General features: G+C 52.2%; 2 protein-coding genes across 3 annotated transcripts; one reads left to right on the forward strand and one right to left on the reverse strand.

Annotated features, from left to right (window-relative positions):
- The first annotated feature begins 7,967 nt into the window (after positions 1 to 7,967).
- ANGEL1 (angel homolog 1) lies at positions 7,968 to 30,299 on the forward strand. Of its 2 annotated transcripts, XM_008054260.1 has the most exons (10): positions 7,968 to 8,104; positions 11,293 to 11,868; positions 13,052 to 13,278; positions 13,729 to 13,798; positions 14,376 to 14,809; positions 17,207 to 17,333; positions 17,637 to 17,747; positions 28,201 to 28,270; positions 28,694 to 28,857; positions 29,840 to 30,299. In XM_008054260.1, exons 1-10 carry the CDS (start codon positions 8,041 to 8,043, stop codon positions 29,998 to 30,000), a joined length of 2,004 nt encoding a protein of 667 aa, XP_008052451.1. In that variant the 5' UTR covers positions 7,968 to 8,040; the 3' UTR covers positions 30,001 to 30,299. The 2 variants fall into 2 exon arrangements, with proteins under 2 accessions (XP_008052451.1, XP_008052449.1); XM_008054258.2 differs by lacking the exon at positions 29,840 to 30,299 and having other exon boundaries at positions 28,694 to 29,476.
- A 9,489-nt stretch (positions 30,300 to 39,788) lies between these two features.
- Positions 39,789 to 53,938, reverse strand: VASH1 (vasohibin 1). Its single transcript, XM_008054261.1, has 7 exons — positions 53,379 to 53,938; positions 48,299 to 48,387; positions 47,040 to 47,096; positions 45,512 to 45,586; positions 42,565 to 42,946; positions 40,918 to 41,030; positions 39,789 to 40,041 (listed from the first exon to the last, which is right to left on the reverse strand). The coding sequence occupies exons 1-7, from the start codon at positions 53,685 to 53,687 to the stop codon at positions 39,969 to 39,971; spliced, it is 1,098 nt and encodes a 365-aa protein (XP_008052452.1). The 5' UTR covers positions 53,688 to 53,938; the 3' UTR covers positions 39,789 to 39,968.
- Between the last annotated feature and the right edge of the window lie 532 nt (positions 53,939 to 54,470).

The following is a 54,470-nucleotide window of genomic DNA, read 5'->3' on the forward strand; positions in this document are numbered from 1 at the left end:
CCATGCCTGGTTGATTTTTGATTATTGTAGAGATGAGGTCTCGCTGCCCAGGCGGGTCTCGAACCCGCGGGCTCAGGCAATTCACTCCACCTTCAGCCTCCCAAAGGCGCGGGATTACAGGCTGAGCCACCGAGCCCCGGCTTGTTTTTATGAATAAAGCTCATTGCTCGTGTCTGCCTTCTTGCTACAAAGGCGAAGTTGAGCAAATCCTTGTTTTTATGAATAAAGTTTTGTTGAAACACAGGCATGATCAATTAGGCATTGCCTGTGTCTGCTTTTTTGCTACAACAGCACAGCTGAGCCGTTGCTGCAGAAACTCATGACCTGCAAAGCCAAAAATGTTTCTTATTTGGACCTTTAAGAAAAAGCAGTTGATAGCCTTTAGCAAAGCTGTCTATGGAAGGACCAAGGGCTCTAAGAGAAAGAAGGGAGAGGAAAGGATCAAGAAAGAAAGCTGGCAGAAACCAAAGAAACATGTTGTTATAGCTGTTATGCTAATAACAGTGCCTGGTTTTGTGCAAGGGATACTTTTTTAAAATGGTAGTTTTAAACCAAGTCAGATTTTAAACACAGGGGGTGATCTTTGAAAGAAAGGCGTTTCAGAAGGACTATTTTATAAAGCAAAAAAGTTTGGAAAATGCAAAGAAATTCTCCATTATTCATCCACTTTTGCACGTTTGGATTTTCTCATGTTTGGTTTCCTTATGAATGGAAGCTCTTCAGAAAGTGGATTTTTCATTACTCATTCACTCAGAGTGTGGGCTAGGTGATGGGAATGAAGTAGGATCCTCATGGAATGTACAGTCTAGTGAGGGGTACGAGGTCGTAGACAGTGACAGTGTGGAGCTCAGAGTGACCAAGGGTGGGACAGAAGCAAGCAGAAGGAGACTTTCGGTCCACCCTGGGGACAGGGGTGTGTCTGTATGTGTCTTGCCTGGGTGATTGCTGAAGATCTGGGAAGCTTCTTTGAGGGAGGGATGTCAAGACTGAGAATCCAAGGCCCCTTAGGCAGTAGCCAGGCAAAGGCCGGGGGGTGGGGCAGGCGTAGGGGAGGACACGTGAGGCTGAGAGAATAGTACACATGAAAGCCCCAAGGCTTGTCGAGGGAGTCAGGAGTGGTCGAGTGAGGCCATCACGAAGGGCTTCGATGCTACGCTTAGGAGCCTGGTTTGCAGGACAGTGGGGTTTGCAGAGAGGCTTTAGGCAGCAGCGTGTCCTGATAGGGGCCACACAGTGGAAAGATTGCCCTGGCTGTGGAAAGTGGATCAAGTGCTGGAGGGTAGTTAGCACTGGTCAGGAGTGGCTGAAGGGAGGACGGGGAATGATTGAATAAATAAAAAGAAGGCTAAACCATGTGCACTTGGGGATAGACCGGATATTAAAGAGAAAGGGGAGAAGGAAAGGAAGGGCCAGGATAACCTGGTAGATGGTTTTCCCTTGTGTAAAGAAGAGACAAGGAAGCTGGGTGGGAGTTTTTGGAGGCTGGTGAGGGAGGTGATGGGTGCAGCCTCTGGGATGCCCAGTGGAGAGGTCCACGGGCGAAGGGACTTGTGGATCTGTGGCCCAGGAAAAGGACTTGGGCTAAATATGTAGATGTGTGAATATTATGCAACCATAAAGAAGAGAATCATGTCCTTTGCAGCAGCTTGGATGCAGCTGGAGACCATCATCCTAAGTGAACTATCACAGAAACAAAGAACTGAATACCGCATGTTCTCACTCATAAGTGGGCCCTGAACGCTTATCACATGAGCACAAGGGTGGGATCAGCAGTTGTGAGGCACAGCTAGGAGAGGGAAGGAGGGAGGAGAGAGGGAGGCATGTGGCAACACGATGGGTACCTGGTCCACTAGGAGCGGGAGAGAGGGCCAGCTTAAAGCCCAAACTTCCCATGCATGCAGCCTATTTATGTAGTAAATCCTCACTTGTACTCCACAACTCAACAATAAAAATAAAATAATGTAGACGTGTGAGTTATCAGGATTTGAATGGTATTTAAAGCCATTCAAGTGGTGAACATTTCTCAAGGAGGGATGGCGGAGGAAGAGGAGGGGAAAAGCTGAAGGAGAAGCCCTAGGAACACTGTTGGGAAAGGAGGGTGGCCAGAGGAACAGATGCAGAGGACGGGAGGCAGAAGGTCCTCTGAGATAGAAGGAAAGCAAGAAGGTCACAGATACCGGGGGAAGAGAAGCTTACAAGAAGGGGAGGGGCTGCAAATGACGGAATGTTCAAGAAATAATGAGGCCTGGAGTACGTCCTTTCTGCAGACCCCTGTTGTCCTCAGCTGGGAAGGCCTGGGGAACTTGGGTGAGGAAGCTGCAGTGGCATTATGGTGGCAGTAACTGTATCCCAGGGGAGCAAGCGTGGACGAGAGTGAGGAAGTACAGACAGCAGGTGCAGATGACTCTCGAAGAAGGTTGGCTCGAAGAAGGTTGGGGAGATGGGGACACAGGGCTAGCTGAAGGGGACCTGGGGCTGGTGGAGGACCTCGTGGCCTAGTAGAGATTTGAGCATGTTTATTTATTTTTAATTTTTTTTTGAGTTGGGGGTCTCACACTGTCTCCCAGGCTGGAGTGCAGTGGCATGATCATGCCTCACCACAGCCTTGACCTCCTGGGCTCAGGCAATCCTCCTGCCTCAGCCTCCTGAATAGCTGGGACTACAGGCGAACACCACCACACTCAGCTAATTTTTTGATTTTTTTTGTTTTGTTTTGCAAAGTTGAGGTCTTGCTATGTTGCCCAGGCTAGTCTCGAACTCTTGGTCTCAAGTGATCCTCCCGCCCTGGCATCCCAAAATGTTGGGATTACAGGCGTGAGCATGTTTAAATGTTGATGGGAAGGAGTGAATGAAAGAAAGGAGGAGGGTGAGGAGGAGCACCATCTCTGAGGAGCAGGAGGGAGGGGAACCCCAGCATGCTGGGAGTGTCAGCTGCTGTGTTGGGAGAGGGGGAAGGGGTGGTGATGGACGCTGGTCAGTGCGTTGTTGCAGCAACACAGGAAGTAGAGAGTTTACACTTGGTGGTTCTATTTTCTTTCTAAAGTTGATGGGGAGATAATCCGAGAGCAAGAAGGCGGGACAAGAGGGCATCACATTTGAGAAGAATGGTCATTGTTGGAAAGGGAGAGATGGCTACTGAAAGAGCCCAGGATTGCTGGGGCAGGTTGAGGCCTGAAGTGAGCTTTGGAGACCAGCACGTGAGTGGCTCCAATCCACATGGCTGGTCATTGTACTCATTGGTTCTCAGCAGCCCAGACGTAAGCACCAAGAAGGGTGGGTTTGCTGGTCTGGCAGACATAACCCAAGAACAACAGAAGGAGAGCTGATATTGGAAAGAGAGTGATTTAAAACATGGATCATGGGGTTTCCACATTGCACAGGGAGAGAAATGACGGCTGAGAGGAAGCTCGGGAGAGACCGAATATAGAAGTTGAGGTTCTGATGGAGTTAATGAACAGACGGAGCAGAAGTAAAGGTTGCGGGTGGCGGGGCAGAAAGCCACGAGGGGATCATCAGAGCGGGAGTGGGAGTTCCCAACACCAGAGGTGGAGCGGTACCAAGGGATGATATGTCCAAGGTGTGGCTGTGCAGGGAGTGTCTAACATCCAACGGGAATGAGGGTCACTGTGGAGGTCATGCCAATGAACTTCCAGGGGTGAGGGTGGCTTACCCACACAGCTGATGGGAGGGCTTGCTGTCAGGAGGGAGACTGTGGGTCTTCAAGGAATTGGGAATGGGGTAGACAGGAGGTCAAGAAAGGACAAAGGTTTGGTTGGGTAAACATTGATGAGTGCTTGATACATCGCTCATTTATGAAAGCGTGAATAAGTGAGTGAATGAATGCATCAACTCAGACTCCTCTGGCACGTTCTCTAGCCATAGTCTTAAGATTCTCAGGGAAACACTAGGTTCAGAGAAGCCACGTTACTGGGAGGACAGGGGCCTCTGGTTACCATCAGAAATGAAGATGGACAATTCTTTTCGTTCGATTCTGAGAGGCTGTGTGTGCTCTCTAGACCTGTGCAGGCCCAACATGGTAGCCACTAGGTGCTTGTCACTATTCAGAACTTGAAATATGGCTAGTCTAAGAGGAGATGTGATGTCCAAGGAAAACACACACTGGATTTTAAAGACTTAGCACACAAGATAGAACATAAAATAAGTCATTTAAAAATGCTGCTGGGCACGGTGGCTCAAGCCTGTAATCTCGGCACTTTGGGAGGCCGCGGTGAGTGGATTGCCTGAGCCCATGGGTTCGAGAACAGCCTGGGCAACTTGGCGAGACCTCATCTCTACAATAAATTTAAAAATTAGCCGGGTGTGGTAGCATGTGTCCGTTGTTCCAGCTACTTGGAAGGCTGAGGTAGAAGGATTTCCGGAGCCCAGCAGGTCGTCTCTGGGGTCGCCGTGAGCGTGTCACTGCACTCCAGACTGGGTGATGAAGTGAGACTCCAACTCAAAAAAAAAAAATTTTAAAAATGCCGATGATATGTTAAAATACTAAATTTTTGGATCTATGGGGTTACATAAAACATTACTAAAATTAATTTCACTGCTTTATTTGTTAACTTATTTATTTTTACTTTGTATATGAGGCTACTAGAGTATTTTAAATTACATGTGTTGTTCAATGTTATGTTTATTTGGGCAGCATGGTTCCCAGCCTTGGTCAGTGGCAACTGCAGTCCTGAAGGAAATATTATGCCACCCCAGTATCACACATGTTCAACCAATAAGAGAACAGAGACAGCCAGCCTGTTGAAATTCCATATATTTTATGCTTTTTCTCTTTGTGAGATAGGGTCTTGCTCTGTCATCCAGGCTGAAGTACAGTAGCACAGTCTTAGTTCACGGTAACCTTGAACTCCTGTGCTCAAGTGATCCTCCCACCTTAGCCTCCCAAGTAGCTGGGACTATAGGCAAGTACTCCCACGCCCCGCTAATTTTTAAATTTTGCTGTAGAGACAAGTTTTTGCCATGTTGTCCAGGCTGGTCTCAAAACCCTGGCCTCAAACGATCCTCCCACTCAGCCTCCCAAAGTGCTGGGATTATAGGCATGAGCCACCTCCCCAGCTGATACATACTTTTTGTCATAAGTAAAATTTGAGCTCTCAAGGGTTTTGGTTTCCTCTATACAGGAAATGCCCATGGAAGAGAACTTTTTTTTTTTTTTTTTTAGTCAGAGTCTCAATCTGTTGCTCAGGTTGGAGTGCAGTGGCACACTCCCGGCCACTGCAACCTCGACCTACTGGGCTCAGGCAATCCTTCTGCCTCAGCCTTCCAAGTAGCTGGAACTACAGGCATGCTCCACCATGCCCGGCTAATTTTTTTATATATTGTAGAGATGAGGTCTCACCATATTGCCCAGGCTGGTCTCGAACCTGTGAGCTCAGGCAATCCTCTTGCCTCTGCCTCTCAAAGTATTGGGATTATAGGGGAGTCACTGCACCCAGCCAAAAGAGAACATTTTGTGAAACCTCAAAGTATTGTGAAACCTCCCACTTGTAGGTAGGTTCTACACCCTGGAAGCCACACTTGTGATGAAGATAGGTGTTCATCAGTGTTATCACAGTGGGGGTGAGTTGGGGGATTTATCCTATCCTTCTTGGTGGAATGTTTCTGACACAATGAGGCTGGGGATGGTGCAGATTGTGCTTGTACTTTTCCTTTGACTGGGTCAGCCTGAAGGGGCATGTCTCCAGCCAAGTCTCCTTGGAATCTGCCGCTATTGACTTGCTCGGGAATGTGACATGACCACTTGGAGGGCAGGAGCTTTATTTTGGCCAGGGATTGTGGAAGAAGATCCTACGGTGACAGCGGCCAGAGCTGTTTTTTGCCCACATTCAAAAAATATAATAGTAAAGAATGAGAGCTTACCCTGGGTCAGGTACGATGAAGAAACTGAGGTCCCAAGAGGTTAGGCAACCTAATGGGCGCCACGGGTGGGAAGTGGCCGAGCCAGGGTCTGAACTTGGGTGGTCTAATTCCAAAGCTTGTGATCCTGGTATCGCCCTCCACTGGATCCAACACAGCTGGTCATGCATGGATCAGGAAACAAAAAGAAGCCTGGGCATAAAACATTACTAAAATTCCTGGCCTCAGGAGAAGCCTCTGAAAGAACACGAGCCAGTTGGCTTGACACAAGGCGACCCACACATGTGAATGGAATAACCCACTTGAAGCTAGACCCTGTAGCGAGGGCCCCAAACCATAATCAGAGTAACCAGGGGAATGTTGAAGGATCTCATCTCAGACCTGCTAAATGAGAACTCTGGGAACAAGGCCCAGACATCTGTATTTTAGAAATATTTTCTCAGTAAATAAGGGAAGCATTACTTCACAAAATGCTAAACAGAGTCTCTAGGTAAGTACCTTGACTTAGGGTCTGATTTGGAACTTAGACTTCTGGGTAACTACTGGTACAGAATAGTAAAAAGAAGGGTTTACTTGAGCCACGTCAAAGAGTGGGCCTGAACTTGGGGGCTCCTTACGTCGGTCTGACATTTGTGTGCCAGTTTCTAAGCGCCTTCCCAACCCTCGGGCTGCTGGCGCCTCTGCCTGTCTCTGGCAAGGGGAGGAGTGCTGTTGCCTGAAGGCAGACATGGCTGCCTGGAGCGAAGGGTAAGTAGTGGGAATCCCATGATACTGACCCTCTCCTTCTTTCTCCTCTCAGCCTTTCAGTGTGACGATGTACCCAGCTGGTCCAGGATCTGGTGACTCCCCAGAGGGCTTCCCTGAACAGCAAAGGCTCCAGCCACAAGTTGGAAATCACACAACTCAGACACTGGGTACTGAAATGGGGTGTATTATGCAGTCCTTCCTCCTTCAGAGAGTGGTTGGGACAGAAGATGGGGGGAATTGGGAAAGAGAGACTTAAAGAATAGCACCGAAGTGATGGAAAAACTTCAGTTAGTGACATATGCTTTGTTCAACCGGTCAACAAAGGCTTGTTTGTCCCTACTTTTGTCCCCACTAGGTGCCTGCACTGTTTTAGGCACTGCAGAGATACCTCAAGGTAAATAAACCACTAGACAGAATTGGTCCCTGACCTTTCCCCGCCCTGCCTTCCTCCTTCCCCTCCCTCCCTTCCTTCCTTCCTTCCCCTCCCTCCCTTCCTTCCTTCCTTCCTTCCTCTTTCTTCCTCTTCCTTACCAATGGAACGCCACCTTCTTTTTCCCATTGGGAGCAGGTGGGGAAGGACACAAAATCTTACCTGCTGAAGCAAGGCTTGTTGCCTAGAATCTGAGATGGGGAAGACAGTAGAGGCAGAAAAACGTGGCTTCTCCGGGCTGAGAATGGCTAGGTCAAAAAAGTCAGGGCTAAGCGAAGCCATGGAGAAATTCCAGCCTTCATTTTACAGATGAGGAAACTGAGGAGCCGGGAGGTTATATGTAGTCCCAAGGTGGACACACCTAGTTAGAGGCAGAAGTGGGAGTAAACTGTGCCCCTTGAATAATACCATGGGCATTGAATTTTATTATTTTTTATTGGCAGATGTGTTCATTTATTGGTTTATCAGATTTTTAAATCATAAAATCAACTGGATGCTACTTTATTTTTTCTATGTTCCAAATCTGTTAATGCAGCAACAATTATTCATCAAAAGTCTGGACAGAATCCCGTAGTGAGTCCATCGTGACCACGTCGAGACACTCCATCTCAAAAACCCCGGCGCCGCTTTGGCGGCAGGGAGAGCGCTGCCCGTTGCCACGGGAACCGGCTGTCCCCGCTCCCTGCGAGCACGCCGGCGGCTCCGAGCGCCCAATAAAGTTGTTGTTGAAGCGCGGGCGGCGGAAGCGGAAGCGGCAGCGGCGCCCCGAGCGGCGGCCCGGGGGCGGGCCAAGTTGTGGGCGTCCCTGCGGGCGGCAGGAAAAGCGGCGCTACCACGTGGCCCGGCCGGGGGCGGGGCCGAGCCGAGGGCGTCCGTGCGGGCGACGGGAGGAGAGGCGGCGCTACCGCGCGGGCCCGCCGGGGGCGGGGCCGAGCTGAGAGCCTCTCGGCGGGCGGCGGCTAGGATGGAGGCGGGAGCCGCGGCCGGCCATGATCCCTTCTTGCCTGTGTTACCTGCTGCTGCCGGCCGCGCGCCTCTTCCGCGCCCTCTCATGTACTGGCCCCGCGTCCCGACTGGCGGGACCCCGCCCGGGCCCGGCTCTGCGGGGCTCCGCGGGGCTGGGGCGGCGTGCGGGGGGCCGGGCCGCTTGACGCCGTTCCCTGGCAGTGGCCCGCGAGGCCCCTCCTGACCCCAGCAGGCCGCGGCTGGCTCCACGAGGCCGGGTCTGGCCGGCGACCCTCGTGGACGGCCCGTGCTCCACGGTTAACGTGGAGGAGGCCGCGGATGGGGCAGAGCCCCCCTCCCTGGCCCCGGGGGTGCAGAGAGGCCCTGGGCCGGCCGGGTCACTGTGCGAGGTGTCGGGCAGGGATGCCCACTTGGGGCCGAGGCGAGTCCCCCAACTCTCTGCGGGTGGAGACCGCTCGCCCTGCGAGGTCCGAGCGCTGAAGTCCTGGACGCACCTGCTCGCTGGTCAATTTCACGCGCGCCTGTCACTGCGCCAGGCAGCCCGCCCTCCTCTGCCAGCCCGGTTGAAAAGGATGCTCAGAAGTCAGGGACGCCGTTACATGTCTCGGCTTTGAAGCTTTCTCCATTTCGAGAGACGTGGGGTGGGGCAGCGCCCAGTTTGTACTTTAAAAGAGAGGAGGGAGGGTGCTTCCTTTACCTTTTCATTCTCTGCCTGCCCTCCCTGTTACTGGGCTTTGACGTTGTGGAGGCTTTAACGCCACCGACGGTTCCTCTCCGATCCCGCGGAACTCCCAGACTTTTCACCTGCAGTCTAGGGGGCGGGACCAAGAAGTGCTTTCTTAGCAATTAGGGATTCAGCTGTGTTTTTTCCTTCTGGAACTTTGCGTGATGTATCGTTGATAATATGTATTTCATATAAAAATATTTTAAATTCGTTTTTTATTGTGTGTTTGCTGCTGGAATGCAAGCTTAGGAGGCCAGGGTCATGTGTGTTTTATTCACTGTATCTGCGGTGCTAACTCACTGCCCAGTATGTAGTAGGCGCTCAGTGAATTCAGAAATGCCTGGTGTGTCCATACTCTTGAAGAAGGGAAACGCCTCAAAAGTATTGTTTTCAGAGAACACAGCATATTTGCTTAGCTACGTTGCTGTTGTTGCTGGAACTCTTCCATTGTCCGGAAATGGCAGTCTTAGTGATACAGTTGAGGAGACCAGAGGTTTTCAGACCAGTAGGGATCTCTGAAGAGGACCCCTCTCCACCCACACATTAATGCAATCCTATTTATATTTACATCGTGTATTTGGTTTCTAGATAAGATTTTTTAAATAAAAGCATTCTGCTCCTGAAAAACAAACCACCATCACCAACAAAAAAGCCTGCCAAAATTGAAAGGTAGTAACCCCATGCATGTAAATCAAAGAACCTCTACCATTTGGTTTACATAGAGGATGTTCCAAGGGGCAGGTAATAAGCAAGTCCCTGGGACTAAAGCCCAGAAACCCAGGCCATGGGGTTAGAGCAGCGTTTCTCAGCCTCAGCACTGCTGACATTTGGGCCAGATCATTTGTTGTGGGTCTGTCCTGTGCACTGCAGTGTGTTCAGCATCATCCCTGCCCTCTAGCCACTAGATGCCAGCAGCACTGCTATAGTTGTGATGACTACAGTGTCTCTGGACATCGCTAAATGTTTTCTGAGGGCAAAATCACCTTGGTTGAAAACCACTAGTTTTGAGGGATATAAATATGATGGGCCATAAACAAGATATTTGAACTATCTTTCAGTATTTGAGCCATTTTGAAGTTTTTCTTGCTTTAAAAAAATTACTGAACCCGCCTGGGCAGTGAGACCTCATCTCTACAATAAATCAAAAAATCAGCCAGGCGTGGTAGTGCATGCCTGTAATTCTGGCTACTTGGAAGGCTGAGGCGAAAGGATCGCCGGAGCCCAGCAGGTTGAGGCTGCGGTGGCCGGGAGCGGCCACTGCACTCCAGTCTGGGTGACAGAGTGAGACTCCAACGAAGGAAAAAAAAAAAAAATTACCAATAAGATAAAGCTAGTGATTGAGCATCAGCACATATATGTTACTTGTCCTGTGCTGTACTTAAATGATTTAGCACATGGGGGTTTTGCGATCACCAAAACACTATGCTCGAAATTTTGGACTTGTAAGTTTAGAATTTTCCCGCCGGCATTCTTGCCTGTTGGCTGTCATTGTTGCGGCAGTAGCAGAGATGACAGCTGTCTCTTATTTTCAGGGTTGGCACCTACTTACATATAACCTCTGCTGTGTGGTAGAGTAGGAAAGCAGATAATGAGGTTTGTGAGAGTTTTATGCTTAGAATAAATAGCTTTGAGAAGAGGCCAAGGATTTTTGCTAAGAAGTAAACTGTCAATTTTGAGACTGCCTACTTTGAGATTTTTTCTTTTTTAACGCATGCACAGATGAGGGAATTTATAGAGCTCTTGGAGATTATGTAGCTCAGATTTCTCTTGTCCCCATTGTACAGTCAAGAGTAAGTCCAGGCCGGGTGCGGTGGCTCACGCCTATAATCTCAGCATTTTGATTGTCTGAGTCCAGGGGTTTGAGACCAGTCTGGGCAACTTGGTGAGATCTGGTCTCTACAATAAATCAAGAAAAATTAGCTGGGCATAGCGGTACATGCCTGTGTCCAGCTACTTGGAAGGCTGAGGTGGAAGGATCGTCTGAGCCCAGCAGGTTGAGGCTGCAGTGGCCATGAGCGTGCCACTGCACTCTAGCCTGGACTCTGACTCAAAAACAAAACAAAACAAAAAACAATAAGTTCACGGGACCAGGGGCATTGTTCAAGGTCAGTTTGGTTAATTTTGTTGCCAGACTATAACCTGATTCATAGTCAAGTGCTGATTCCAATGTAATGTGGTTCTTAGACCCAGAGAGTTGATGTGAATAGTAGTCTTGACCTTCACTTAAAGGAGGTGTGGTTACATGTGCCAGTCTGTGCTCTAGATTATGGGGACGGCTGTTCTTTCATTCATGCACTGGGGTATGTATCAGATCCCCACCGTAGAAGTTATCTAATACTTGAAAAGCACTGAGAACAGCATATGGCGTGTAGCACGTACTTTGTTCTGATGACGGTGCTGGGCCAGGCACTGAGGCGGGCGGGCTCAGAGCTGGTAGGGTGGTGAGCCAGCTGGTGTGGTTCTTGTCTCCTGGGGCTTATGTTCGAGCTGGGAGGGGGTGGGTTGGGTGATGCTGGCCTCTTACAACCTGGTATTTTGGCTTTCCCCTTAGATGCTTTCTTCACATGTCGAAAAAATGCCCTCCTGGCGAAGAGCTCTTCCCCCCAGGTAGAGGGCAGCTTTGACATGGCTCCCCGGGGCCCGGAGCAGGAGGAGTGTGAGGGCCTGCTGCAGCAGTGGCGAGAGGAGGGGGCGAGCCAGGTGTTCTCTGCTGTGAGCGAGGGTCCCCTTTCAGACAAGGGACTGGCTCAAAGCAGCCTGGCACTCCTGATGGATAATCCTGCAGAACAGGATGCTGCTTCAGAGGACAAGTGGTCCGGCAGGCAGCTGAGTGACCTGTGGGCAGCAGAGAACCTGGCTGAGCCTGTCCCCGAGGTGCCAGGAGAGGAGCCACTGCCAGAGGTCGAGGGCCTGGTGTGGGCAGCTGTGCCTGTGCAGACGGGCCCCCAGTATGCAGACTGTGCTGTCCTCCCCATGGGTGTGCTGGCCACAGAGCAGTGGGAAGAGGACCCCGCGGTGTTGGCCTGGAGCATAGCGCCTGAGCCTGTGCCCCAGGAAGAGGCTCCCGACTGGTCCTTTGAGGGCCTGGGGCAGCTGCAGCCTCCCCTGATGGAGATACCATACCATGGTGAGTCTGGTGACTGGCAGAGGGGCCAGGGATGCGGGCCGTTACAGGTGTGGGCAGAGCTGTCACTGGAGAGAAGGTTCCCTGGTGGGGCGCTCTGCCACTGCATTCTGTCTCTGAGAATCTTGTAGGCTGAGTTCTGGAGGGGCCTCACGGGTCACCTCGTCCAGCCCTGTGGTCCACAGATGAGTAACCATGGTGCAGGGAGGTGGCAGAACATGCCAGAAGTCCCGCAGCTGGCTCATGAGGACTGACCTTTTTCTGATTCTCCACACTGTTGTTTCCTGGAGATGGCCTGGAGCTCTCTAGGGTAGGAGTGGCACGGTTGTGGGCCCCTGTTCTCTGCCTCAGCCAGGACAGCTCCAGCTCGTTTGTGTTTGTTATACACTGGGGTCTATTCATGTTTGAAGAAGGAAGAGTACAGTAGCCCACAGAGGTGTGAAGTCCAATCTACTTCCATGTGCTCTAGGGGAGATGGGGATACAGTGTGGTCTCAGCCCCACAGACTTTTAGGGGTCAGAAGACACCCATGGCTGAAATGACTCTAGAAATGTCACCAAGTGGCCAGGTGCTGGTGGCTCAAGCCTGTAATCCCAGCACTTGGGGAGGTGGAGGTGTGAGGATTGCCTGAGCCCAGGGGTTCAAGACTAGCCTGGGCAACTTGGTGAGACCTTATCTCTATAATAAATCAAAAAATTAGCTGGGCGTGGTGGCTCATGCCTCTGGTTCCAGCTACGTGGAAGGCTGAGGTGGAAGGGTTGCCTGAGCCTAGCGGGCTGAGGCTGCGGTGGCCGTGAGTGTGCCACTGCATTCCAGCCTGGAGCCTGGGCAACAGAGTGAGATGCCAACTCAAAAAAAAAAAAGAAAAGAAAGGTCACCAAGCTCAGGTGACTACTGCCCATAGCCATCTGTGTGAGTCTATAGAGGTGCATAGGCTTATTGAAGTGAGAGGTCATCCCCTGTCCGTACTCAGGCAGCATCTACTGGGTGCAAGTCCCGGGGGGTTAGTGCTGGACAGGCCAGGAGTGTCCCCGGCTGTGGAGCTTACCATCTAGTCTGAAGAATGTCCTTAGTTTGCCACCCAGTCACCAGAATGAGGAGTTATAACAGGGAAGATGGAAAAAACTCGAGGCATCGTGTCCCTGAGTCAGGAGTGGAGGTGATACTTCTCCCCGCCCCTCTGCAGAAATCCTGTGGCGAGAGTGGGAGGACTTCTCTGGCCAGCCAGAAGCCCAGGGCCTGGAGGCAGGGGATGGCCCTCAGTTCCAGTTCACCCTGATGTCGTACAACATCCTGGCACAGGACCTGATGCAGCAGAGTGCGGAGCTCTACCTCCACTGCCACCCGGACATCCTCAGCTGGAACTATCGTTTTGCGAACCTCCTGCAGGAGTTCCAGCACTGGGACCCGGATGTGAGTGCAGAGGGGTGGCACCACCTCATGTGGCTGCCGGACCTGGGCTGCTTCCCAGGCCTTTAGAAGATGCGTTCGGCCCTGTAGTTGTTCACATGACTGGAGTCCTGTCCAGGGCTGGAGCTGCCTGCCTGATCCAGTGAGTTTCTGGCAGATGCTGAGAAGAATCCCTAAGCGTACACGTTCTAGCATGTTCTAGCACCTTGTGCAGGGAGGAAACTGGAGGGCTTCAAGGAGCAGGACCGTCCTGGCACATGTGTGGTCTTCTCGCCTAAGTCTGAGCCCTTCTTGCTACTGGTGACTATCTGGGAGGAGCCAGCCCTGTGACAGGTCTCCTTGTGACCCTGCCTGAGGTCTACAGCAGCTTCCCATCTGGCCTCAGGGCCTGTCTCAGGGTGGGAGTCACATCCTAGCACTCTGGAGTGATTGGGTTCCTTGTCACCTTCCCAGATCCTGTGTCTCCAAGAAGTCCAGGAAGACCATTACTGGGAGCAGCTGGAGCCCTCTCTGCGCATGATGGGTAACGCAGCTCCTGGCATGCCTACAGCTTCCTCCCGATACCCTGTCCACTCCTCCTGAAGAACCATCTTTTTCTTTTGTGTGATAGACCCTCAGTCTCATCTGTGAGCTAACTCTCCTATGTATGGGTGAGAAAGTCAATTCCTGTGGTTTTTAAAGCAGTTCTGACATATATTGCCATTCAATGCATGAAGTAACCAATGTAGAGGAACTGAGTGCTATTACCTCCATTTTACAGATGAGGCGACTGAGGTTTGAAAATTTGTGCAACTTTCTCAAAATCACAGAGCCACAAGCTAGTGGATGTGGAGCTAAAGTCCAGCTGGTCTGACCCCAGGCTCCGCGCTCTTACTGGCGTGTTGTGTTGCTTCATGCCTTTCTTCCTTCCTTCCGCTTCCAGCCCCTCAGCCACCCTGTTACAACTGTAGGAACCACTACAGAGCCCAGGGAGCGGCGGGGCAAGTGCGCCTCTTACTGGGTGGGATCAGCGCCTGGCACCCACACCTGGCTGCTGCCACGAGCTGGAGGGATTCCGGCTTTCAGGACACTGACCCGTCTTCGTGGGGTTTGCTTTGCAGGCTTCACCTGCTTTTACAAGAGGAGAACGGGCTGTAAGACGGATGGCTGTGCCGTCTGCTACAAGCCCACCCGGTTCCGCCTCCTCTGCGCCAGCCCTGTGGAGTTCTTCCGGCCTGGCCTGGAGCTCCTCAATCGGGACAACGTGGGCCTCGTGCTGCTGCTGCAGCCGCTCGTCCCAGAGGGCCTGGGGCCAGTCTCGGTGGCCCCCCTGTGTGTGGCAAACACCCATGTCCTTTACAACCCACGCCGTGGTGACGTCAAGCTGGCCCAGATGGCCGTTCTTCTGGCGGAAGTGGACAAGGTGGCCAGGCTGTCAGATGGCAGCCACTGCCCTATCATCCTGTGTGGGGACCTGAATTCTGTCCCCGACTCGCCCCTCTACAACTTCCTCAGGGAAGGCGAGCTCCAGTACCACGGGATGCCGGCCTGGAAGGTGACACGACACGGAGAGGCCGCCGCAGGGATGGAGATGGGCTGGGGGAGGAAGGGTGTTGGCACCCAGCCTCACGTGTGGCAGGGCCCTCTTGCCCTCCTTAGTGTGTTGAATAGCTGTGCCCACGCCTGGCAGTAAGGAGCATGAGTCCTTTGGCATAGTGGAATCCTCTCCATTTTTATCACTGTTTAATTCACAAGTAACACGTAAGCACATTCTTGCTGGAATTCAAACATCGTAAAGTCAGTCCCAGGCCTCCTTTGTGCCCTGCATGCCCTGCCCACTCCTTTTGGAGTCAGGTGTTTGTTCTAGGTCTGGTGGGGGTCTTCTTGGCTGTTTTCTGTGCATTGACAGTGATATCTGTGTTTCTATGATGCTGTAATCAGAATGTCCACTTGATAAGCACTTACTGTGAGCCACGTGCAGTTTTAAGCTCTTTACCTGCATTAACTCATTTTCACAATTCCTATCATTGCTTCCATTTTATAAATGAGGAAACTAAAGCCCAGAAAAGTAATCTCTCTAGGTCATGGAGGCTGCTGGTGGTGGGGCTGGGATATTTGCAACAGTGGTCTGGCTGCAGCTTTCTCACCTCAGATGCTGTGCTGTCGTTGCCTCTGGCAGCCGATAAGTAGGTGGTCAGGTGTGTTCTAGTGACATGACATGCCCCTGCCTGTTTCACTCAGCGATTTGCATATGGGTCTGTCTTGTCTCTTCTGACCGATGAATGTTGATTACATGGATATTCCACAGTCCTCTTGGCTTGTGCTGGTTTCTGTAGATGTTGTCTGCTCTCCTTGATCCTCTGTTTTACCCTTGCGGGTCCAATTTCTTGCTTAACTTTTAGCAAGGCACAATGGAGAAAGTTCATAAAATGATTGGATGACTGTGAAGCACATTGGGATTTTGTGTTAATGAGGATATTCAGGTGCCAGCAGTGGCCTGGTTGCCATGTGCCCAGAAAGGCGTGACCTTGCTTGGAAGGAGCTGCAGTCCAGGAGTCGGGGCATGGGACAGGAGCCTGCGGCACGTCCCGTGTGATGACACCACTGGGTGTTGTGAATGAGAGTACTTTCTCTGAAGCCAGGCCTTCTCGAGTCTGCATCTCTGCTCTGCTTCCTTGGGCAAGTTACTGAACTTACTCAAGCCCCATTTACGTCAGTTTACTTGGGGATGTAATGGGGCCTGCTTCAGAGGTGCTTATTTGTTCTTTGGGTAGACTAAGTAAAATAATGCATGAAAGTGTTTTCCAGGACCTGGTTCAAAGGAAGCAGTCAGTAACGGGTAGTGGCTGTTGAGATTCTTTTTTTTTTTCTTTTCTTTTTTTGAGTTGGAATCTCACTCCGTCACCCAGACTGGAGTGCAGTGGCTGCTCCTGGCCACTGCAGCCTCGACCCGCTGGGCTCCGGTGATCCTTCCGCCTCAGCCTTCCAGGTAGCTGGAACTACAGGTGCGCACTACCATGCCTGGCTAATTTTTGATTTATTGTGGGGATGAGGTCTCGCCAAGTTGCCCAGGTGGGTCTCGAACCCGTGGGCTGAGGCAATTCACTCACCTCAGCCTCCCAAAGCATGGGATTACAGGCTGACCACCGAGCCCGGCTTATATTGAGATTCTTAATTGTGCATGGTGCTATTAGCCCATTTTACAGTGGAGGATGTTGAACCCAGGAGGGTTAACTAATGTGCCCAAAGTTGCACAGATGTTAAGTGGCCACTGAACTCCAGATCACACATTGAACATGTGTGCCTTTCAGAGGCAGAGAGATGTGTCTGTCGCTGCTCTGTCCCCGGCGTCTAGCTCCTGTCTTTTGGCATTTGTGGTCATTAAGTGACATGGAGGGGATCTTGCCACATGCATTGACGATGTGCAGGTCCCTGATGGTGCCAGCATTTCCCTGCTGTATCCTGTGCATCCCCAGATGGCCATGGGCCTTGACTGAGGATGGGGACATTGTGCGTCAAGTGCTATGGGACCTTCCCATCTGGTTTGCCCCTGTAGTTTCCCAATAATAGGTTCAGAATAGTAGACCTTGATCCGGAGAACCCAGAAATCAGCCTTTTCCCACTAAAAACCAAAGCCCCAGAGAACCACTGCTCCCTGTGGAGAATGGCGTAGCTCCTCCTGAGGTGAGAGTGAGGGGACTCACGTTCACACAGTTCTGCTCTCTGGGACTCACTCTGGCTCTTCATTTCTGTCATGTAGATTTTTCCGTGTTTTTAGTAACAAACAATGGTTGTGATTAGCACCTTATTTTTCACCTTCTCCCGAGACTTGCTTATATCATGTGTGCAGTATGTGATGTGTGTGTTTGTATGTGTCCATGTGTCCCAAACACAGGCTGTGGTTTCCTTTTTCTGTCTTGGCATCCTTATTCCGCCCTCTCTTTCCTGGTAGGTGTCTGGACAGGAAGACTTCTCCCATCAGCTTTACCAGAGAAAGCTGCAGGTCCCGCTGTGGCCCAGCTCCCTGGGCATCACCGATTGCTGTCAGTATGTCACCTCCTGTCACCTCAGGAGATCAGGTGAGCACACGTGGCATTCTTGGGTGTCCTCTCTTCTTGCCCATTTTGGGAGGAAGCTGGGATCCCGATGGCAAGCGGAAGTGTCATCTCCTCCTTTCTCCCAGCAAGCTCCTTGGTTTTTCTCACCATCTTCCCTGTGGTTACCCAGTAAAATGGGCAACTTCAAGAGCCGTTGGCAACTCTCCTTGTCTTCAGGGCCAGACTTCCTCGGTGTCCCTGTGCTAGAGGTTCCTTGGTACTAGGGAGGTCTCAGTGCAGGCTGTGTTTTCTTTCTTTAACCATATGGCTTTTCCTGGTTTACAGAGAGGCGTAAGTATGGTCGAGACTTCCTGCTGCGTTTCCGCTTCTGTGACATCGCTTGTCAGCGACCAGTAGGACTGGTTCTCATGGAAGGAGTGACAGACAGTAAGCCAGGTAACAGAAACTGAGCCTGTATTTTGGTTTTCTTTCTTCCTCACCCCTGATATGTGTTGGTTATGTGGTTTCCTACTCCTTTCTAAATATAATTCTTAGGGATTAGCCTCTGGTAATAAGTATACTTAGAAAGAAGGTCAGTGAATCTGGGCGTGGTGGCTCATGCCTATAATCCCAGGACTTTGGGAGGCAGAGGTGAGAGAATTGCCTGAGCCCAGGGATTCAAAACCAGCCTGGGCAACTTGGAAAGACCTTGTGTCTACCATAAATTGAAAAATTAGCCGAGGGCAGTGGCATGTGCTTATAGTTACAGCTACCTGGAAGGCTGAGGCAGAAGGATCACCTGAGCCCCGTGGGTCGAGGCTGTGGTAGCTGTGAGTGTGCCACTGCACTCCAGCCTGGGTGAAAGAATGAGACTCCAACTCAAAGAAAAAAAAAAAGAAGATTAGTGAGTTCAGTGGCCATATGCGTGCATGGATGTGCAGTGTGGTAAGAGCACTGGACTAGGAGTCAAGAGAGCTGGGTTCTGACTAGCTCTGATTCCTTGAGTAACACCTAATCTTTTGAGGCTTAAGTTGCTAGTAGTTAGCCTGTGGACAGCGTGTATACGGGAGAAGATACACATGACGGGGCTCTGGAATCATAAGGCAACAGCAATCCTGGTTGTGATAAAAAGTTGCCCCTACTGAGAAGTTCCAGGTTGAATATAGCAGGGTCGACTTGACCTTCTCCCTTTCTTGCCTTGGAAACTCTCCTCCAAACAGCAAGGAGAATGGAAAAAAGAAATGCATGCTCAATCTTTGATAAAACTGGGAGAACTGAAGATATCTGACATTGTGAGCCCAGCAAGGAGGCCTGGCTGTGAGATGACCTAGAGACCACACAGGGCTGCTAGAGGAAGTGTGGGGAGACCCATATGTGGGGCCATGTGTGTCTCAGGAAGAACTAGCCACATGCATTTCTCCACTGGGAGCCATGACACCAGAACCCTTTGTTTTTTCTTTCTCTCTCTCTCTCTCTTTTTTTGAGTCAGAGTCTTACTCTGTCACCCAGGCTGGAGTGCAGTGGCATGCTCATGGCCACCACATCCTCGACCTGCTGGGCTCAGGCATTCTTCCACTTCAGCCTTCCATGTAACTGGAACTACAGGCGTGCACCACCATGCCCAGCTAATTTTTAAAATTTAATATAGAGGGGAGGTCCCACCATGTTGCCCAGACTGGTCTCGAACCTGTGAGCTCAGGCAATCCTCTTGCTTCCACCTCCCAAAGTGCTGGGATTACAGGTATGAGCCACTGTGCCTGGCCTGTTTTTGTCAACAAGAATAGAATGCACAGGTTGTGATAGATGAGTCTCTGGACCTGCTTTTATCCTGAGAGGCAGGAGAGGAAAGACTGACCAAGGAGTTCAGCATGGTTGCATCACGCAGTGTGTCCACATGGCAGGGAGAGATGAGGCACTTGGAGAGCTGCATGTCTCCTTTGGCCTGAGAGGAGGAAGGATGAAAGGGACTCCCGTATAACCCTGTGTCAGGAGGAAACTTCCTGTTCCTTGGAATGAATACCCAGCCCTTCTCCTCTAAGTTTTCACAAATAGCTGGTGCTGAAAACCTCAACTAAATAAAAACTGGGTTTGCCTAAAAGGAAGAGCATGGAATCTGCTCCTAAAATTGGACAAGAAGGAAGGGAGGAAGGAACAGAAAAACAAAAGGCAGAAGAAGAGTACTTCAGCTGGCCGTGGTGGCTCCTGCCTGTAATCCCACACTTTGGGAGGCAGAGGCGAGACGGTTGCCTGAGCCCAGGGGTTTGAGACTATCCTAGGCAACTTGGTGAAGCCTCATCTCTGTGATACATCAAAAAAATTAGCTGGTGCATGCCTGTGGCTCCAGCTACTTGGAAGGCTGAGGTGGGAGGATCGCCTGGGCCCAGCAGGTCGAAGCTGTGGTGGCTGTGAATGTGACACTGCACTCCAGCCTAGGTGACTGTGCTAGACTCTGACTCAGAAAAAAAAAAAAAGGAAAAAAAAGTACTTAACTTAAAAGATTAAAATGATTGCTATAGAGCATTTGTAAGTTATGATGATTTTCACATGATTAAAAAGATGAAGCAATTGCCTTTTTAAAAGAAGAGCACACAAATAAAATAACTACCTTTATAAAATAAGTTGACACGTGGCAAGACATCAGATGATGAAATGTGAGTCACAGAGTCAGCAAAGAAGTAGAATAAAACATAAAAACATAAAAAATGTTAAAAACATTACAAAAAATGAAGGCAAAATTGGATGCAGCAAACGTGGGAAGAGATACTGCTGAAAACAAGGCCATGAAATCAAGGCAGAATAATAAAAAACCAGACAAAATGAAAAGGAAGTAAAAGGAGAACATGATAGAGGTGAAAGATTAAGGAGATTCAACATACACATAATTGGAGTCCACAAGGAAGAAATGTTATGACATAGAAGAAATATCTTAAAATATTATTCAAGGGGGGGTTTCCCAAAACAAAAAGATCTGGGTTTTCAGAGTCAGAGGGCATATGTCTCAGTAAAAAAATAAGATATGACTAGAAGTCTAAGACAAAATCATCCTTAGAGCAGTTGAGTCAGATTGAGCTACTTTTAAGCACAACAGTGATGAGGTTGACTTCAGATTACTTAACGCTGGCATCCAGCTCTAGAGGACAGTGGATCAAGGCTTAAGGGAAAGAAGGTGTGGCTCAATTTTATATTCAGCTGCCAGCCTTTCTTGAAGAAACTGCTGGAGGCATAACTGAAGGCAGCCAAGCGGTGGCTGGGAAAACCATAGTAAAAGCACTGGTGGTGAGTGCCGAATTTATTTATTTTTTCTTGTAAGACTTTAATTTGAATTGTCATTTTGCACAGAGCAGTGAACAGTCAATGGCTCATTTTTTTTTTTTAAATTGCAAAGCTAAAGTATTATTGCAACCATGGAGGTAGCAATAGTCATAACAACGACAGCCAGCATGTGCCAGGAACTGCATAAGTGCTTGTGTCAGGTGAATGACAATATTCTAAAGGTAGTGACAGGATCCCACATAGATCATTTCATAAGAATAGGTCATGGCTGGGCTTGGTGGCTCAGCCTGTTATCCCTGCACTTTGGGAGACTGAGGCGAGTGGATTGCCTGAGCCCGTGGGTTTGAGACCAGCCCTGGCAACTTGGTGAGACCTAGTCTCTACAATAAAAAATAAAGTTAGTCAGGTACGGTAGCGTGTACCTATAGTTGCAGCTACTTGGAAGGCTGAGGCGGAAGGATTGCTGGACCCCAGCAGGTCGATGCTGGGGTGGCCATATGCGTGCCACTGCACTCCAGTCTAGGCAGCACAGTGAGACTCCAACTCAAAAAAAAAAAAAAAAAAAAATAGGTCATTTACATCAGTTATGCACATTTCAATGTAATAACAATTAAACCAAGAACCTTTATAATATATACTGACGATCACTTTGTAAGTAGAAAAGACTCTTTCTGTGGAGGGGGGGAGGTATCCAGTTCACTAACAGTGCAAATTAACAGGAGTATTTTCAAAACCGAGAGGAGTTTTGGGCGAATGCACCCATTCCCCACATGCTGTGAATGCCTGCCCCCCACTTGCCATGAACCCTGTGCTGTGAGCCCCCCCCATGCACTATGAGCCCCCGTCCTCCATGTGCTGTGAACACACCTCCCATTTACTTGCTCCTGCCTTGGGCTGAACGGGCTCCTTATGAATTTCTTGTAAAGACTCCAAATCTAAAAAGCAACCCCTATTTTTAAAAGGCCATGACCAGAGTACAAGAGATCATAGTGTGTGAGTTCTTTTCTCTGGGGGATCTGTTTAGATATGCTGACAAGTCATATTTCCAGTTCATTGCCAGAGTCTTCCAGCTTAACTGTGCATATTAAAACTCTCCACCTTGACTGTGACACTGAGCAGTGCGTGCTGGCTAGCAATGGTCCGATTTCCCTGTTAGCTGACATTGCACTGGAGCAGCCTCCCAGTTTGTATCTGAAAACATGTGATTCTCACTCTTTTCAACTCTCTTTGAGATGGAATAGTTTGTAAGTGGGGTATTTAAATGTTAAGCTCTCCCTTGTTAGTATTTTTTATTATTAGTTATTTATTTTTTCCATATGGTTCTTAAAGTAAAGACACTGTCTTACTCTGTTTGGTCTGCTGTAACAAATTGCCATAAACCGGGTGACTTTTATTTTTATTTTTATTTTTTTTTTGAGTAGCAGTGTCACTCTTTTGCCCAGGCTGGAGTGCAGTGGCATGCTTATGGCCATTGCCGCCTCAACCTGCTCGGCTCAGGTGATTCTTCTACCTCAACCTTCCAAGTAGGTGGAATTACAGGTGCATACAATCACGCCAGCTAATTTTTATTTATTTATCTATTGTAGAGATGGGGTCTTGCCAAGTTGCCTGGGCTGGACCCCTGAGTTCAGGCAGTCTTCTCGCCTCGGCCTCCCAAAGTGCTGGGATTATAGGCTTGAGCTATGGTGCCTGGCCTACTGAGTGACTTTTGAACAACGGAAATGTATTTCTCACAGTTCTGGAGGCTGGGAAGTCCAGGATCCAGGCACTGGCAGATTCAGTGTCTGGTGAGAGCTCACTTCCTGGTTCATGAACATTGTCTTCTCAGTGGTGGAAGGGACAGGGTCTCTCATGGTCACCTTTAATGAGGAAACTCATCCTGTTCAAGAGGGCTCCACACTCAGGTCCTAATCACCTCCCAAAGGTGCCATCACCTTGGAGGCTAGGATTTCTGCATATGAATTCACAGGGGAGGAGGAGGGGACACAGACATTCAGGCCATAGTGGACACTAAAAAGAATCACTGTTTTCTTTGTCATTGGCACTTGCGTGGCACTGAGTCTTGGGGCTATAGGTCTTTTAACAAGTAAGAGCAAACCATCTGCCCAATTTAGCACATTACAGGAGAAGTCAATCGCTAATGGATGATTTTCCAAACCACTAGTTAACAAACAGACCAGAAGGTCGCACAGCAGAGCCCGCCTGGTCAGTTTTCTAAGCAGGAAAGTTCCGAATCCAGTGTCTTCATGTGTGATAAGACTTAGGGCGTTATTCCCAAGTACTTGCAGAAGACTGTGTGGCTCCTGTGGGGAGTGGGCCTGAGAAAAGTTTCCAGCTCCTCTTGGGGTGCCTGTGGCCCATGTGACCTGAAGGGCAGGAGGAGGCTCTGCATCCTGCGTGACTGCTAGAGCAGGGCTGTCTGCACCGTGCTACACGGGCAGGATCTTGGGTCGAGGGAAGCTGTTTTTGAGATCCTTTTGGTCACTGTTTTTTTGGGCATATCATCATGGGAAAGGATGTAACTCAAAATAAAGATATTAGTGTTGGGAATGTTTGTGCTCCAAATAATATTACATCAACAATCACAAGGTGGAACCATAGGCCATAATGTGGAGGAGTAGTCAGAAAACAGTGAGCAGTCGAAGATTTTACTTCCCCTTTCTCAGACCAAATCGGTAAAAAGTGACTAGGTGAGTGGAACACCCAAGTAACATGTATGGCAAATCTGATCCATACACATCAACTCTGAACTTTGAAAGCAGAGAGGCTGTCTTCTTTTTTAAGTATTCACAGGAAATTCTTAAGAATTGATTACACACTAGACCACAAGGCACATGCAGTAAAAACAGCAATTAAAAACAAAAAGGAAAACACTATCATCTAGACATGAAAAAGAAAAAAAAAAAACAACTTTTGAATCATAGAGAAAATTTAAAAGGAAACAGAATATCCAGAAAAATACCCCTTGTATTTGTGGGATATTTATAACTAAAACAGTGTTCAGTGAAAAATTCATAAAATTGTAGAGAATATTTAGAATCATAGAATTGATAGATATGAAGGGATGAAAGGAAGTGAATTAAACATTCAATTCATGAAATTAGGATTAAAACAAAGCAAAAAGAAAGAATGGAAATAATTTTGAAAATAGAAAAGTGAGACATAAATAAATTCTAAGAGTTGGTTGTTTAGGTGAAAAACAGCTGTTGATTAAAGAGGTCTTTTAGCTAACCATTGAAGAGGAAAAAGAACAGGATCCGGTATCCACGTGCAGAGGAAAAACCCTAAAAATGGTTTTTTTCCCTAAAGCGGTTTTTGGTCAACTAAGTGCAAAAGAAATTGAAAATTGAGATGGCATATAAATGTAACTTACTAATACCAATTCTAGGGAGACCGTCCCAATAGACTAACTCTACCACAGAGGGAAAAATAATAGGAACAGTTCTCAGAGATGCAGTCCCTCAAAAGTACCAGGCTCTGATTGACAGGGAATGTCCCCAAACCTTTGAAGAACCTTTACTTCCACACTGTTTAAGTTGTTACAGAGCATAGGCAGGAAGAAAGGGTCCATGCTATTTTTATGAAACAGGTATATTGATACCAATACCTGACAATCATTATACAGAAGAAAACTCCTGACTCATATTCTCTACCTATGAATATCGACACAAAAATTGTTAAATAGAAGATCAGGAAGCAATCTAGCAGCACATTGAAAGCACAGTATTCTATGACCAACTGGAGTTTATGAGAAACATAAGGATAGTTTAATATATGGAAATTATTAACACAATTTATCTTGTATATATATGAAATCTATTAAAATAGATGAAACCCATGTCATCATCTCTGTAGATGTTGAAGGGACACTTACTAACATCTATTCCAGATTCTTTTTAAACAGATACTCTTAAGGAAAAAATGGACACTTTGTTACTTACACTGTTGAAATATATTTATCTCAGCTCTGATTTAAATATGTTTAAAGGAAGAAGTTCTAGTAGCATTTTTGTTAAGGCAAGGACGACACTATCATTTAACTGTGTTTGGAGACACCAGCCAACAGAATTAGAACCAGAAGATAGAAATACAAGTAAAAAAATAGAAGTGCAAAGATGGAGCAGGGGGTAAATTATTACTTGCTGTTGATATCATTGTATAACTGGGAATCCAAGAGAATCAACTAAAAACAGCATCAGGCATTAAGATAATTCTGGAAAGTAGCTGGGTAAAAAGTTAATAAGCAGAAAGTAATTCATATATAAAAACACTGCTATATTTGTTAAGACATACAATGAAGAAAAGACCCTATTTGTAATGGCAGCAAAAAGAAAAATACAGAAATAAATTTTACAGGAAAAATACAAGCTATATAAAAGAAGCATTTCATCTAAATTATCAAACTTATTGGCACAAAGTTCCATTACATTCCCTTATTCTTTTTTCAAACTCCTGAATTGAGATGAAATTCACTTATCATAAAACCCACCCATTCGTAACATGTAATTCATTGGCTTTCAGTATATTCAGGGATGTGCGGCCATCACCTCACTCTAATCTTAGAACGTTTACATCACCCACAAGAGAAACACTGTACCACGAGCAGTCACGTTCCATCTGCCTCTTCCCTTGTCAAAAATCAGTTGACCATAGATGTGTGGGTCTTGGTTCTCTCCGGTTCATCTCTGTGTTTCCTTAGGCCGGTGTCACACTGGCTTGATGACTGTCGTTCTGCATGTAGTAGTCCCCCCTCCACGGTTTCACTTTCTTTGGTGTCAGTTACCTGAGGCTAACTGAGGTTCAAAATTATTAAGAGATTTTGGGAGAAAAGGACCACTTTATTATTAGTTATTGTTCAACTTTATGTGCCTAATTTGTAAATTAAATTTTATCATATGTTGAGGAAAAAACAGTATGTATACGGTTTGGTACTATCTGAGGTTTCAGGCCTCCCCTGATGGTCTTGGAATATGTTAACCGTGGTGGAGGTAGGGTGGGGTTACTGTTCTTTTGAGTAGGGAAGAGTAAGTCTTTTTTTTTTCTGTCTACTTGGGTCCCTTGCATTTTCGTGTGAGTTTTAGGATCAGCATGTTGATTTCTACAGACAAGCCAGCAGAGATGTTGATAGGGATCTACAAATCTGTAGATCAATTTGGGAAATACTTCCATTTTAACAATATTGGCTTATGGCCACTGAACATGGGCTACTTATTTATTTATTTATCTTTTTGAGTTGGAGTCTCATTCTGTTGCCTAGGCTGGAGTGCAGTGGCACGCTTATGGCCACTGCAGCCTCGACCTGCTGGGCTCAGGTGATCCTTCTGCTTCAGCTTTCCATGTAGCTAGAACTGCAGGCGCGTGCTGCCACGCCTGGCTAATTTTTTGATTTATTGTAGAGACGAGGTCTCTCTGAGTTGCCCAGGCTGGTCTCAAACCCCTGGGTTTAGGCAATCCTCTCACCTCCGCCTGCCAAAGTTCTGGGATTACAGGTGTGAGCCACTGTGCCCAGCTTATTTATTTAGAACTTTAATTTTTTTCCATGCTTTGTAGTTTTCAGTGTGCAAAAATAGTGTATTTTTTTGTTACATTTTCCCTATTTTATTCTTTTTGATGCTATTTTAAATTGAATTGTCCTCTTAATTTTTTTTTTGTTGTTGTTGCCCAGACTGGAGTGCAGTGGCATACTCCCGGCCACTGCAGCCTCGACCTACTGGGCTCTGACGATGCTTCTACCTCAGCCTTCCAAGTGGCCGGAACTATAGGCATGCGCTACTGTGCCCGGCTAATTTTTGATTTATCATAGAGACGAGGTCTCACCAAGTTGCCCAAGTGGGTCTCGAACCCGCAGGCTCAGGCAATCCACTCGCCTCGGCCTCCGAAAGTGCTGGGATTACAGGCTGAGCCACCGAGCCTGGGCATGTCCTCTTAATTTTATATTTGGATTGTTCATGCTAACGTATAGGAATATTTTTACGTATTGATCTTGTATCATGTGATATTGCTAAACTCATTAATATTAGTTCTAATAGTTTTATTGTTAATTTCTTAGGATTTTTCTCTATATAAGATCATAGAATCATATAGAAATAGTGTTACTTCTGTTCCAATCCGGGTGCTTTCTATTTCTTCTTTTTTCATAATTATCCTGACTTGAACTTTTGGTACAGTGTTGAATAGAAGTGGTGAGTACAGACCCCCTTGTCTTGTTTCTGATCTGAAGAGTAAAGCTTTCAGTCTTGCACCATTAGGTATGTTGATAGCTGTGGGTTTTTTATAGGTTATCTTTATCAGGTTGAGGAAGTTATTTTCTATTCCTTTTTTTTTCAGTGTTTTTTTAATCATGAAAGGGTGCTAGACTTTGTCGAATGTTTTTCCTATGTCTGTTGAGATAATCATATGGTTTTTGTCCTTAAATAATCTATTAATGTGATATATGATATTAATTGCTTTTCAGATGTTAAACCAAGCTTACGTTCCTAGGATAACTCCTATTTGGTCATAGTGTATAATCATTTTATGTTTTGCTGGATTTGGTTTGCTGGTATTTTGTTGTCGAATTTTACATGTGTATTTACAAGGGAAATTGTAGTTTCCTTTGTGATGTTTTATCTAGCTTTGGTGTCAGAGTAAAACTCACCTCGTAGATTGAGTTGAGGAATGTTTTCTTTTTTGTGTGGAAGTGTTTGTGAAGGACCTCTTAAATGTTTGATATAATTCACAATGAAGCCATTTGAGCCCGGGCTTTTCTTTATGGGATGTTTTAAAACTATTAATTCAGTTTCTTGTTTCAGGCCTATTTAGATTTTCTGTTTCTTTCAGTTTATATCTTTCTAGGAATTTGTCCATTTTATCTAAGTTATCTAATTTGTTGGTAGTCAGTCGTTTATTTGCGTACAGTTTAAAAAATTTTTTTTATTTCGATATGGTTCGTAGTGATGGCCCCTCTTTCATTCCTGATTTAGTAATTTGAGATTTCTGTTTTCTTGGTCAGTCTAGCAAAGGGTTTGTCAGTGTTGTTGATACTTGTTATCCCGTTAATGTCAGTAGAGTCTGCAGTAATGTTCCTTCTTTCTTTTCCTATATTGGTAATTTGTATCTTCCTTTAAAAAAAAATAGTGTTTGTGTATATGATGTATAAATGTGTATCCATTATTATTATGTTTATATGCATATGTGCATGCATGTATACATCGATACATATATGCACACAATGGATGGAATGTGATAGAAAATCTCTAAGGAACTATACCAGGAATTTGGTAACATTGTTGCTTCCAGAGGGGAATTGAGTGGCAGGGGGCAAGTGGGAGGGAAACTTTTTCTGTTTTGATTTTTGTACCATGTGACTATATGACCTATTCTAAAAAAAAAAAACAAAAAAAAAAAACACTAAATGAAAAAAAAAGAGATGGATCCAGGGAGGCAGTACCTAGTTTGAGGCCTCTGTATCTGCCTTCTTGAACTTGACTTAGGCTTCTTGTTTTCTCCCTCTCTTCACTGTCTCTCTTTCCCTTTTTCCTTCTGGATCCTTCTGGAGCAGTTCAGTCCCGGATCTGAGGGGGATTTCAGGGTGGAAGGCTCTAACCCTGCTCCATGGTCAATGATGAGAAACCTTCTTCTCTCTGGTCTTCTACAGAGCGACCTGCAGATTGGGCCGAGTCTGTCGTTGAGGAAGACACATTGGAGCCTGAGCCTGCCTCCCCCAGGTAACCTTCTCTTCAGCACTCAGTCCAGCCCCTCCCTGGTAGGAGGGAGATTCCCATGGGTTATCCTGAGGCTTTTTGCTAAACCCTTTCCTCCCCTAACACCTGCTGAGTGAGGTGAGGGGCATGCTGGTGTGCAGAAGCCAGAGGTGCCCTACGGGCACACACTGTCTCCTCAGGGGCAAAGCCTGGCAGTGGGTACATGGGGTGTGCTTCACCAGATGGCAGGAACGGTGTAAGGAATGTCGGGCCTCAGTATAAATATGTCTGTTTCTAGACCGATGTCAGCTGAGACACATGGGAAGGAATTTGCTGAGATGGAGACATCTGGGCACATCCCTTAAAAAAACTTCATAAAACCATAGAGAAAGTGACCTTGGGAGATTTAATAATGCCTGTTGATGGACATCTCTCCCCATCCTGTAGGCCTGCAGGCACCATCCAGCATTGCCTCCACCTGACCTCGGTGTACACCCACTTCCTGCCCCAGCATGGCCGCCCGGAGGTCACCACGATGCCTCTGGGACTCGGGATGACCGTGGACTACATCTTCTTCTCAGCTGAGTCCTGCGAGAATGGGAGCAGACCTGGTACACCTGATGGACCTGGTCTCCTCCACTCCTGGGGCTCTGGGTGTCCCCAGTGGCAGGGCAGGCATGGGCTGGCTTGGTGCTGGGACTCAGCCGTGGGGGAGCAGATTCTGGGCCTCCTTGGCCGCCGGCCTTGTCTCCCTGCAGGCCAGTGTGGCCTTCTCTCTCCCCACTCATGCGGTGTTAGAGGTGGATTGGACAGTCCCTTTCTGTCCCCGTAGGAGAGGCCAGATGGGGATTAGATTGGTCCAGTGGCAGCTGGTTCCTGAGGGCCTGGGCTAGGATAAAAGACCCTGCTTTCTGTCTCCTCATACTGGTAGTCACAGTGTGGCCATCCCCCAGCCCCACGCCTGTGTTGTTTAAAGGATATTTTAAAATATCTGAATTGAATGTTATGTTTAAAAGTCAGACTTTACATAGAAAAGCAGGATCTTGGTCAGGCGCGGTGGCTCAAACCTGTAATCCCAGCAATTTGGGAGGCTGAGGTGAAGGGACTACCTGAGCCCGGGGTTTCGAGACCAGCCTGGGTAATTTAGTGAGACCTTGGCACTATGATATCTCAAAAAATTAGCCGGATATGGTAGCATGAGCCTGTAGTTCTGGCTACTTGGAAGGCTGAGGTGGAAGGATGGCTGGAACCCAGCAGGTGGACGTGGGGTGGCCGTGAGCGTGCCACGCACTCCAGCCTGGGCGACGGAATGAGACTCTGACTCAAAAAGTAAAAAAAAAAAAAGAAAAAGAAAAGCTGGATCTCCAACTTCTCTTGCAAATCTGAGGTCTTGTCCTGCGGGGCCTGGTGTGCGCTCTCCAGCATGCCGTGGTCCCCAGAGCTCACCATCCTAATCTGTAGTGGAGTGGAAAGGAAGGCCTCTGGGTGGAGCCGTTGGAGGAAGGGAGAGAGGGGACGCGGACTTCAGAAGTGTCCTGCCCGGAGTGTGCGGGATGGTGGCTGCTTCACCTCTGGCTTCTGCTCTGTGCCCAGGTCACAGGTCGTGTCGAGACAGGACTCTCAAGCTGCTGGGCCGCCTCTCGCTGCTCTCAGAAGAGGTCCTCTGGGCTGCCAATGGCCTGCCCAACCCCTTCTGCTCTTCAGACCACCTCTGCCTGCTGGCCAGCTTCGGGATGGAGGTCGCCACCCCCTGATGGGCTCCCAGGGAAGAGAGCTTCTCTCCAGAAGAGCTTACTGGATCAGAGACTGTGGAATAACCCTTGCTTCTGGAACTTAGAGCCAAGAAACTCACGTCCCCCACCCCGTCCCCTTTCCCGTGGTTAGATTTTCTCCAGGCCTGTCCACGTTCTCTGCCTGGGGTCCCCGCCCTGCCCCAACCTCTTCCTGATCCTGTGCCATGCCTCAGTGGCCTTGGGAGAGGCAGAAGGGGGGTTCCCCTTCCTTCCATGTATCCAGCGCTGCCCCCTTGATTTTTAATGACCAGGTTGTGGGAGTTACTGATCTCATTGGTTATTTGCTCTCAGGTGTTTATTGGAGGTGCCTTCTGCCCTGACCTCCTCCTTGCCCTCTGACTTCCAGGCCCTGCCCTGCAGCCAGCACGCACGTGTGAAGTGTGTGTCCCACTCCTGTCCTCTTGGGTGGGGCCTGCCCTTGCCCAGCCCGAACTCCACACTAGGCTGTAGGCCTGTGGGCTGGTCAGAGTGTGACCTGGGCAGAGGGGGGCCATGGACCTGGCTCTCCTCATCACTGTGTTAGGCGTTCAGTCTGCAACCCAGGCAGGTGTGGCAGCTGGGCTCCGGGAATGAATGGGTTCCCTCATTGAAGGGTGCACCGCCTGCCCCAGTGGCCTGTGCCTCCAACCAGGGCCCCCCACAGACTTGGTATGATTTATCTAGGGCTTGGCCCTTTCCCAGGCTTCCCTGTGGAAGTCAGATGTTTGAACCCCTGTATGGGGCATAGTGGGCTGGGATAGTTGTGTGAGACATAAAACTCCTAAGGATGGGGAGAAAGAGCCTTCAGGAAACGCTCGTCTCACTGCACTGGGTAAGGATGGGTGTCTCAGCAGGGGAAAGACCAGGGGTGCTACAGCTGCCCTCACTAGGATGTAAGACCCGAAGGGCTGGTTCTCTTTCCTCTGCACACGCAAGAAGCAGTTTTCTGTTCCTCTCCTTCCACCACTTTTTACTTTCTGCTGCCTCCTGCTTCCCCCTTTCCCTTCCTTTTTTTTTCCTCTAGAAGAGCCTGGTGTTAACTCAGGCCACTCCATCTCAGCAGAAAGGTGGCCTTGGGCAAAATGAGTCTAAGAATTTGGGTGGCAGAGCTGGAGGGTCTGCTGAGTCCAGTAGGTCTCAGCTGCTTGCTGCCTCTGTTTCCCTCCCCAGCCTGGGAGTCCTGGCTCGTTCCAGGGACTCCCTGGCCTGTGTCACCTGCATGCCTTAGTCTTTCATTGCTGGCATGTGGCCTGGGGCATTCCTGGGCTAGTCCCTCCCATGTCTCCCTTAACTCAGCAGCAGCTGGCCTTGGCAGAGTAGACTTGCTGGTGCCTCTGGAGTGGGGCGAAGACGGTGGCTGGGAGGCTTGGGTTAGGGACATCAAGCCAGGTTAGCACTCTCTTCCTTCCTTCAAAGCGAAACCCAAAGAATTTCGCTGCTGAATTCATGGTTTTTAGCTTTCCATGCCTTGTTCTGGGGAATTTATTTTTGTATACATGTATATTTTTAGACTTGGTTTCCTGGGGGTGCTGGGCATGTGCCTGTCTGAGCCCCAGGCCTGTCTGTCCACACCCCACCATTCACTCTGTTTGTCCCCTGGGCATCTCCTGAGATGGTCTCCCGACAGGCCCTGCTGGTCCCCAGGTTGGGGATGTCACCGTTTTCTGCCAGGAAATGCAGGTTAGAAGCGGCTGAAGGTGGCAGTGGCAGGAGCTTGACAGATGTTGTCGTCCTTGTTTTGTTTCTGTTTTGGAAATGAAATGCCCATTTAAACCCTCTTTTTCCAAATAAAAGTTTACCTTTTTCCCTGCTGCTAGTCATGTTACTAGGACCCTGAAGGACTCGGGGCTCAGGAGAGGGCCTGGAGGATGAAGTGGGCTAAGAAAGAGACTGAGGCACTTCGGATTCTGGGCTGGGGTATCAGGAGTGAGCTTAGACCAGAGGCATCTGTTGTACACGCTCTGTTGACTGAGGCCGGCGGCAGCGGCGGAGGGGCTACGTGGAGACTGCCCTGGCTGGTCAGGGTATACTCCCTATTCCACCCGAGCCAGAGAATGATGCTTCAACCGCTGTCCATTCTTCCTCCCTCTGCTGCTCCAGCCCCGCCCCCCTCCCCTCTGCATTTCAGGAAGGTCTGTGTGGAAAGTGGGCCAGGATACGTGTCTTCCCAGTGAGAGCTCTGGCATGGTGCGTGGCGTGTGGTGTGTGGCAGATGCCGCCTCCTGAGCATCTATTTCTGGTCTCCTTTGCATTCTGGAGCCAGGACTGAGCTGCAAGCCATCTGTCATGGGAAAAGCGTCTCTTCCTCCCCAGGCCTGGCTCTGCTGGGACTTTTGTCTTCCTCTGCCAGGCCCACGTGCCCTTGGGGAGCCTGAAGCCAGTGGTGGCATTCTGCCTTCTCTGCATAGATTCCCAGACCCCACATCATGTCTTGGAATCAGCTTCTGGGAAACTGATTGATCTAAAGCTGCCTGGGACTTCCATCACACTCTCTGGGGGGATCCACTGATTCAGTAGAAGGAAAACTGCCAGGGCTTAGGATTGCCACCTGTCATTCTGGCCTGGGCAGTGGCAACTGCAGGTAAGTTACTTAACCTTTCTGATTTCCAGTTCACAACCCTTGGAGAAGCAGAAATTAAAGTTAACAGTTACTTCTGCTTGTGAAGCGTTTTCAGATCCGAAATTGCTTTCTTTGTGCTTTGGCAAGGAAAGGATGCTAAGAACAGAATTCTTGGTGGGAGCTGAGGTGGATAGCTCCCAGGCTGACTGGGCAACTGGTCCCTAAGGAGGACTAAAAACTCTAAGCTTTGAGACGTAGCCCCAGAGACCCCTTTCTGGCACGCAAGACCTCCCTGCCATTTGCACAGCACTTCTGCTGTCACTTCCCATGGTGCCTCCACTTCCACCAGCAGAGATGGTGGCGCAGGGGTCATTCAGACATGATGGCCTTCCACCCCAGGAGCCAGGAGCCAGGCAGACATGAGCTGAGACCCACCTCTGCTTTACTCCTTACCATCCCAAGCTCCTCAGAAGGCTTCCCGGGAGCAGGAGGAACAGGTTATCTAGGGTGGGCACACACAGGGCCGGGGGCCTGGGAAGGGGAACCCAGAGGCAGTTTCAGCTGGAGGCCAAGAAGAAAATGGCAGTGAAGTTGCTTGGCTGCTTGGCTGGTTTTTCTCTCCAGTTTCTGCCTGATATAGCTATTAACTACAGAACTGTGTTTTGTTTTATTTGGGTTTTCCTTTTGAGTGGAGGTCTCTGGTGCCCAGACTTGGAGGGCAGTGGCAAGATCATGATGATTATGGCTCACAGCAGCCTCGACCTCCTGGGCTCAGGCAGTCCATCCACCTCAGCAGCCTGAGAAGCTGGGACTTCTGGCCCACACCACCATGCCCAGCTACTTTTTTTTTGTAGAGACAAAGTTTCACTATGTTGTTCAGGCTGGCCTTGAACTCCTGGGCTCAAGCAATCCTGCCTCAGCCTCCCAAAGTGCTTGGGATTACAGGTGTGGGCCACCACACCCGGTCGCCTGTCTTTCCTTTGAAAGTTGATATATAATAGCTGTACATATTTTGGGGGGGTACATGTGGCATTTTGATGCTTGTGCACAATGTGTAATGATCAAGTCAGGGCAATGGGGAGATCCATTACCTCAAATATATATCTTTTATGTTGGGAACATTACAAATCTCACTGTGTTGAAACAGACAATACATTTTTTTTTGAGTTGGAGTCTCACTCTGTTGCCCAGGCTGGAGTGCAGTGGCACACTCATGGTCACCACAGCCTTGGCCTGCTGGGCTCCGGCGATCCTTCTGCCTCAGACTTCCAAGTAGCCGGAACTACAGGCGTGCGTTACCAAGCCTGGCTAATTTTTTGGATTTATTGTAGAGACGAGGTCTTGCCAAGCTGCCCGGCCAGGTCTCAAACCCGCAGGCTCAGGCAATCCACCCTCCTTGTCCTCCCAAAGTGCTGGGATTACAGGCTGAGCCATAGCCCAGCCTCTAAATTATTAACTGCAGTCTCTCCACTGTGCTGTCAAGTACTAGAACTTATTCCTGCTATCTAACTGTATTTCTGTATCCCTACCCAGCTCGCTTCAACCCCCTCCCCCACCCTTCCCAGCCTCTGGGAACCCCGTTGTTTTCTGATTAGCTACATAACACTTACGTGGCTTCTCTAGTTCTCACAGGGAGCTGCCCTGTGGCCCTGGGCTCCCAGTGCCACACCCCACCCCACATCCCACCCCTTTCTTTCTCTTCCTCCCAAGCACATGCCTGGCCCAGCCAGGTGACAGCCTACAAGGGTGCAGCACTGCTGGGGTCAGGACGTGTGCATTTCATGGGTTTTGGAGGGAACTCAGCCTGTCCCCCATCCCCCGGTGGCTCCTACAACCCTCAGTGAGAGGAGAGGGAGTCTACACTTAGATTCCTGGAGGTTTTGTGTTTCCTGTGACCAAGCCCTTTCTGCTGGGGTTGGAGGTGTTCCCATGTCTGTGTGTATACTGTCCTGTGGGCTGGGCTCAGAGCGGACCCTCTGGCTGGACTGAGGTGGCACATCCCCACCCGCCAGTTCCCTGGCAGACCCTGATGTTCACAGGCAGCCTGCATCTGGGCCCGTCTATCCCGTCCCTGGCACACCCCTACTTCCTGTGCCACTGCCTGCCCCAGCAGGCCTGAGGGCCCGATCCCGGCAGCCGGGGCAGCAAAGCTTCAGCCTCTTCCTCCTTAGGGCTAGGAACGACCCCCTGCACCCAGAGGCCCAACGCAGTGTAGTCACGTGCCGAAATTAGGTCTGTGCTGTGTGCCTAAGAAATGGGGTAGTAGGAAACAAAAGCGACCCCTCCACCCCAGCAGGCGGGGCTTGGAGCCTCCCGGGAGCCTGCCTTGACACTTCCTTCACATTCTCAGAATGTGGCCACACAGTGTCCATAAAGGGCCTGCTTGGCTTGTGACACAGACTTGGCCCAGCACGTACCCAGCTGTCGTCTGTCCAGGAGTGGCCGGTGGGCAAGTCTGTCCTGTTGAAGCTTTCCCATGCCTCTGCCTGGCGTAATTTCAGCAGGACTTAAATGCACGCAGCATATCGCTAGGAAAAGCAGTGTTCACATGCTCTGGTCACTTCAATCAAAATGCTCTTTTTGGGTATTGTTTTGGCTGGATTTGACCAAGCCTGGACAAAACTGTCTGTCGGACGGCCTCCCCTCTCCTGTATGCCACAGGGCTGGAGGCGAGGGATTCTTACTGGGCTCAAGGACACTCCGGCCCAGTAGAGTAGGCCACCTGCTAACTCCTGTCACAGGCCTGGGCTTTCCTCTTCAGCTGAAGTGAGGGAGCAGGCGTGGGGAAGAAGAGTGTGAGGCTGAGGGATGCTGGGAGGCTTGAAGAGCGTCTCTGTGTGTGTCTGGTTTCTGCTGTTTGGGCCCATCTTGAGGCATGGAAAGAGGCCCAGAGCTGAGGGACAGTGGAGAAAGGGTGGGGGGTGGTGCTCCCAGAAGTGTTTTCCAAAGCCATGGCTTTACCACCACAAGGTCTGGCATGATGGCGGTGATGAGAAGGGACTTGGGACTTCAACCCGTTGCCATGGTGCCCTGACACACGCTTATCTCCCAGGGAACACGCCCCTTCCCCTTTGTTCCCGCTGGATGGCTGTGGATGGGACTGGAAAAGCAGGGTCCCCGGGAGGCGAGACAGCCCAGAGGCCAGGCTTGCTGTGTGAGGGGGACGAGAGACATCCGCTTGGACTGGGGCTGACCAGGACAAGGACTGCAGTGACTGAGGATGGGAGTCTGGGGCCCCAGAAGTTTCCTAATGACTGCAGGGGTTGGGAGGTACCTTGTTCCCTGGCTCTGCCCCCGCCACCCTCACTCAGCCCAGAGTACCCCTGAGCTGCTGGAACTGGTATCCGAGGGTCGGGATGGCCCGGCCCAGCTCCCTGAGGAAAGGAGATGCAGCTCACACGTGGCTTCTGCCTGGCCCACATAGCCGGCGGGGAGACTTTATTCATCTTGGGAGAGTGACAAGAGGAAAGAGAACATGTAAGAGTGACTGGGCAATACTGATGTGAGAACAAGAACAAAGTCTAGCACGACACGGCAGCCAACACAATGCTGAAGTGGGGCGGTCATCCCCCAGGCCTGGGACCCAGCATGTCCAGGATTCCTCTCCCTCATCAGACTCAATGGGAGAGACTTGGGACCCTGGAGCACCAAGATGGAGCGAGTCAGTTGATGCTGACAGCATCCCAGCAGGGCAGGAGTCCTCATCTCCTGTTCGCTCAGAGGACATCCCTGCCCCACGCTGCCATAGGCTGGGACTGAGCGAGGCCGGGGACACCATGAGAGGCTGGGCCTGTGGATGTCGCTGCCGCTGAAGAAACACTCCAGGCGGAAACCCCGGGCGCGCCTGCACAGAGGCCTCCAGCCCCCAGTGGAGCTGACTCCAGGGCATGGGGTCCCACCCATGCAGGAAGAGGTGGGCGGGAGACATGGCCAACCTCTGGCCCTGGCCCTGGGCTTATCATCACATCCTGGGGCCAGGGGACACTGCTTCCCCATGTGGCCATGCCCATGTAGGGGTGGGGTGGCTGGTGGGATGGGGAGGAGGACATGAGATGTGGGGGTCTGTGGAGGGGGGACAGGTGGTGAGTTCGGTGGGAAGACTCTCCACACCCAGCTTCCCGTGTCCCGTTCCTCGTGTCAAGCGTAGGGGGCCAGGCTTCAGGGAGACCCTGCAATCACCCCACCTGGCCCACCTCCCCAATCGGCTTTCCTCACCTGACCCCTCCTCAGCCAGCAGCCCCCACCCTGGGGCAGAGAGGCTGGGGTCACGTCAGCCAGGCCCTGTCCTGCACAGGAAATGAGATGAGGTGACACCATGGACGGTGACTAAGGCCCCGAAGTCCCTGCCTCTCTGCCTCCCCGAAACCTCACAGCCAGGCCAGCCCTGGGGAGCAGCGCCTGTGTGAACATGCCCAGGAGGGGAGCAGGGTTGCTACATAGGAGAAACAGCTAAAAACACGTTAAAAAGCACCGCTGCGGCCTGTGGTGGTACCCACAGGCCCGGTATCTGCTCAGGAAGGGTGGCAGCCAGGGGTTCTCAGCTGGGGGTTAGGGTTTTGTCCTGACTCCCTCTCCATGGAGGGCTGGGGACGAGCCTGCGGTCAGAGCTTCCCTCCGGGCTCTGGAGGCAGGAGGGGCTCCCTATCTCTTCCCCCAGACCCTGTCATTCTGGGAAAACTCAGGAAGGTAGCTGAACCAGACCGGAAAGGACCCTGTTCCCGCCTTGTGCCTCCCAGGGGAGCCTCCTCTCAGAGGGACACATGAGGACACAGGGATCACCCATCCCCAATCCCTGGAAGCTGAGATGGAACAGGGAGTCAGGGTTGCCATGCCCCACTGACTAGCCTGGCTGAGGTGTGGCCCTGGGGAGAGTAGGCACCCACTGGCCCCACGGGGAGCCTGGTAAGACAAGGGGCCGAGTGGCTGGCCTCCCAGGGTGCCTCTGGCCAGGCCCCCCTGGCCTGGTTCTGGGCCCAGAGCTCTGGTCGGGAGAGCTGCCAGCCCTGGGCCTTCCTGGATGGGCCTTCCCCCGAGCAGAGACGTCCCTTTCTCCCCTGCCTCCCTCCCTCTCCATCTCCCTGGCGGGCTGGGAGTGGCCCTGTCTCTATTTCACTCACCCCTGGGGACCCAGTAACTGCAAAGCATCTCTGGCTTGTCTCTGGCCTGCAGGGAGAAGTGAGGATGAAGACCCTGGCCAGCTGAGAGGCCTCAGGGACATTCCCCCTCCTCCTTGGCTGCTCCAGCTCTGGGAAGCGGAGAGCTTCCTCACATCCCACCCAGAGACTCTCGCAGACACCTCCCTGCACATGCTCTGCTCACTTCAGACACTGGCACTCTTTTGCCTATATTGGGTTTTACGTTACTTGAACAGATCACCGGCATTTAAAAATCAAATTTCACATAACAATTCAGGATTCTGGCCTCCGACAAATCAGACCATCCAGCCACACAGGGCAGCCCCTTCAGTGGGGGATGTCCTCTTCCGCTAGTCACAGTTCCCACCTTGTCCTGCAGCCCTCCTTTTCTTTTTTCTTTTTTTTGAGTCGGAGTCTCACTCTGTCGCCCAGGCTGGAGTGCAGTGGCATGCTCGCGGCCGTCGCAGCCTCGACCTGCTGGGCTCCAGCGATCCTTCCGCCTCAGCCTTCCTAGTAGCCGGAGCTACAGGCACGCACTACCACACCCGGCTAATTTTTTTTGCTTTATTGTAGAGATGAGGTCTCACCAAGTTGCCCAGGCGGGTCTCGAACCCGCGGGCTCAGGTCATCCACTCACCTCAGCCTCCCAAGGCGCGGGATGATAGGCTGAGCCGGCCACCGAGCCCGGCCCAGCCCTCCTTTTCATCACCTCTGGCTCTGGAGGCATCTGAGCTTATAACCCTAGTTCTGTCCTCCCTTATCCAGGCTCCTGGCCCCTCTGCAGCCTTACTCACAGTTGCTCCTGGCCAACATATAGACTCTCAGTAAGGGGAAAAGACCCCCAAACCTTAATGGTCACTTCATCCATCGGCCCTTCCATCACCTGACTCCTCTCCACAGCGTCCTGACAAGCAGCCATCAAGTCTCTGCTGTAGGGAACGCACCACCCTCCGGGCAGCCTGATCTTAACTCTCCCGCCATCCCTTTCTCACTTACTCCTCCCCCCACCATTCTGGGCTCTATCCCTCCTCCATGACCACACCACACGCTCGCCCTACACCTTTTCGTTGGTCAGGCCTCTAGAACCTTCCCTCAGGTCTGCCAATCTCCACACATCCTCTCCCTTCCCTCGCAGGCAGCTTATACTGATGGGCAGGCTGTGGTGGTTCTGGCTGCCTGGGTCCCTCCCTTCCAGGGCCCTGGTGAACTGCCGTGAGCGACAGGCCTGGCCACAGCTGCAACCCCCAAGCCACAGGGGGCTGTTACAGGAGGGAGAGCACATGCACCTTGCTCTCATCTTGATTTCCCAGCAAGGACTGAGGCACCAGTCGTGGGAACAACAGAATCCACTCCTGACACCATCGGGGGAAAGTCACAGGCCTGAGTGTGCCACTCATCACCCATGCCCAGTCCCAGCCCCCGGACCGGTGCCCAGGCCTGCTCAGTCCTCACGGTCAGGCTGACCCCAGTGCATAGCTCAGACTCTCCAGGGGAGCACCCTCGGCCACAGCAATCGGCAGAGCTGGGCCTAAGCAGGCAGACCCCTTTGGGGGCCTGGGTGCTCCTGGGCCAGGGATCCTCCCCAGGCTCTCCCACGGCCCATCCCCAGCAGGGGCTGCGTCAGCAGGCATGCCCGCTCAGGGTGCCAACGGGGGCCTCAGGGCTGGAGGGTTCTCCTGGCCACAGTTTCCTGCTCTTGGGGCAGATGTGGCCTGAGCCAAGCCCCTCATTCACAGGCTACACAGACCGATCTCGGGATGACTCCTCCCTACCCTGCTTCCCTTTCCCTGGGTCAAGATCCTGCTGAGGCCGGCAGAATTGGAGAAACATCTCCACTCCCAGCCCCAGCCTGCACGGGCCTGGTGAGGCTTGGGCATTTCCCATAGGCAGGATGCACCCAGCTCCCAGAGAGACGCCTGGGGCAAGGGCACCAGCAGCACCACAGCCCCACAACCCAGCCCCAGGGCACTGCCAGCTCCTGAACACTGGCCCCCAGCCATTGGCAGATCCACGTCGATTAAGTTTCCCCCAAATACCCTAAATTTCAGTCGTAGAGTTAAAAACGCCAAATAAAATAGGCCCAAAGTCAGGGGGCTCGGCTCAGTGGGCGGGGGAGCCACCAGAAGGAGCTGGCACCCCTCCGGCAGCCCCTCACTTTGTCCCGTCACCAGCCCCTCCTACCCCATGACCGAGGTTGCTTCTGGCTGGCAGATCCAGCCCAGGAGTGGGGGAGGCCTGGGGGGTGGGCACCTGCCTCACACCCGGATCTGGTACCCGTTGAGGTCTGGCATGGCTTTGGGCTCAGAAGGCTTCTTCTCACCCGAGGGCCTGCAGGGAGAGAGAGCAGAGAGAGGAAGGGTGAGTGGGTTGAGGTGGGGAAGGGAACAAGCGGCGGCCCCCCACTGGCTCCCTCTCCATTCTCCAAGGGCCTCCCACCAGCTGCAGAATGCGTGTGCAAGCATGTCTAGAACCCTGGCCTGCCCATGCCATCCTGAAGGTGGCCCCGGCCCTCCTGCCAGCTCTCAGACACCACCGGAGATTGGCTCATCTGGCAGGTAGTCACTTAAAGTATAACTCTCTCCAAGGGGAACCTGCCGCCTACAAAAGCCTCTTAGATCAAAGTCTACGATGATGGATGTCTCCATGCCGGAGGCCTGCTCAGCGCTGCTGAATTCACACCAAAGAGGCGAGTCCTGAAGACAGTTATGGCTAAAGCAGGAACCAGACGGGCTCTTAGATGAAGGCAGAGGGGGACATGGTATGTGATGGTTTGTTTTCCCATCTAGACACAGACAAAAACCAGACTCCGGAGGGTAAAAGTCATGTTCAAGGTCATTGGCCCAGCTGCCATCCAATATCTCAACCCGCCCCCATGACATTCCTGGGAGATTCCCACCCCACTGACCCAGAAAGCCTTGGCCTTGGGCCTGCTGTGTGGCCCCTGCTGGTCCTAACTGGGACTCCAAGCAGGCAGCCTGGGACCCAGCTGGGTGCTGTTTTCTCTGGGGAAATGGGACTGCCTTGCTGTGGGAGATGTCGGCACATGAACTCATGCACCTACTGTCCCAAATCACCTCCCTCTGTGGGGGTAAAAAAGATAGAAGGGTGGGGGAGAGAAAAGGGGCACACAGAGGAAGAATCCTGAAGATGAGAGGGAAGGAAGAGCTTCCTTTGAGCCCCTCTGGGCGCGGCCCCATCTCTCACCGTCTCTCACTGCGGCTGTTCCTGCGGTGGGGGCTGGACTGGCCCCTCTGCGGGGAGGAAACATCCTTCTTCCGGTCCTTGGTGGGAGAGGGAGGGCCTGTTCCTTTGCCAATCTAGGTGGGAAGGAAGAAACTGCCATCACTCCAGGGCTGCCCAAGCCCAGCCTGCCCTGCCAGGAGCCAGAGTCCCCGAGGCTGCTTGGGAGCCCAGGGGAGCTCCGGCCATGTCCCGTCCGTGGTGGGCTTATCCAGACCTACTTCACAGGCAGGAAAGCTGCCAGGGCAGGGGCTTCCCAGGGCGCTGCCCCAATCCCCTTGGACCTCAGAAGGCAGCATGGAGGTAGGGGGTGCCACCCATGTTGAGCTCTGGGCTGGGACCCCACAGTCCAAGGGCAACACTATAGCCAATCAGAAGTCAGACCGGCAGCTCTAGCTGTGATGAAGAAACAGCAAGAGAAACAAAAGACTCATTCTGTACATGGCACGGTCAGCTTGAGTTGTCAAAACATGGGTGTACCATGGAGATGCTGGAGGGGGTGATAACGTGTGGTGTCCTCAGTGCTGAGGAGGCTGGGATCACTGTGCTCAAGACTAGGCGACTATGGCTCAACTCCAGATCCCATCTCCCCCATGAAGACACAATAACATTCCCAGCAGTAGAGCCAGGGCACTGGGTAGACGGGGCTGGGTGCTGATGGGTGCCGGAGCAGAGGAGAGCAGCTTCTCTCTAGTGCAGGGTGGGCAGCAGCCAGTCTCTGCTCTGGGGGCTGACACTGTCCTCCCATGAGGCTGGTAGGTTGAGGGTGGTTCTAGCCCTCACAAACCCCTGCCAGGACACCTGCAGATGCCTGCAACATGCTGGGCGTCCCATCATCACGAGACAGCTCCAGTCCTTCTCGCCTCTGTCTGTGAGTGCAACTGGGACTCCTGCCCTGAAAGCAGGGGTCTCACCTGCCCCCTGCTGTCTTCTTCCCTCCGACCCTGGCTGTTGGGAAAAGCAGTGCACTAGAGGGAGCAGAGGTCGGAGGCTGAGGCGGGGGCACTGGACCACCAGAGGGGCAGTTACAGGGCAGCCATGACCAAGTAATGGGGAGGGGCTGAACACCAGGGTCCTGGCAGTCCAGGAGAGGCACCCCCGTGTCCAGGGGACCCAGGGGAGGTCAGAGTTCTTCCTGCTGGGAGGCTCTGGGGGCCGACTCAACAGCACCCTCCCAAATCCCCAAAGACTCCAGCTCATCTGCAGGTGGGAAAGAGGGAGAAGGAACCACCACCTTCCGCCCTCCCCATGGCCTGACTTCCCAGGCCTCCTCCTGGTCCTTCACTGGATGCAGGTGGGTGGGGGGTCTCCGGGGTGCACACACAGGAAGAAGGATGGGGCCACTCACCACCCTACTCCACCGTTCCCTCCAGACAGGCCATGACTTCCCGCAGGGACCCTGACTCCCAAGTCTCCCCACCCACGCTTCTCCAGTGCTCCACACCTGTCACCATCCACAGTGCGCTCACCCGCCTGCCGCGGTCTGCCCACCAGAGGGACCCACCCGCGTCCTCACGCCTCCTCTCCTGGGCTGGGGGCGGGGTGGGGGGCTCTCCCGCTTCCCAGCGCTGAGCAGCAAGGCCCCGGCCAGAGGGGGCAGGGCAGCCCGACCTTGAGCCGCATGTCCCGCGCGTGCCGCTCCAGCTCCCGGCGGAGGTCGTCCTGGCCCAGCCGGTCCACGTCCAGCACCGAGTGCTTCCACTCGATCTGCTCCACGCTGTGCGGGTCGTGCGACACGCTGCCGCCCAGCTTCACCTTCTTGAGCACGTGCCAGCAGCGGCCGTAGGCGGCCTGGTAGTCCAGCACGAGGTCGCTGAGCGAGCGGAAGGCCGGCGGCTTGTACATCAGGTCCTCGCGCCGGCTCATGCCCAGTGCGCCGTAGCGGCCGCCGAGGCTCACCCCCAGCACGATGTGGCGGAAGTAGTTCCCTGAGAAGTAGGTCTTGAAGCTGATGGGGAAGCGCTCCAGGGTGGGCATGCTGTTGGTGAGGTAACTGGCCGTGCTGCTAAGGAAAAGCGGGAGGCACAGGCCAGCTCTTGAGGCTGGGGGCGGGGGGGCGAGGGCAGGGACTGCCCCACCAGGGAGAGGCTGGGCCGGGCTGCCAGCTTGGCGTGCAGACACCTGCCTTCTCATCTCCACATTCCTGCCGTCTCCGTCTACGTCAAGCCTGGTATGCAGCAGGCGCTCAATAAATGGAACGCTTTTTTAATTTTTGAAGACAGGGTCTCACTTTGTCACCCGGGCTGGAGTGAAGTGGTATGATCATAACTCACTGCAACCTTGAACTCCTGGGCTCAAGTGATTCTCCCGCCTCAGCCTGCCAAGTAGCTGAGACCACAGGCAGGTGCCACTGTGCCCGGCTAATTTTGTTAAAATTTTTCGTAGAAACTGGATCTCACTATGCTGCCCAGGTTGGTCTCAGACTTCTGGACTCAAGGGATCCTCCCTTCTTGGCCTCCCAAAGCACTGGGATAACAGGCACATGCCACCATGCCTGGCTTAAACAGAACCTCTAATAGGCACGAGGCTCCCAGTGATTCGTGGCTGCTGCAATGATGTCAAGTAGGGCTCACAAAATAATAACTACAGGCAAACCACGTTCCACACCGTTGGGTTTTCCAGAATCCTGCAGCCAAGGAGGGAGAGACACTGCCCCTCATCTGTCCTCCTTCCTTCCTTCTGCCTTATACACACACACATCTTAGCTGTGCATCCTCAGACACATGCTCTCATGTTTTCTCCTCCACACATAGATTTTCTTGTACATGCAGATACTTCTGTCTCTAACACTCTTCCACACACACACCTTGCCTGTGGTCCTTCAAATGCAATCAAGCACACTCCCGTGGCTGGGAGGCCAGTCCAGGCTGGGCAATGCTGGTCTGCTTGGGCTCTGGAAATGGATCTGCTCTGTGAGCAGCCGCCTGCCATAGTGGTGATTGCTCTCCGGGCCTCTGAGGGACAGAACGGGACCTGCAGCCTCTCTGTGTGAAGATAAGGCAGGCACGTCCACAAGGGGTGGGAAAAGATCTCAGCTCACAGTCCTCCTTGGAGAAATGCTTCTCTCTGTGACTGGCATCTTCTCCTTCCAGCACTTGTGCTTGGAAGGGACCCTTTGTTCCACGAGGCCTCACCCCTCACCATCCTGGCCCTCACCTAATCTGAACTCCTCTGAGCAGGGTGGGCTGCCTACCCTGGGGGACACGGGCAAAATGTTTAAAAGCTGGTGAAGCTGGTAGGGAATATGGGGGGTGAAGACCAAGCTCTGCCCTTGTTTCTTTCTTTTGCCAAATTCTTAACCAAGAGGCCTCAGAAGATGGGTTTTTATGAACCTTCCAATACAAGGTGGGTTACTTTCCAACCTGACTCTGGCATGACAGATAAAGAAAGAAAATTGAAGTATTTTATGATCCTAAAAAGTTGTTTCCTGGAGACCCCCAGACTCTTACAATACTTTAACGACAACTTTTAAGACTTTTAAGACACTTTCCTCCTATTCTCCCTTAAATCTGCCACGCATGAGGCTTCATCTATTAACACATATCAAGAAACCTGAGCCACCCACTTCCCATGCTGATTTCAAAACGACTCTTGCTACTAATTGCCAGTCAGGAAATCTTTGAATCCACCTATAACCTGCAAGCTCCTGCTTGGAAATGTCTCACCTTCCCAGGTCGAACCAATGTAGATCTCACATGTATTGATTTACGGCTCCCCATAACTTCCATCTGGTGAAAATTTACATCATCAGACTACAATTCAGCCACAGAAACCACACCTCTCAGGACCTCCTGGGGATGGGTGTCACGGGCGCAGGTCACTCACATTTGGCTCAGAATAAAACCATCTTAAATATTTTACAGAGTTTGGCATCTTTTGTCTTCATAGGGTTGGGAAGAGATGAAACTAGACTGGCCTCGGTTGGGGAAACTGAGCTGTGGGTACATGGGAGTTCACTATGCTGTTCTGTTTGTATACATATGACTTTTTTTTTTTACAATGAAACAACTGAGGAAAAAAAGGTGGGGCTCAAGCAGTGACCAATTGGGATAAGGACCTGGCCACAAAAACCTGCCTTCTCTCCCCTTGCTCTGACTGGGTGCCCTGGGGACCGCGGCCTCTCCTGGGGGTCTGTCTGTCCCCCTGCCTATCCAGGTGACCTAGCCACAGGCCCAACTTCTGCTCTTCAGGTGGCGGGGTACCTGGGAGACCCTGTGTACATTTTTTTAGTCAGCTCTGCTTCAAAGATCCCATCTACAAATCCACATGCTTTGGAAATGCCAACATTTGGGCTTTCTAGCTCCAGGCTGTTTGGTTCTTGGAAATGGTTCCGCTGCCTTTGTGAGCCAATGTGCCCTGACTCAGGGTTCAGAGAGCAGGGTCAGGGTGTCCAAAAAAGAGCGGCCTAGCAAGACTGGGAAGGTAGCAGCTGAGGTTGGGGATGGAATCTGCCACTGTGAGGCGAAGTAGACCCATAGGGAAGAGCTAGTCCAGCTGGTTCAGCCCTCCCTCCCCAGAGCAGGAAGCTGAGGGGCTGAACCAGGCCCAGGAAGGATACATTCCCAGGATCACGGCTTCCAGGCATTTGATTGGCAGGGCCTCTTTGGTCATTTCCTTGGCCAGGTCCATCAGCCTGTGGGAAGGGAGGCAGGAACATGAGGACAGCACCTCCAGCCTCTCCCAGGAGGGGTATGAGGAGGAGGGAGCAGGGTGGTCCAGAAATGCTAGGACAGAGGCCTCTCCAGGCTGTCCTCAGCTTAGGCCCGGCACCATCCTCCATTCCCTCCACGTCTGGAACCCGGGGGAGTGGAAAAGAGACAGCCAGTGCTCATAGGAAGAAGGCACTTCCCTCCCTTCACTTCCTCCTCCCACACTTGGCTCCCGCTCCAGAGACCTCTGAGAGGGCAGCAGGAGTGGGGGCAGGGCCTTGACCGCCACTGGGCTGGGGCCTCCTTCTTGGGTGGGGGAGGTGGGGCCTCAGCATTGTCCCTTCTGGAGCCCAGTGGACACCCCTGACCCAGCACGGCTTCTCCCAAGAGCTTGTTAACTGACTGCAGCTGTCCTCCGCAGCTGCCAGCCGGGATGTGGACCCTCAGGCAGACAGCCTGCTTTTGACCGTGCAGCTCAGGCCATCTGAAGACAGCCCCTCCCTGAGGCCTGGCTCCTCTCCTCAGGCTTGGGATCCAGCCTGGCCCCGGCTTTGCCCAGGAGGGTGCCAGGACTCCTGCATGCCGTATGAGACGGGAGTGGGCCCCTGCAGGCAGCAGCCCCAGGACAAGGGCAAGGCTTTGGGGATAGGGAGGCTGGATTCCACCCAGGAGCTGGCAGAGAGGGTAATTAAGATACTTCGCTAATAAGCCCTTTAAAGCATCTTTGACAAGAAAGCAAGGATAGATTGTGTGTGGAACAAGATGTAAAATTCACATAGATTTTGAAAACTCAGGGGTCTTAAGCCTGTGGCCATCTTCAGGCTGAGCCCAGACCAACAATGACATTTGCTGGCACTTTCCTCTGCCTTTGGGCTTCATAGGCAGAAACTTTCCAGAGTGAACTATCCAGCCCGGGCAGTAGCACCCAGGGGTGTGGGCTTGGAAGTGAGAGACACAACATGCTCTCCAGGGGACTTCCTGCCGCTTGGATACTGGATCTTCTAAATGGCCAGAGAAGAGCCCAGCAAGGAGATGGACGGGGTGGCTGTGTACCCACCCCAGGCATGGGGGGTGGGGGGTGTTGTACAGCAGCTGCAGCCAACAGAGGAGGGGGGATCTCTCCTGCTAGGCCCGCCCCTTTTTAGAAAAAAAAACAAGCTCTGAGGCCCATCCACTTCTCCCTGGACACCCTCTCTCCTCACCGAGGCAAGCAGGAGGTTCTCTGGCCCTCCAAGCTCTGCTTGGGTACCTGGCTCCCTCTCCAAGTTTTTCTGGCTCTTACTCTCAGCCAGATTTCCCTCTACACGACATCCTCAGGGCCCCAGGCTGGTGCCTGCCCCCGGCTGGCTTCTTGGCTGCCCCATAAGCTTACTCCATGAGGCTCCCCAAGAGGTCCCCCTGGGCCCTGGGGCAGAGGCCTGGCCTCCTCATACTCACCCTGTCAGAGGTCTGCTCTTCTTGATTTCAAAGAACTGTGTCCCTGTGTGATTGTACCTGCAGGTGCCGTTAAGGGCTTCCTGGCTTGGTCTGGAAGTGTCTGCTCCCCTCCCCCTGCCTGTCCTCTGACCTCTCCTAGTGGTCCAGGCTGGCTAAGACCCCACAAAGTGCCTCCTGCAAGGCGCCCTGGAGGATGGGAGGACCCCAGTCTCCTGGAGGGAGGGAAGGGCATTGCATGGGCACCTCTCCTTCCCCTTCCCGCCTTTCTCTTCCCTTCCCACCCCCCCGCAACAGCTTTGTCCCAGGTTCTCCCCACCCACCCCCAGCCTCCCTTCCTAGAATGGAGACTTGGCACAGGCACCCTGGCTAAGACTGGGAGGGCTGCGGTGGGGACAGCTCTCGGCAGGGCTTCCTTTTCCATTCAGCTGAGAGGCAGCATGAATCGAGAGGGGAAAGCTGGGGGAGGGGCCCCAGTCGGCCTCTCCTTGCTTGGGTGCTTTTGAACCAGATGCCTCCCTTCCCTGGGCTCAGTTTCCCCGCTAGCAAAGGGAGGGCTGCACTTAATTTGCAGTCTCAGCCTGGTTTTCCCCCACCCAGGACCCATGCCTGATTCTCCCACCTCTGATCTCCTCCACAGCCAGAAGCCTGGAGAAGGGCGCCCAGGACACACAACTCTGGGGCAGGGCACGGGCTGGGGACCCAGGGCAGGGACCCAGGGGCATCTGGCCTCAGGGGCCAGCTCTCTCCATGCTAAGCAACCAGCCTTCTGCCGGGGAAGAAAAAGGAGAAGAACCGGGAAAAAATTCCAAGATGTGGAAGTTGCCTCCTGGACCATAAGCTCGTTTTCTCCTCCATATTCCATGCCTTTAAAGCCAGTTACTCGATTGCCCCAAAGCTTCCTCTCTCCCTTTGCTGGGCAGGATGGAGACAAAGGAGGGGACTTGGCCGCCCCACCAGGAGGTTGCTCAGGCGACATCTCCCTTCTGACCCTGTCACACAGCGAGAGGGGACACAGGTGGCAGAGAGTCTGAGTGGGCCCAGTACTCACTGGACAGAATTTCTCAGATACCAAGGGGGACCCGGGCTATGTCCTTTTGTGTCAAGGGAGCACAGATGCCACGTGAGTGATGCCCCTGGAGTTGTGGAATGAGGCAGCTCTGCTGACACCGCTCCAGCTCTGCCTGGAGACAAGCCCTGTTTGGCCCCTGGACCCATCATGCCAGCCAGAAGGCGGCCATGACCCTGGACAGCAAGGATACTGCAGCTCCCTGATGTAACGCTGCACGGCTTCCAGGCGCTCAGGGACAGGCGTAGACGGCTGGAACGTAGGCACACTCGGTATGGGAATCTGGGGACAGAGAAAGCTCTGGTCAGAGTGGAGGCTCGTCTGGCAGCCTCCAACCCACCAGACACCCAGAACTAGGCCCGGAGGAGCGCCGCCTGGGGGCAGGGGAGCCTCCCCTCCCTCCCAACCTGAGCCTCCTCCCTTGGCCTCTGCCTCCTGGAGACTCCGGCCCCATCCCAGCCATTCCTTCCCTCCTGACACTTGACGGCAGCCCTCATTTGGAGCTCATGCTGATGTTCCAATTTGATGCTTCTTTCATAATTTTAGAAAAACATCGGTTAACTCACTAACTGTTCTGAATTTTAAATATTCACTGACTTCAAGGCTTCACAAGAATACTGATATTGGGTGGGGTTAAGTTCCTTTGGGTTTGAAGTTTGTTCTGGTTCAAGCGCTAAACCAAAGCTGGGTCACCCGGTGTCTCACCCTCTGAGGTGGTGCCACGGGCTGGGGGACAGTCCCGGGAGGGGCGAGCATATTCTTGGCAAGGGGTGTCACCCGTCCGGAATCTTGGGCATGTTGTTAGGCCTTCCATAGCACTTGAACGGCCAAGGAGTCAGCCAGTGGCACAGGTGAGGGAACATATTTTGGCAGGGTCTGGCTGTGGCTCTATTGCTGGGGCCTGGCTGCTTTGGGGTGGTTTCACAGAGGTACCCGGGGCCCTGGGCTTTCCTTCAATGCCTCCCTTTCCTGCCAGCTTCACACCTAAGCAGAACAGGCAACTGGGGACCTGGACGGTCTTCCACACCTAAAAAAACTTTCTAGCACCCAGCCCAGAACAGGGAGATAAGAGGGCGGGTCAGGCAGGTGGCCCCTGAAGCCCGGAGCCAACAGGCTGGGCTGCCAGAGTCAGGTCAGGAGCGGGAGACCCTGAGGTGCCCTCAGCCGCCAGGCAGGCACCAGGAAAGAGGCCGCCGTGCGGGTGTGGCCCCTCGCCAACCAGGGGAGTCCTGATCCTGCAAAAAGGCAGTGAAGCCGAGGAAGCCAAGAGCTATCAGCCAGCGTCCTCTGGGCCTTCAGAACAGACTTCCAGGGGCAAGGTCCCTCCGGCAGGGAAGCGTCTACACCCACTAACTCTGCAAGGTTCACATGATGGGCTTTCTCATGGACACCAGCACAGTCCAAGAGGCCCCATCCTCTCCCCCAGGCCTCCACCTGGCCCTCCAAGGCCACACAGAGCCTACCTGCCGGATGGGGCAGCTAAGCGTCCTGGTCCATACTGGGGGAACTGTGGAGGGTGTGGAGGGAAGGGAGGCTGGGGCATGGGGCGGGGGAAACGCAGCTCCTTCTTCCCTTCCTTGGGAGGCTCCCTGGGGTGGAGCACCTCTGCAATAATGTGGCTGCAGGGACTGGGGCTTTGACAAAGCGGGAAGTGACACACCAGTTATCACCACATACTCGCGCCTGGGCTGCTGCTGACTGACAGGGGATGCGTCTGTGCCCGCTCACTTTGCAGGCGTAGGTGCGGGAGGGAAGGGTCAGGTCGGAGCAACGCTTTGCAGGAGCTTCCTCTTCCTCCTGTCCTCTGCTTCCTGTTTGGGCAGTCCCTCCAACCGCACTGGCTGCCCTGCGGTGGCCTAAGTTGCTGACACCTCTGTCTGGAAGAAGCTGCTTCCCTTTTCACACCATGCCCCCTCCCCAGACGGGCGCCACCACTTATGGTCACTGGTCACTGCAGGATAAAAAAGTCCAGGTTGGGTTCCCCCTTCCTGCTCCAGGCTAATGGGCTCCTCCTTCCTGTTCCTGGCCTGGCCTCCCTATATCAAGGCGATGGGAGTGAGGAGGAAGGGGGTGGAATTACCTAACGACTGACCATGAACAGCAAGTCTCACCAGACTTGCAACTGCACAAGCTCGGGGGGCCAGGGCCAAGGTTAAAGGACTTTTAGCAGCTGAGCCTGGAGTCAGTGGCCGCTAAGCTTTCACAGGTGATGGCGGCTTGCAATGTCAAGGAGAGGAGAGATTTTTCTTTCTTTCTTTTCTTTTCTTTTTTTTTTAAGAATCAGAGTCTTGTTCTGTTGTCCAGGCTGGAGTGTAGTGATGCGATCATAGCTCACTGCAGTCTCGACCTCCTGGGCTCAAGCAATCCTCTCACCTCAGCCTCCCAAGTAGTTGGGACTACAGGCGTACCACCACATGCAGCTCATGTGTAAATTTTTTGTAGCGACAGTGTCTCACTATGCTGCCCAGGCTGCTCTCAAACTCCTGGCCAACCCTCTTGGCCTCCCAAAGTGTTGGGATTACAGGGGTGAGCCACTACTCCCAGCCAAGAAAAGACTCTTCTCAAGGAGCATAAACTGTTGCTGGATTTGGATCCTTCTAGAAACTGTTGCCTTGCAACCTGCTGGCGTCATCCTTGTGAAGGCTGTTTCTCCAAAGCCATTGGGGGGTGACCGGCTGCACATTCACTCCCCGCTCCATCAGTGGATCCCTACTAGAGTCTCACCTAACCAAGCCTCACACGCTCTGCATCATTAATCCCCCTCAATGTCCCCTGAAGTGGACATTGCGATTACCCCCATTTTACAGAGGAGGAAACTGAGGCACAGGGAGGTTGTACACCTTCCTCACATAAGTAGTTCCAGGGGAGCAATTCCAGGGGAACATGGTGGGTATGACTCCAGAGTGCTCTCCTTTTATGACACTGCTGTGCAGGGGTCCTGGACCCAACCCCCTGTTGTGGCCAGGCAGGGGACATAGGTGGGAAAGGCAGACGGGGCAGGTGACTGGTGGGGACTGTGCCCCAGCCCCAGCCGACAGCAGCCCCGCAAGACTGCAGAATCTCTGTCCCCAAGTCTTCTCATTTTTTGAAAATATGCCAACAGTCTGGTTCTTCAGGTGACAGATGCCCAAGTTATGAATTTGAAAACCCTGTGCAGTTCCCACACAACACTTCTTGGGCCCCCACGGCGTGACCTCTGCAGGGAATGTCTCCGTGCCGACGCCGGCGGCATGGCCCCTCGGGAAGGGCGAGCATGGGGCCGGCCCACCCTGCTGCTGGCACCCTGGTGCCCAGCCTCCTCCGTGGCTTCTCTCTAAGGCCTGCCTGACTCCGCCACACCCTCAGCCTTGCAGAGCTCCTGTCCACTCTGGGCCCAGGTAGGGAGAACCTCACTCAGACACATGCGGTGCCACTAGCTGAGAACCTCGGTGGTTTGGGGCAGGAGTTTCAAATTTGTCCAAACTTCTCATATAATTCCTTCTGTTCTGCGAAACTCCTGTCAGTCATCATCACGTCCCGCAAGATAACAGTTTCCTTCCTTCATCGGGGACCGTCCTACACATGCGGACTGAAGTGGTGGTAAGATGGCATTACAGACCAGAAACTAAGAAGCTCACTGACTTATTTCAGTGCCCAGGAGTGGTGACGGCTCTGCTGAGAACCACTCACGCTCTCCTGCGGCCTGGTTTAGACATCGCAAGACGGGCAGAGAGCCAACTTGTCCAGGGGAGCAGGGTGTCACTCTGAGCAAAATCTGGCCTCCCCTCCAGAGGAAGGACCTGAGAACAGGTAGCAAACATCCAATCAGCAGTACTGACTTGGGGTTTTACAGTTTGTTGAATGTTTTAATGCACAGTCTCTTGTATAATCGTCCCCACAACCAACTCCATTTTACTGATGAGAAAATTTTGGTTCCAACAGATCGAGGGGCTTTGCTCGAGGTCACACAGACGGGCAGACGAACCTGCCAATGTCTGTTCCCTTTGACTCAACACTTTTCTTCCAGGAATTGATCCCAGGGAAATAATCAGAGACAGACCCCAAATGCATGCTTTAGAATGCTCACCAGTGTTCATTTTAATAATTAAATTGGGAACAATGTCCAATGATAGGACATTGGCTAAATGAGTTACAAGGCAGTACCTGGGACAATCACGCAGTCGTTCAAAATCAAGCTATATGTTATTTTCCCTGGAAATATTAGCCAGTTGCTGAATGTTCATCTCTGAGTCTCTTCCCAGAAGATGTTTTCTGATGGCTCTACCCATAACCTGGTAAAAACAAAGCAGGCCCCCTGTCCCCGCCTCTAATTCACATGAAATGCCATCCTACCTGGCCCCTTCCTGCCCACCTGAGCAGGTGGGACTCTGACCTCCATATCTGACTTCCGTCAAGGGCTCTGCTTTGGGGAGTCGGGCCTCTGCATTTGGGGGAGAGCTTCCTTGGTCCTGACTGTATTTTTTAAAAAATGCCAGGCATCTATTTCCAGACAGCGCTGGACCGCACAGAAAATCTCAATACCCTTTCATTCAGCAGACACACATTAAGTGCCTGTTCCGTGCCAGGCACACGGGAGGCCTCAGGCAGACAAAGATGAATGAGACAGAGCCTCTGCCGCCATTGGTGATGCCACTGAGGACGGCCGTCATGGAGGGATCCCAGCCAACACAGGAGTATCATGTCTCTTTATCCCTCTCCACAGGACCTCTTCTGATGTCCCAGAATCTAGTGTCCCACAGAGTAGAGGACCTGGAGTCCTGAAGACCTGGAGTTGAGTCTCAGCTCTGCCTCTTGCTGGCTGTGGGACCCTGAGTTCCTACTTGAGTTTTCAGTTTTCTCATCTGTAAAATGGGTCCCTAAGCTGCACCGACTTCACAAGGCTGTTGGGAGAATGTGACCACACCATGCCTGAGAACATTTCCTCCACATGCAAAGCCTGGCGTCTCCTTACTCACTCACTGTACACAGTTCCTGGCTTAGCAAGCGACACTGGGCACATGAGATGTCACGCCCTATTAGTGTGTGTGGGTGTGTCAGTTCAGCAGCTGTTGCCACCTGCCAGACAGACTTGGGGGAGGACCTCCAAGAGACAGGCCTGTGAGCCTCCCTCTTACAATGGCAGTAAGAGAAAGTTCTTCTGGACAGGTAAGACCTGTATTTTCAAAATCCCACTACACTCGTGGTCCCCTACCCCATGGGAGGACAGTATGGCTCTGCCCACTGCCCTAAGGTCACTGACATCCTAGACTACCGTGTCCCTCCCCCAGCCTCACCTTGGGCAGGTCCGTGGCCCCACGGATCCGCTGGGCCACCTTCTCTCCGTCGGGGTGGATCTTGGCCACGTGCTTCCACATCCGTTCCCAGGTGGCCTCGTCCACGGGCAGTCCACCCCGGTTGACAAAGAAGGGGACGCCCCCATCTCGCAGGTCCTCTTCTCCTTCCTCCTCTGGCTCGTCATCTCTCTGGGCCGAGGCCCCTTCGCTGGTCTCCAAACGCCTGACCCCAGAGGGGGCCACAGCGGCCGGGGCAGTTTGGGCAGCACCGCTGCTGGCACCCCCGGCCGCCTTCTTCCCCCCTGGCATCCCTAAATCCTTGACGGGGGGAGGGGCGGGAGGATGTGTCAGGAGGCGGGAAAAACAGGTGGCTCACAGGAGGCCGCCCACACGCCGGCTGCGGCGGTAACACATGGCCCAGTGCAAGGCGCCTTTAAGAAACCAGGGCGTGGCTCCTGTACAATAAAATACTACTCGACTAAAAAAAAAAAAAAATCCTCAAAATCAGTGCAACAACGTGAGGTGGCGTCCGCGGGGGCCTGGGGTCGGCCTTCGAGGCCTTGTCGTATGAAAGGCGGGAGCAAAAGCACGCACCCCGACTTGGCAGGCGTCACAAAGCACCCCATCTGACTGCAAGAACAATGTCGGGCAGCAGCCTGGGCGGGCAGGGAGGAGAAAAGCCGGTGGGGAAACCGAGCACAGACTGGGACCTGCGGCCGTGGAAAGTAAAGGTCAAGGCACGGGTGCCCACCGGGCGCCCCCGCTCCCGGACTTGGAGAGAACAAATGTCGCTACAAAACCCTGGCCAGCTCACAGCAGCGCGCGCCCCAGGGGGAAGCGCGGCGACTCCGGGACCCCGGGACGAGACCCCCGGGACGGAGAGCGGCGCCGGGGGGCAACTTCTCGGGCGCAACGAGCCGAGCCCAAATCCGGGAGCCGTGACTCGCAGCCGGCAGGGCGCGGGAGGGGGCGCGCGCCGATGCGCACATTCCACGCCCGCGGCCAACTCCCCGCACAAAGTGGGCTTTGTCCGGGCCCCCGTCCCCTCGCCCCCAGGAAGCTGCAGCGGGGCTCCCAGGAGCGGAAAGGGCG

Source organism: Carlito syrichta, unplaced genomic scaffold, assembly GCF_000164805.1.
Source record: "Carlito syrichta isolate Samal-C Ts95f unplaced genomic scaffold, Tarsius_syrichta-2.0.1 Scaffold289318, whole genome shotgun sequence".
Lineage (NCBI taxonomy): Eukaryota > Metazoa > Chordata > Mammalia > Primates > Tarsiidae > Carlito > Carlito syrichta.

Coding starts and splice junctions, on each gene's coding strand:
- ANGEL1 (XM_008054258.2), top strand. CDS start 8,041: ATGATCCCTTCTTGCCTGTGTTACCTGCTGCTGCCGGCCGCGCGCCTC. Junction 13,279..13,728: donor TCCAGCACTGGGACCCGGAT/GTGAGTGCAGAG, acceptor TCACCTTCCCAG/ATCCTGTGTCTCCAAGAAGT. Junction 17,748..28,200: donor AGTGACAGACAGTAAGCCAG/GTAACAGAAACT, acceptor GGTCTTCTACAG/AGCGACCTGCAGATTGGGCC.
- VASH1 (XM_008054261.1), bottom strand. CDS start 53,687: ATGCCAGGGGGGAAGAAGGCGGCCGGGGGTGCCAGCAGCGGTGCTGCC. Junction 48,388..53,378: donor GGGCCACGGACCTGCCCAAG/GTGAGGCTGGGG, acceptor CTCTGTCCCCAG/ATTCCCATACCGAGTGTGCC. Junction 40,042..40,917: donor AACAGCCGCAGTGAGAGACG/GTGAGAGATGGG, acceptor CTCTCCCTGCAG/GCCCTCGGGTGAGAAGAAGC.